Source organism: Azolla caroliniana, unplaced genomic scaffold (genome assembly GCF_043228905.1).
Source record: "Azolla caroliniana isolate FFs.n. ecotype wild unplaced genomic scaffold, voAzoCaro1.0.p SCAF_6, whole genome shotgun sequence".
NCBI classification, from domain to species: domain Eukaryota; kingdom Viridiplantae; phylum Streptophyta; class Polypodiopsida; order Salviniales; family Salviniaceae; genus Azolla; species Azolla caroliniana.
In genome coordinates, this window is record NW_028230441.1 from 21695598 (window position 1) to 21756545 (window position 60948).

At 45.6% G+C, this 60948-nt stretch overlaps 1 protein-coding gene across 2 annotated transcripts; it reads left to right on the plus strand.

The window, feature by feature from the left end:
- The first annotated feature begins 52923 nt into the window (after positions 1 to 52923).
- On the plus strand, positions 52924 to 57015 carry LOC147863332 (uncharacterized). Of its 2 annotated transcripts, XM_087321110.1 has the most exons (6): positions 52924 to 53874; positions 54401 to 54458; positions 54550 to 54633; positions 55638 to 55779; positions 55951 to 56433; positions 56531 to 57015. In XM_087321110.1, exons 1-6 carry the CDS (start codon positions 52926 to 52928, stop codon positions 56549 to 56551), a joined length of 1737 nt encoding a protein of 578 aa, XP_087177236.1. In that variant the 5' UTR covers positions 52924 to 52925; the 3' UTR covers positions 56552 to 57015. The 2 variants fall into 2 exon arrangements, with proteins under 2 accessions (XP_087177236.1, XP_087177234.1); XM_087321108.1 differs by having other exon boundaries at positions 55951 to 57015.
- Positions 57016 to 60948: the final 3933 nt, after the last annotated feature.

Below are 60948 nucleotides of genomic sequence, written 5' to 3' on the forward strand. Positions count from 1 at the left end.
CCGGATCAATTCAAGGCCAAGAGGACAAGAAGGCAGCAAAAGTGGACGCCAACACGAAGGAATCGGCGAATCGACAAGAGTCGAAGTCACAGCAGCAAGGGAGCTGAATTGGGCCTGTTTAGCAGAAAAGCTGACCAAGGAAGTCGAGGTGCGCAGGAATAGAAGGGTCGCGGCAAACGGGACTGGACCGGACGAGGAGTGCGAGCGAGGCGGAGTGACGCCAGAAGGAGCCAGGTGGAAGGACCGGCTGCCATAGAGACTGACACTACGATCCGACCTCAAATTGAGCTTGAGGGGGAGTGTTGAGCAACAAGCTCAACCGGATCCAAATCGGCTGAATAAGCCTGAGCCGGATCGGTGAGCCGGTGAGCAAGTGAGCGGGTGAGCTGGGGAGCCGGTTAGCTGGATCAAGCAGCAACCGGAAGCCAAGTAGCAGCTAGTCTACTAGGGAGTTAATATCTCATAGTTAGTGTCAGACGCTCGTGTGAGCATTGAAGTACTCGTACTTCTGTCAGTCTGGATGGACTTGTATAAAGTGTTCACTGAACACATACGATGTACAGACTGAGCAGTATTTTTTGAATTGAGTTTCGGTGTGCTCTCTCTTTGTCTCTGTCTCTCCCGCGTATTGTTAAGCTCTCCATTAAACCTGTTTTCTACTTTCTGTTTTCTATTGCTTCCGCACGTTATTTGTTTCTACAGTAGGATATTATGTTCATTTAAATTTTACTATAGAAAATTAATGTATATTCCAGATTTCTCTAGAACATTCTAGAAGCTTTAGGACTACTCCTGAGGGCACTATAAAAGGAGGCACAAGGCATTATTTTGAACCAAATTGATTCAACACCAGTCTTAAGCCTCATAGCTATTTTGTACTTACTCTTCATATAATATGTTATCTGTTATCATCATCTCTGTCACTCTCTCGTCCTCGCTATCGCTCTCTCTCTCTCTCTCCTTTTCTCTCTTCCTCTCTCGGTAGTGCAAACCATCAAACCTCATCATTACCCTATGCTCACGTATAGAGGAGAACATATACAATTTGTTCGAAGCTTTAAATATCTTGGTATTGACGTACCCGCCACAAATAAATGGAGTGCATGCTTTGATTCTAGGCTCCAAGCCGGTTGGAAATCGTATTACCTTTTGGAGAACCAATGCAACCAAAGTGATACTTGTGGATGGGAAGTAAAACTAATGTTGGCCAATGCCATGGTAACTCAAGTATTGCTTTATGGAGTAGATGTATGGGGTGGCACCATCTCTCTTAATGCATGGAATGAGATTGAGAAAATTCAAAAGATGTTTTTAAGGAGGCAATTAGGAGTTAAATGCACTACCTCTTACCAAATTATGCTCTTGGAAACATGTGTTCGAGTATATAAATACTTTACAAAAGTCAAGAATATGATGAATCATCGATTGTAACCACATCTTGCTTGGAATGTTGGATGTAAGCTACAAAAGAATCATAAAAGTAAGATTCTCTCATCCGGTTGGGTTGTTGACGTAAGGAAATGGTTTAGAAGATGGGATGTGGATGATCTTTTAGAGCTTTCGGGCAATGCTATGCAGTATGTAATGATTGAGGAAAGATTGGTGGAATCATTAAGGATGAAGTGGGAAGATGCTAAGAGGACAAAGCTAGAATACTACATTGCAAATGTCAACCCTAAATGTTGGTCTCGGTAAACAATCGGATGGATTCTGTGCAGTGGAAGAATTGTGTGTGTGTGTGTGTAGAGAGAGAGAGAGAGAGAGAGAGAGAGAGAAAGCTTACGATTACAGAAAATTAGAAAACTGTATTACAAAGAAAGCAAGAACAACCAACTACTACAACGAGAGGGAGAAGGTGCTTATGTAGTCACCTTCTCTCTAAGTTCTCTCACTAGTACAGCCTCTTGGGAAAGAGGTTGTGTCTTAACTACCCAAGGAATGTGTCATAAGACATTAACTTCTATGACACACTATCTACTATACAAGGAGGTGGGGTGTTGACACATTTGAGTATCCTAGAGTGTGTTCCCACTCACGGGATTTGAGTTTGATTCTCAACACGCCCCTTCAAACACAACTTCCCAATGGTTGGTTCGGATTGGTCTTCGGGTCGTCACGAATACGGTGACTTGGCTTTGGCTTCAAATGGTCGGTTGTAGTCCTACCGTTCCCCCTCAAGTTCAGTTGGTCGATGGTCAAAAGACCCAGGTTGGTCGAGAACTGCCACAACTTGTCAACTCCCAGGGCCTTGGTGAAGATGTCGTCTATCTACAGGTTTGTACTGATGTATTGTAGGTCGACCTCCCCGGCCAGAGCACGCTCTCGGATGAAGTGATAGTGCACTTCAATGTGCTTAGTTAGAGAATGGAAGACTAGGTTCCGAGTGAGGTCACTACTGCTCATGTTGTCGAAGTAGAGGAGAATTGGATCCTTGATGGGAATGCCTAGATCCTTCAAGATTCTCTTGAGCCAAACGGCTTTGCATGCGACTATGGGTGCGCCCCTGTATTCGGCTGCAGTGTTCGACAATGCCACCGTTGGTTGTTTCTTACTACTCCACGATATGGTACCACTGTCAAGATAAAAGACAAATCTGGATGGATGTCAATCGTCGGTCGGCTCTGTAGTCGGCCCAATCGGCATCGGTATAACCTTCGAGTCGTATTAGTGTGGTCGATTTGTAAAGGATGTCAAAATCCATGGTTCCACTCACATACCTTAGCACTCGCTTAGCACAGTCGAGATGAATGTGTCACGGAGTTTGCATAAACTGGCTGAGGCCGACTGGGTATCTCAGGTCGGGTTGGGTAATTGTGAGGTAGATGAAGCTTCCGACTAGTTGACGATAATGCGTCGGCTCACACTCTCTAGTGCCTAAGTCGATATCTAGCTTTAGATTTTGATCAAGAGGAGTAGTGACAGGCTTACACTGTGTCATCCCAAACTTGTAAAGAAGATTGAGGATATAGTGCTTTTGAGAGCGCATGATGTCATCTGGAGTCCGAATTACTTCTATTCCTAGAAATTAATGGAGCTCCTTCATATCAGTCATTTCGAATCAGCTGGAGAGGAGCTTCTTGATGTGCTCAATATCCGCTAAATGCTCTCCTTCTATGACCAAATCATCCACATAAATGATGATAAGTACCTGTCCTCTGGAGTCGCTCCAGATGAATAGAGAGTTGTCGGACTTGGACATGTTGAAGCCGACTTGATGAACATATTGCGTTATCTTCGAATGACATGCTCTTGGCGCCTACTTCAAGCTGTAGAGAGGCTTTTTGAGTCAGCAGACATCAATAGGATGCGCAGTCGACACGAATCCGAGTGGTTGCACCATGTACACCTCTTCTTTTAGCTCGCCTTGCAGAAATGCGTTCTTTACATCCATTTGGTGGAGGTGCCACCCTTTTGCTGCTACAAGCGCGATCATGGTTCATATTGTAGTCAACTTTGCCACAAGGGCAAAGGTCTCCATTTTGCTGAGGTGTGTGTTGGCAGGTAAACTCCCGCTGATTCCTTCTTGTCGAAGATATGTTGTAAAGGCGTCGGCGATGGAAGGCATCGGACATGCCGACCGGTTGCCTTTTCAACTTTGTTTTTGAACCTTCGAAAGTGTACGAACACTTCGTTTTTCTACCACATGGGGTAGATCCAGGTATGTCTAGAAGTCGTCAATGAACGTTACATAGTATCGGCAACCACCGAATGTTTTCATCTGGGTTGGTCCCCATACATCTGAATGTATTACATCCAGGATTCCTTTGCTTGTGTTCCTCTCCTTTGGGAACGGTTGTCAGTGTTGTTTGCCGAATTAACAAGCTTCGCACACACCTGCAATTTCCTTTTTCGTGAAGGTCAGGAGTGCAGTGACAACTCCTTTTGACTGCATTCCCTTGAGCTTTTGGAAATTGATATGGCCTATCCTCTTGTGCCACAACTCTATGTCGGTGTCGGCTCTCTGGCCCTTGGCATACATTGCCAAGTTCATCTTGTGAGAGTCGAGGGTGAACATCCGCCCTTCTGTTCGACACCTAACGATGAGTCGGCCTTCTTTTTCAATGAAGAGTCCTCCATTGTTGAAGCGGGCTTGCATGCCTTGTTCGACTATCTGGCCAACTGAGACCAGGTTCTTTGCTATTGTAGGAACATGCAAAAATTTATTGATGTATGTTTGGTTGCCTTCTTCCCCAAATGGGACGTTACCGATATGTTGAATGGGGTGAATTGTGTCATCCCCAGTTTCCACATAGCCAGGTCGTTCGGGTTTTCATAGCTCCTTGAACCAATCCTCGTGGGATGTCATGTGGTTCGATGCACCCGACTCGGCAAACCATACATCTTCTGGTTTGGAGGTGTTGGTCGGGTCTGAGGCTGTCATCGAGTGCGTTCTGTGCCTCATCAAAAACATTTCGCCATGATTACTGTAGTCAGAGTTGGAGGCATAGTTTGTGAGTTGTCAGCTTGTGGAGGCCACTCACTCTTCTTTTTCCGACACTCTACCTCACAGTGGCCGAATTGTTGGGAAATCAGTCTCTCCGAATGGGATCCGGTGAGAACCGGAAGAGATCCGGAAACCGGAGGAGACCTGGTGAGAACTAGAAGAGAAGATGTTAAGTAATTAGGTAATTAACTAGGGTTAATTAGAGACTAATTATATGGTTACGTTAAGCAGCGGAAGATTAGTATGATATGCGCGTGAGAGTGTGTGAGAGGAAGAGAGAGAGAGAGGAAGTTACACTTGAACACAAAGATAAATGAGGGATGATTGACTATATTGAAAAGTGTCATCAACATACAAAAATACCCACAATGAGGTATATATACAACCCATGTGCAAAGGTGCACACGTGTGGGTAGAACATAGGTACTTATGTGTAAGTCCTACATTAAATGTACTAAGGAGTGGAGGATCTAGAATATCCCACTTAAGTATAAGGTCCTATTTAAAGGCTTAAGGTCAACACATTAACTAGATTCAATCTAGGTAACTACTAAGTTACATGTGTTGACTAACTAGATTAAACTAGTTGAGCTTGATATCTCAACACGCCCCCTCAAGCTCAAGTGTGAGGCGTCCAATGTCCGGTTTAGCTTCCTTCGCATTCGTCGGCATCGGTACGGCTTGCGGCTTTCTTTGCAGCGTTGCGCGGCTCTCCGCGGCTTTGTTGCGCGGCTTTCTTCGCGGCTTCGCGGCTTCGTTGCGCAGTTCTCCGCGGCTTTGTTCTCCCCCTCAAGCCTGTGACGAAGGCTTGGATCCTCGGGCTCTTGTTCGGCCACTACCTTCATCGCGAGGGCATAGTGATGGGCCATATACTCGTTGTAGGCGTAACGAGTGACTTGGGTCTTCGCTCGTGATGAGCGGCAGAGTTTCTCGTTTGTTGATGTGAGCGCCTTCTTTACTCCAGGTGTCCTCATGATGGGTACACCGAACTCACTGTCTAGTGAGCGAGCTGAATCATCCGAATCACGATCGTCGGGGTGGACCTCGACTTCGTATTCGGGCATCTTACCTTTGCCTTTGTCTAGTGTCGGACTTGTCCGCGATGTGCTTTCATCGCGTGGAGGCTCTTGTGGGCCAATTAGCTCGGTAGAGCTTGGATTGTCCTTCGGTGGAGGACTTGGCCGAGTTTCATCGTCTGAGTTGGCGTTCAACTCTTCCTCGATCGGGTTGGATGGAGTCGCATCGGGCTTATAACAAGATGCCGATTCGTCGAAAACGACGTCGCGACTTATCCGCACCGCTCGGATCGAAGGGTTGAAGCACTTGTACACCTTTTTCTCGGACAAGTATCCTATGAGGATACATTCTTCCGACTTCGCGTCGGGCTTCTCTCAACTTTCGTTCGGGATGCGTACATTCGCAATGCTTCCGAACACCTTGAGGTGCGAGAGGATGGGCTTTCTTCCAACGAAGATCTCGTATGGAGTAAGCTTGTGCACGCTATTTGTGGTGCATCGATTCATGAGATAGACGGCCATGGATGCCGCTTCCGCCCAATAGAAGTTCGGCATGTGTTTCTCACGCATCATGGCGCGTGCTACCTCGAGTATTTGCCGATTCTTTCTCTCGGCTACTCCGTTTTGTTGGGGAGTGTGTTGGCATGAGAATTCTCTATGAATGCCTTCACCTTGGAGGTAGGAGGTGAACTCGTCGGAGAAGTACTCCTTTCCTCCGTCCGATCATAGGCATCGAATGTGCCGACCGGTTTCTTTCTCCACTTGGCTTTTGAGCCTTTGAAAGTGGGAGAGCACTTCGATCTTCTTCTTCATCGGGTATATCCACGCGTAGCGCGAGTGGTCGTCGATGAAGGTGACGTAGTAGTGGCATCCGCCGAGCGTCGGCGTTTGAGTCGATCCCCATACATCCGAGTGTATGACGTCGAGGAGGCCTTTGCTTGCGGAGCTCTCCTTCGGGAATGGGAGTCGATGTTGTTTGCCGAGTTGGCATGCTTCGCACACTCGGTCGACTCGTTTTGATTCGAAGGCCGGAAGTCCGATTACGACTCCCTTTGATTGCATTCCGCGAAGCCGTTGGAGGTTTACGTGGCCGATTCTCTTGTGCCACAACTCGATATTTGTCTCAGTCTTGAGACCTTTGGCGTACATGGCCGATTTTACCTCATTTGAGTCGAGGATGAACAAGTGACCGTCTCTCCGTCCCTTGGCTATGAGTCGGCCTTCTTTCTCGATGAAGCAACCTTCATTGTTGAAGCGGACTTGCATGCCTTGCTCCACGATTTGGCCGACCGAGACCAAATTCTTTGTTATTGTGGGCACATGCAAGACATTCTTGATGCAGGTTTGCTTGCCTTCTTTCCCGAATGGGACATCGCCGATGTGCCGAATGGGATGCGGAGTGTCGTCTCCGGTCTCTATATAGCCGGGTCGATCTGGCGTTCGCAAGTCGCGAAACCACTCTTCGTGCGAGGTCATGTGGTGCGAGGCGCTAGAGACTGCGAACCACGCGTGTTCGGAGTTGGAGGTGCTTGCGGAGTTTGCGGGATCGGAGGTCATCATAGAGTTCGCTCTATGCCTCATCATGAAGAGTCCACCGTAGTCCGCGTATTCCGCGTTGGCGGCGTAATTTGTGAGTTGCCGGCTTGTTGAAGCCGACTCGCTTCGTCTTTTTCAGCACTCCTCTTCGCGATGTCCGATTTTGCCGCAATAGTTGCACGTAGGTGGCGTCGTTCGCCGACCTTGTTCGGCATGGAAGCTCCCCCTTCTTGTGAAGGTTCCTCGATGGCTTCCGTTTCCTTGCCGAAATTGTGAATTCCCTTCGTGGGATAGGTCGAATTGACCTCTTCCGCGTCGACCTCATCTATGGGCACCATCCGTATCGGAGAAGAGCATTTGTCCTTCCGATGTGTTGGTCTTTGGTTGAACGTGGTTTTCTTCACCCAAAAGCATTGATTGGAGGTTGAAGAACGAGGGAGGGGTATCTCTCGCCAAGAGTGCCGTTCTCAAAGGGTTGAATCGTTGTGCGAGGCCGCCCAAGCATACTTGCACCATCTCGTCCTCGTCGATGTTGACGTTGATGGAGCCAAGAGAGTCGCAAATGCTCTTGATCTTGGCGGTGTAGTCCGTCACGGACATTTCTTTTTGGCGTATGTTGTTCAACTCTTGCCGGAGTTGAAGCTTTCGCGCGGATGTGTCCGCGGCGAAAATCTTCTTGAGATTTTCCCACACCTCTTTGGGCGTCTTGGCGTCACGAATGTGGCTAAGCATGTGGTCATTTACACATGTTGCCAAGCAATACATTACCCGACTCGCGCCTTGCTCCCACGTTGGGTAGTTGGCGTGTGTGGTTTCTGGTTTGTTTTCTTGTGCGCCTATGATGTAGCTCCAATACCCTTGGCTGACAATGTATTGATTCATCTTGTACTCCCAAGATGAATAGTTGCTTTGGTCTAGCTTTTCCCTAGGGAGTGTGCTTCCCATTTTTTTGTTCATGTTGATTGTTGTGTCTTCCACTTTGTTTTTCTTCTCTTGGTCGCGTACATGTCCTTCGTAGCGGCACTACGGTAGCGGATAGCGGATAGCGAATAGCTGGGATTTGTCGTCGGCGTCTCGAACACACAATCACGAATAAGCGGTGAGCTTAGTGGATTTCCTAAACCACGCGCTCTGATACCATGTTAAGTAATTAGGTAATTAACTAGGGTTAATTAGAGACTAATTATATGGTTACGTTAAGCAGCGGAAGATTAGTATGATATGCGTGTGAGAGTGTGTGAGAGGAAGAGAGAGAGAGAGGAAGTTACACTTGAACACAAAGATAAATGGGGGATGATTGACTATATTGAAAAGTGTCATCAACATACAAAAATACCCACAATGAGGTATATATACAACCCATGTGCAAAGGTGCACACGTGTGGGTAGAACATAGGTACTTATGTGTAAGTCCTACATTAAATGTACTAAGGAGTGGAGGATCTAGAATATCCCACTTAAGTATAAGGTCCTATTTAAAGGCTTAAGGTCAACACATTAACTAGATTCAATCTAGGTAACTACTAAGTTACATTATTGACTAACTAGATTAAACTAGTTGAGCTTGATATCTCAACAGAAGACATATATGTAAATATAAACATGACTTAGGGCAATCACTTTTTGTGTGTGTTGTTATTATTGTTGTAACCATTGTATAGAGAGAGCGATAGAGAGAGAGGGAGAGAGATACAGAGCGATACTCTGTTCTAACCGCCGCCTAGCGAAGAAACCGAGCTCGAGGTCATTGACTACGAGTCTCTGATTGTACCCCTTCTCTTCATAGTGATAGTTCGGAGTCTGTGGGCTCCCGTGGTTTTTCCCATTTAGGGTTTTCCACGTAAACATCTTGTGTTCACTCTTTAGTTCCCATTTCTGTGTTCTCCATTCTCATAGAAGTGTTCAAGTCTCGATTGTGGCAAAACAATATTCGGCGCGATTCTCTACAAATTGGTATCAAAGAGAACAACACAGGAAATGATAGAATCGTTTGGCGGCATGTTCAAGCTCACCGGCTCCAACTACTCAGTGTGGAAATCGAAGATGAAGGATATGTTGGTGGTTAAAGATCTTTGGGTGCCAATTCAGTTCGGGGACAAGAGACTGGATAAGATCGACGCCACAGTGTGGGAGGTGATGCACATGAAGACGACGGCATACATTCGGTGCTTCATCGACATGAGCCTGTACAACAACTTCAATGAAGAGAGCAAGGCTCATGAACTCTGGGAGAAGATCGACATCATGTTCCAGAACAAGAATGACGTTAATCAGGTTTCAGTATTCCGGAAGCTAGTGAGGTTCCGGTACCAAGATGGCTCCAGTATGGCGGAGCACATGAATGCCTTCCAGGGACTGATCCACCAGGCAACCTCGTTGGAAGTACCTCTTACCGATGAGGTACTTGCATTGCTCCTGCTCGGTTCCCTCCCGGATAGCTGGGAGACGTTAGTTGTTACGTTGGGCAACGCCAGGTCGGAAGAAAAACAGTTATCCCTAGCAAGAGTCAAGTCGAGCTTGCTAGATGAGGAGGCGCGTCGCAAAGACAAGGAGGTGATCTCTAACGCCAAAGCCCTCCTTACCGAATCGGAATGCGGAAGACAAAGGAATTGGAGTCCCCAGAACCAGGAAAAGTCAGGGACACGATCAAAGTCAAGGGGGAGGCCCACTTGCTTCTTTTGCGACAAGCCGGGGCACTTCCAAAAGAATTGTCGGCATTTCCGGAAAGACAAGGGAACCGACAGTACCAATTCGAAGAAGTCACTAGACCGAAACGGTTCGGATCGGCGAGGCCCGGACCGGAAGGGAACGACGGAGATCGCGGCAAGTGAAGAGGAACTAATGCTCATCACTGACGAGAGTGAGTTGAACCTTGCCGGCGACAAGACAACGTGGGTTGTCGATTCTGGAGCATCGTTCCACCTTACCCCAGACCGGAAATGCTTCTCATCCTACACAGTCGGTGAGCATGGTTGTGTCCAGATGGGGAATGAAGGTACATGCCGAATTGTCGGCATAGGGGACGTGTGGTTGACGACACCAACCGGATACAAGTTGTTGCTGAAGGATGTCCCACACGTTTTGGCGGTTCGACTAAACCTAATATCAATCAGTCGGCTAGATGATGAAGGTTACACAGGTAGCATCCGGAACGGAGTCATGAAGTTCAGCAAGGGGAGCCTAATAGTGGCTCAGGCCCGGAAAGTCAACACATTATACCTCATGAACGCCTGGTTATGCCGGGAAGAAGAAGTGAATGTTGCTTCCGACACTACTGGTGAGCTGTGGCACAAAAGACTGTGTCACATGAGTGAGAAGGGGATGAAGAGGCTTGCCGAAGACAACCTCATTCCAGTGAAGGACGTGCAACTTGATAAGTAAACTGATTGCTTGGCTGGCAAACAAAACCGAACCTCCTTCCGGTCAAGACCACCGATGAGACGGAATGCACCACTGGAGCTGGTGCATACCGATGTGTGTCAAGTGGACACGAAGTCACATGCCAGATCATAGTACTTCGTGACGTTCATAGATGATCACAGCCAGAAGTTATGGGTCTCACCGTTGAAGACGAAGGATTAGGTGCTAACCGTCTTCAAGGAACTCCACGCAAGAGTGGAAAGAGAAACCGGCCGGAAGCTAAAGGTGGTTCGAGCGGACAACGGAGGAGAATACCAGGGGCAACTTGAGGAGTACTATCGGTCGAGGGGAATTTGGCTCGAATTCACCGTGCCGAAGACGCCAATACTAAACGGGTTGGCCGAAAGGATGAACTGGACCATAATGGAGAGAGTTCCGAGCATGCTCGCACATGCCAAGTTACCCAAGACGTTTTGGGCTGAGACGCTGACGACGGCGACCTACATGATAAATAGATCACCCTTAGTATCCTTGGGAGGAGACTCACCTCAGAAGGTATGGACTAGCAAAGATGTATGTTACCGGCATCTGATGGTGTTCGGGTGTCTCACATACGTGCATGTGGCGAAGGACAAAAGAGCAAAGTTGGATCCGAAGTCACGGCCATGCATATTCCTTGGATATGGCGACGATGAGTTCGAATACCGGGTGTGGGATCTGGCCGACAAGAAGGTGTTCCGAAGTCAAGACATAATCTTCATGGAAGACAAGACCATTGTCGACTGGGAGTCGGAGAAGAAGATGACCAACTCTGGATCATCCAATGAAAACCAGCCTAAGGACCCAAGGACCTACTCGGTTGAAAGCCGTATGTTAGCCGGTAACCAGATGACAATCGACGAACCGGCCAGTTTCGGACAAGAAACCGAACCAACCGAAGAAGAAGAAGACACCGAAACCAGACAAGATCCCGAATCGGATTCGGATTTGGAACAGACGGAGGAACCGGCAGTCAGAAACCAAGGACGGAGATATCCTCTCTGGGAGAGAAGAGCCCCCCAGAGATTTCCAGATGCAGAGCATGTGTTACTAACCGATGAGGGGGAGCCAAAAAGTTTTGAAGAAGCAAGAGGAGACACCCACAACCGCAAGTGGTTGAGTGCCATGCAGGATGAGATGGATTCCCTACATGAGTACCACACATACGAATTGGTGGAGTTGCCGAAAGGAAAGAGGGAACTCCGGAACAAGTGGGTGTACAAGTTGAAACCGGGAGACGCCGGAAATCCACCAAGGTATAAGGCCCGAATCGTGGTGAAAGGCTTCCAGCAGAAGAAAGGAGTGGATTTCAATGAGATCTTTGCTCCGGTAGTAAAGATGACATCCATCCAGATGGTATTGGGCATAGTGACAAGCATGGACCTCAAGGTAGAGCAACTGGACGTGAAGACGGCATTCCTACATGGAGACCTCGAAGAGGAGATATACATGCATCAACCGGAAGGATTTGAGAGGAAAGGGAAGGAGCACCTAGTCCGCCGGTTGAAGAAGAGCCTATACGGACTGAAGCAAGCCCCCCGGCAATGGTACCGGAAGTTCGACTCCTTCATGACCGTCCAAGGGTACCACAAGACGCAGGCCGATCACTATGTGTTTGTGAAGAAATTCAACGGAAAAGATTTCTTGATACTCCTCTTATATGTGGATGATATGTTGATCGTCGGACGAGACCAATGCAAGATTCGGATGCTGAAGAAGGCTCTAAACCGGACCTTCTCAATGAAAGACTTGGGTCCTGCAAGACAGATATTGGGAATGCACATCATCCGGGATCGGTCGAAGAAGCTGTTGTGGTTGTCACAGGAGAAGTATGTGACAAAGGTACTTCAATGGTTCAACATGTCGGAGGCGAAACCGGTCGGATCGACACTTCCGGCAAACTGCAAGTTATCCTAAAAACAAAGCCTGAGGACAAAGGCGGAAAAGAAGGATATGATGAAGATACCATATGCCTCTACCATCGGGAGCTTGATGTATGCGATGGTATGTACCCGGCCGGATATCGGATATGCAATCGGAGTGGTGAGCCGTGTTGTCCGCCGGAATAGTAACCGACGGACAAAAGAGCATAACGCATGTAACGGTTCACGTAGGAAGCGTGAACGGCTAAATAGACCCTACGTATATAAAGGGCAGAAAACCTCTGGTAGAGGGTGCGTGTAATTTTGGGGAATGTAAAGAAACTTCTGATAATAGAATCCTATCTTCTCTGATTTCTTGTGTATAGCTACGGCTAATCTACTGTGTGTGTCTTGAATACCTAAGCGTTCACGTGCGTAAGTGTAACCCTTGGTAGGGATTCGGTTGTAGCCGCTCCCCGTATACACCGATAGGTTACAGGGAACCTTCCCCTACGCATTACGCTTAGACGCCTATTCGTTGTTCCACACCCACTTGGAGGTCCAGGTCGAAGGACTGACCACAGACCGTGTTCCTAATCGGTAACAAGCCGGTTCATGAACAATCCCGGCAAAGAGAATTGGAATGTTGTCGAGGTTCTCCTCGCGGATGCGTGGAGTCAAGTAGGACCACGGGGGTCTCGAACCAAGGAATCAAGAAAGCGAGGAGGGAGGAGTTTGGGGATCGCGTATGTCTTGAGACCACGGGAGGACGGGTAAGTCTAGCGAACGGGAGAGAGTAAAAGAGTCACGCGTAGACACAGACATGGACAAAGACACTGAGAACAAAGTATGTTAGGTAGAACGAGTTCTATTAAAACACAGGTGCGCGGTGTTGTGAGTGGTTACAGCCAGATCAGAGCCAGTGATGGAGCGTGGAGCTTGGCAAATAGCTAGGTACAAAGAGACGTCAGTGCACAGAAGGTCGATCCCCCGGTTAAGAGCACTCGGGCGTCTGACGCGAGCAGGGGAAGCGCCTTCTTCCGTGATCAGTCCTTGGTCTTTCTCTGTGTATCTTTTCCTCTCGATCCCCTTCTCCTAAAGACAGTCAAAGGTCGCCCCTTTTATAGCACAAGGAGTGACCGTTACAAGCATTCATGACCCTTCACTTTTTCGTCCTAGGTTCTCTCCTCGTAACTCTCCCTACTTATGCGATGTCTATATCTTCTTTAATGCTCTAACTACCTAGTACCCCCTTCCTATACTCATGCCTAGTACTTATCCTACTTAATTCCCTCGAGGCGTGCACTCGCGTATACCGGTGTTCCTGTGCATTTCACGTTGTTTCCGCTTATGGCCTGGAATCTTCACGACATCCACCCCCACTAAACCACACATCCTCCGGTATGTGCCAGATTTACGAATTTAGTGAGGGATTCCGGGCCATCGGTTACTCGTCATCCTCTCCTGAACTGGCGCTTTCGGCTCCCGGGTTAGGTTCTAGGAAATATCGGTATGCCCTCTTCCGGAGCTGCCCGGCCTCCTCCTTAGTCATCGTGGCGTCCGTCGTCATTGTCTTCAGAAATCTCCCGATTAGGAGCCACTCCCCGTCGTAGCCGTCTTCGTCGAACTCATTCACGGGCGGGGTGCTTTGCTCTTTTATCCTCATCCTTGCCGATTTGAAGAAGTCTACGCCAACTTCTTCGTTCTCCGATACCATGTCGTCCTCGTCCTTGAATCTTTCTCTGGAAAGCATGTCGGCCGTGGCGTTGTCTTTACCCGAGATGTGTTGTATCTCCGGGTTCAGGGACTTGATGTACGCAATCCACTTGAGCATGGCCAAGTCGGGAGTCGTGCATCCGGAGACCATACCAAGAATCGGCAGGCAATCTGTTTCTATAATTACTTCCACCCCGATTAAGTAGTCTTTGTCGACCTTAACCGCCGAAACGATACCCCACAGCTCACGCTTGACTTGGGCGTACCCTCGTTGTCGCTCACTCAGTACCTTCGCACCGAACCGGATAGGGAAGCGCGTGCCATCTTCGTCCTCTTGATTTACAACCCATCCGATCCCAGTCAGGTTGGTGTCCACTGTGATGTAGACCGGAGTACTCGGTGCGTATGACACTTTGCGCAAAGCCGGTGCCGCGGTAAGCACTCGCTTTAGCTTCCGAACTGCCTCCGTATGTTCCTTCGTCCATGCGAATCTTCTGCACTTCTTCAGCAGGCCGTAGATTGGTTCGACAACGTGCGCGTAATGAGGGATCCATATGTGGTAGAAGGCGCATGCTCCTAAGAATCATCGGACCTCTGTGACGGATCCACACTCCTCCTTCATTGCCGATATGGCCTCTACCTTGGTCGGCGATGGCTTCGGATACGGTGAGGATACCGAACCGGCAGAAGAAGAAGTAGAGGAAGCTGAAACCGGAACCGGCCAAGACCCCGAATCGGATTCAGATGAAGAGCGAATGGAGGAGCCGGTTACCGAAGCCCGAAGACGTAGATATCCTCTCAGAGAGAGAAGGGCCCCCCAGAGATTTCTGGATGCAGAGCATGTTCTGCTGACCGATGAGGGGGAGCCGGAAAGCTTCGAAGAAGCAAAGGATGACACCCACAGCCGAAAATGGTTAAGGTCCATGCAGGATGAGATGGATTCCTTGCATGAGAACCATACGTACGAATTGGTGGAGTTGCCGAAAGGAAAGCGGGCACTCCGAAACAAGTGGGTGTACAAGTTGAAACCGGGAGATGCCGGCAACCCCCCGAGATACAAAGCCAGGATCATGGTGAAGGGGTTCTAGCAGAAGAAGGGCGTGGACTTCGACGAGATATTTGCCCCGGTAGTAAAGATGACCTCCATCCGGACGGTGTTGAGTATAGCAGCAAGCATGGACCTCGAGGTAGAGCAGCTGGACGTGAAGACGGCATTCCTTCACGGCGACCTCGAAGAGGAGATCTACATGCAGCAACCGGAAGGATTCGTGGAGAAAGGGAAGGAGCACCTGGTATGCCGGTTGAAGAAGAGCCTGTACGGACTGAAGCAGGCTCCCCGACAATGGTACCGGAAGTTCGACTCCTTCATGACCGATCAAGGGTACCACAAGACGCAGGCCGATCACTGCGTGTTTGTGAAGAAGTTTGAAGGAGGCGACTTCCTGATACTCCTTCTGTACGTGGATGACATGTTGATCGTCGGACGGGACCAAGTCAAAATACGGATGCTAAAGAACGCTCTCAACCGGACCTTCTCAATGAAAGACTTGGGTCCGGCAAGACAGATGTTGGGGATGCACATCATCCGGAACCGGTCAGCGAAGCAATTATGGCTGTCACAGGAGAAGTATGTGACAAAGGTGCTTCACCGGTTCAACATGTCAGACGCGAAACCGGTCGGATCGACACTTCCGGCAAACTGCAGGCTATCCGGCAAGCAAAGCCCGAAGATGAAAGCAGAGAAGGCGGATATGATGAAGATTCCATATGCCTCTGCCGTCGGGAGCTTGATGTACGCAATGGTTTGTTCTCGACCGGATATAGGATACGCAGTCGGAGTGGTGAGTCGGTTCATGAGTAATCCCGGCAAGGAGCATTGGAACGCGGTCAAATGGATACTCCGGTATTTGAAGGGCACTTCAAATATGTGTCTCCGATTCGGCTCCAGAAAACCTCAACTGGACGGTTTCACCGATTCGGACATGTCGGCTGATGTGGATACCAGCCGGTCTACATCCGGGTATGTAATGACATATGCAGGGGGAGCTGTTTCGTGGCAATCGAGGCTGCAGAAGACGGTTGCATTGTCAACCACGGAGGAGGAGTACATGGCAGCTGTGGAAGCCGACACGGAAACTTTATGGATGAAGGACTTCATCGGAGAGCTCAGTAAACGGCAAGAGGAATACCGACTCTATTGCGACAGTCAAAGTGCCATCCACCTTGCTAAGAATGTGGCCTACCATTCCCGGACGAAGCATATCCAGTGGAGGTATCACTGGATCCGGGAAAGAGTAGATGACCAGGAGTTCGCACTGACGAAGATCCACACGGCCGAGAACGGGTCAGATATGCTGACCAAAGTGCTGACACCCGACAAGTTGGACGCATGCCGGAAGAGGATCGGACTGGTAAGACACCCCATGCCGGAGTGAAGGGGGAGTTTGTTGGGAGACAGGTCCCTCCGGATGGGAAGGGAGAAGAACAGTGCCGATGAAGGCCGATAGGCCGAGGCCGAAACCGGATGAGGAGTACCCGGCTACGAAGAGCCAGATGATACAGACCCGGTGTGAACCGGATGAGGAGTACCCGGCTACGGAGAGCCGGATGATACAGACCCAGTGTGAACCGGATGAGGAGTACCCGGCTACGGAGAGCTAGATGATACAGACCCGGTGAGAACCGGATGAGGAGTACCCGGCTACGGAGAGCCAGATGGTGCAGACCTAGTGAGAACCGGAGGAAGAGACATATTCGTAAATATGTTTCTGAGAGCCGATCGAGGCTATATTTGTAAATAGCCGAAAAGTCATATTAGTATAAATATGACTTAGGGCAAACTTTTAGTAGTTGTTGTCATTTTCTGTTTTGCACGAGATTAGCGTGCGTAACTGTACAAAGAGAGAGAGAGAGAGAGAGAGAAAGAGGTCGTTGCCTCTGTTGTAACCGCCGCCTACGGCGAAGATTTGTGAGCACGAGGTCGATGCCTCAGTGAACTCACTGTTGTATATTCCCACATAGTGACAGTTTGCAGCCTGTGGGCTGCCGTGGTTTTTCCCCTAGTTTGGGGTTTTCCACGTAAACCTCCTGTGTATTCTTTCCTTCTTCTTGTCGTGTTTTATTTCCCGTTTTTTGTGTATCATTCTAAGCTCGGTTGTGGCCGAGCGTCGCGCATAAGGAACGTTGGGTTCCCGTCAGGTTCTCACCGGGTCTGCACCATCCGGCTCTCCGTAGCCGGGTTCTCCTCATCCGGTTCTCACCGGGTCTACACCATCCGGCTCCACCTCATCCGGTTCTCACCGGGTCTGCACCATCCGGCTCTCCGTAGCCAGGTTCTCCTCATCCGGTTCTCACCGGGTCGGCACCATCTGTCTCTCCGTAGCCAGGTACTCGTCATCCGGTTTCGGCCTCGGCCTATCGGCCTCGATCGAGTTTGCTCATCAGCACTGTTCTTCTCCCTTCCCATCCGGAGGGACCTATCTCCCAACAAAACCTTCGGCACCCGTCTGCACCGATCGATTCATCCTTGGTGTCCTCCAGACACCCCTTGATAGGGATGTCATCCAGGAAAGGCATGGTGATGTCCGGAATGCAGTCCCTCCGAACTATGTTCATAGCATTCACCATGTGTGCAACCGAGTTGGTTCCTCCTTGTGGTAAGGTGCACATCCGAACTAGACCCAGAGGGGTTCGCATCGTCGTGATGTCCCTGCTTTCCACGGCCAACTGGAATTGGTCGTATCTTGAGTAAAGGTCTCCGACCGAGTATATGGATCTTCCAGCGAAGGCTTCCGCGAACTCATCGATCGACGGTCCAACTCCTGTATTGCGGATGGTCACTTTGTTGACCGGTTGTAAGTCCTGGATGAACTGCAGCGTACCGTTCTTCTATGGTACCGTAAACCACCGGTTAGAATAGGGGGCACTCGACGGTTCGAGAATGCCTAGCTCTACTTTCTGTTTAAGGAGCTCCATCAGCATCGGCATGTGAGCTCTCGGTACTTGGATTGGCTTGAGGCTCCATAGTATGTGCGGCACCGTAAAGATTACCATTGGCTCGACGATGGTCGAGTCTACGCACCCAATCTCTCCTGGTGAGAATGTGAAGGCCTTCCCGTGCCTTTTGAGCATCCTTCTGAACCGATCCTCCTCCGCCGGCAGTAGGAAGCCACCCCCACCGATCTTCAGCTCTCGTAGCGTTTTGTCGGTGAAACGGTGCCCTATGCCGGTCGGATCCTGCAAGCTGGGGTCGGTAGCGACCCCCTTTATTCGTTCCCAGCTGCCCTCCGACAAGGGACCCACGACGGGCTTCACCTTCTGGTCCACAGTCTTGTATTTCGCATCTACTTGGGCGATCCGATGCACTCGGGTTCCTCTTTCGAAGTCCGCAATGACTTCATACATGTCAATCGAGTTGACCGGTATGACTCGTCTTCGCTTAGACCTCCTTCGACTACCTTCCCGATTTCACCCAGGGTTTCATCGAACGAGACCGCCTCCACGGCTTCCCCAATTCCTTCGTCGCGGCTCAAGGCTCCGCACGCCTTTAAGCGTATCTCAACCCGTTCTCATTCTCGGCCACTGATGCTGACTATGGTACATCCTCCATTGTCGGAGAACAAAACTTTCCTACCTATTTTACAGGTGTGGGGAGCTTTCCGGTTATCCGGACTATCACGGCCCCATGCCTTGATAGACCTCTTTAAAAATCCGGCTTGTTATCAGTTCCGAGGGTGTCCCAATTTCGTTCGTGGTTCTTCCGAACGATCAAAAATTGAACGGAATGACGGCCATCCTGACTTTGTACCCTCGCGTAGGCTGAACCATTGTCCACCACTTTCGTTTCCATTCTAGCCGCCGTGATGTATGGTTCCCCAAGGATGACCAGGTGAGAGGACGTCTCTTGCACGAAAAAGTGTTGGTTTATGTCGACGGCCCCAACGCTCACCCTGATGTTCGGGCAAGCCCCGTGTAGCTCTTTGTTGAGCAGCAAGCTCAACTAGAGCCGGATCAGCTGAATAAGCCTAAGCCAGCAAGCGAGACGGATTGGTAAGCCGTGAGCAACCGAGCCGGCAAGCAACAGAGCCGGTGAGTTGGGGAGCCGGTTAGCCAGATCCAATCGGCAACCGAAAGCCTAGTATTAATTTAGACTACTAGGTTGTTATAGTCTCGTAATAAGTGTTAGATGCTCGTGTCAGCATTGAAGTACATGGTACTTCTGTCAGTCCCATGAGGACTTGTATAAATAGTGCTACTGAGCACAGTTGTATGAACAGAGTGAATATATTGTTTTGAATATAGCTTTTACGTTTTGCTCTCTCTGTCTCTCCCATGTACTCTGTGTATTCTCTACTTTCTCTATTTTGTAACGCTTCCACAAGTAATCGTTTACATGGTATCAGAGCGCGAGGGTTGAGAACCTCTGTAGCCGACAAACTCTTGAAAGCAAACCCTAACAGGTCGTAAGAACAGCAGACAGAGAAGTGATGGATAGAGGGATGACTAGCTCGTTCCCTGTGGAGAAACTCGACAAACCCAACTACGCATCTTGGTCGTACAAGATGCACTAGTACCTGTTGGGCATGTCTACTGGAGTTTCGTCGAAGGAGCCAACAAAACAGCACCTGATGCGGCACATAATGATTTCCCAGTGTGGGAACAATCGGCAAGCACAATGATGTACTGCTTCGCGTCCAGTGTCGGAGACCAGCTGTTGAGCCACATCCGAGACACCAAGACGCCGAAAGAGGCTTGGGGAAACCTGAAGAAGGTTTTCACTGCAAGTACCACAGCCCCGGAAGCTGCAACTCCGAGAAGGTTTTCACTGCAAGTACCACAACCCGGAAGCTGCAACTCCGACAGGAGTTGAGCAATGTCCGATAGAAGGACATGTCGGTGGCGGATTACATGGCCCGGATCAAAGAGATCTGTCACTCGCTTGCCTCCATAAACGTTACCGTAGAGGAAGACGAGATGGTACAGGTCTGTCTTGGGGGCTTGGCGTCTAAGTTCAGAGCGTTCCGAACGGCGGTATGTACAAGGGAGAATATATTAGAAATATTGAGAATCGAGTAGATAGGTATATAGAGTTACAACTGCAGAGATGGATATATGAAAACAGAATTTCTATTACATATGAGAGTAGTTCAAAATGGTAGTTTTCCCATGCGCTCACACCTTAGAGCTTAGATAGGATATGGACCGGCTCACTACAAAATTAGTGGGGACTGATGATCAATCTGACCACTGTGTGAGAAAAGTGACTTATAATCTATGTTTGGTCTTAGTATAAATGTGCAAGTCAGTTGACAGTAGTGGAGATATTCCTTTTCTGTCAACTGACTTGTCATTTAATATGACCCAACTCCCTAGGTACAGGCTAGTGCTAGATAATACTTATCTTGAAGTCAATGACGCATACTTCAAGACTAAGTACATCGTAACTTGCCCACAAAATATTCTAGCTGACTTGATTAGCCAATCCTTTTATCTATTTCTCTTTTTCCTAAATATATTGTGTCCTACGCATCTACGGTTTCCTAGATTAACACCTTATCGACCCATATGGTCGAGTTGCACACTAGCCGCTCCTCATTTGGGGCGCTATCACAAAATGTGCACTCTAAGAGCACATATGGGGATAGATTTACAACTTGGGGCTGATCATTGATTATATCTAACACGCCCCCTCAATGATCAACCCATTGAGTTCACTTGGAATTGGGCCAACACCTAGTCGTCGAAGGTGTTGTTGCAACTGTTCTGCTCCAAGCGCCTTTGTGAAGATATCTGCAGCATTTTCTAATGTTGGACAGTACTCAAGCTCCACAATCTCATCATTTATTAGCTCCCGCACATAGTGATACTGAATCTCTATGTGTTTAGTACGTGCATGAAATACGGGGTTCTTGGCAATGGCCATGCAACTCTGATTGTCACACCTCAATACCGTTGCCGTCCTTATTGGGACTGCCACATCCATAAGGATTCTTCTTAGCCAAACTACCTCGCATGCCGCTATGCATGCTGCTTTGTATTCTGCCTCCGTTGAAGATAGTGCCACTGTTGGTTGTTTTTTACTACTCCATGAAACAGCTCCAGATCCTATTGAAAAACAATATCCAGAAACTGATTTTCTGGAATCACTATCTCCAGCCCAATCGGAGTCGCAATATCCACTAAGTTGGTCAATTGTTGGCTTGTAGAAGATTCCATAATTTAAAGTACCCACAATGTACTTTAATACACGTAGAGCAGCTTTCCAATGAGTCTCCTTCGGCTTGTTGCTGAATCGACTCACCACATTGACTGCAAAGCAAATATCCGGCCTAGTGTTGCATAGGAAAATTAGACTTCCTACTAGTTGTCTATACTTCCTTATGTCAACCATTGGTGATGAGTCTTCTTGGGATAGCTTGCAGTTTGACTCCATTGGAGTCGACTTCGACTTGCTGTCCATCATCCCGAAGGTCTTCAAGATCTCTGTTGCATACTTTCTTTGTGACATGAAGATGCCGACCGAGGTTTGCCAAACCTCAATTCCAAGGAAGTAGTGTAGAATCCCCAAGTCTGTCATTTCAAACTCAGTTTTCAAACACTCTTGTGTTTGGCCAATGCACTCTTCATGGTCACCAGTAAGTACTAGATCATCCACGTAAATGATAATGATGACTTGTTTCCCGTCCTTCATTTTGACATACATACTTGCATCCGAAGCACATTGCTTAAAGTCGATTGATCGTAAGAAGCTGTCTATCCTCTTGTTCCAAGCTCTTGGTGCTTGCTTTAGACCATATAGTGCCTTCTTCAGCTTGCAAACTTTGTTTTCTGAATTCGGTATCTCAAACCCCGGTGGTTGTGTCACATATACCTCCTCCTTGAGATGCCCATTCAGAAATGCTGATTTGACATCCATTTGATAAATCGGCCATCCTCTTGAAGCAGCCAACGCTATGACCATTCGAATTGTTGTCATGCGAGCTGTCGGGGCAAATGTTTCTTGTACATCGAACCCTTCAATTTGGGAGTATCCTTGCGCTACTAGCCTGGCCTTGAATTTCTCCAAAGAGCCATCAGCTTTATACTTTACTTTCCATACCCACTTCGTGCCTATCACCTTCTTCTTTGTTGGCCTCTCTACCAACTCCCATGTGTCATTTTTCATGATGCTATCATATTCTGATATCATCGCCTCTTTCCACTTCGGGTCGGCCATAGCTTCCTCCACCGAGGTCGGCTCACTCACTGAGCCTATGATGTCCACCATCAGAGCCATGTTGACAATGTGGTCAGAGGTTCTTCCTTGCTCCTGTATTCTTCTTGATCTTCGTAATCCATCAGTTGAAGTTTCAGGAAACTCAACTTTAGGAGTATGATCATTGAAGAGTTGTTGAGCCCACTTAGGTATTTTCTTTACATGTGGGACTGGCATAGGCTGAACTAGTGAACCATTACCATCAGATGGTTCAGCTTCCTTTTTTGGATAATGGGTCGGGATTGGGTGAAATACTTCTTCAGTTGATGAGATAACTTGAGAATTGTTGTTCTCAGCTAGCTGTGGTTGTTCCTCATCGAACACCACATCGCGGCTTGTCAATATCTTTCTTGCCTCTGGATCGTAGAGTCGATAGGCCTTTGACTCTTCACTATATCCGAGAAAGATACACTTTTTGCTTTTAGCATCCAACTTCTTTCTGCTCACATCTGGAATATGTGCGTAGCACATACACCCAAAGGTTCTGAAGTGCAGCACTGAAGGTTTCTTGCCTGAATAAGCTTCTTGGGGTGTTTTCCCTTGAAGTGCCTTCGTGTAGCTCCGATTGAGGATGTAAACTGCTGTGTTCACTGCTTCAGCCCAGAATGGGTCGGGCAGCGCTTGTGCCTTCAACATACACCTAGCCATCTCGACAACTGTTCGATTTCGACGTTCGACAACGCCATTTTGTTGTGGGGTGTAGGCAGTTGTAAGTTGGCGCTTAATTCCATGCTCTTTGCAATACTCACAGAATTCTATTGATAAGAATTCTCCACCTTGATCAGAGCGTAGCTCCTTCACTAACTTTCCAGACTCTCGCTCGACAAACTTATGCCATCTTTTGAAGATTTTAAAAGCTTCAGCCTTCTCCCGAAGGAAGTAAACCCACATCTTTCTGCTGAAGTCGTCGACTATTAGCATATAGTAGAGAGATCCACCCATTGCAGGAGTCACCATTTTTCCAGAGAGGTCAATGTGTATTAGCTGTAGAGGAGTCTTTGCCCGATTTTGACTCTCTTTTGGAATGGCTGATCTTTGATGCTTGCCCATCATACAAGCATCACAAACATGACTTAAGTCAGATAGGGTTGGCAACCCAACTACCATATTCGACTTCTTCATCTCCTTCAACACAGCAACGTTGAGATGCCCAAATCTCTCATGCCATTGCTTTGTGTTGGTACTTGTGCTGTGGTCAGTAGAAATGGTAAACGCGCTCAGCTCATAGAGATTGTTGCGCCTCACCCCTATTCCTACAACCTTGCCAGCAGAATCTGTTATTTCTGCACCCGACTTCTTGAATCGAACATCAAGACCCTTGTCAGTCAGTGCAGAAATGGACAGTAGATTCTTCTTCAGATCTGGCACGTACAACACTTGAGAGAGATGCTTTGTCCCACCGGTCGTTGCTTTGAGAGAGACGGTTCCGGTTCCTTTGGCCGGACATCGAGCATTGTTCCCGACCACAACATTGATGGGCTCTTGTAGAGGTGTCCAAGAACTGTACCAGTCACGATTACTGGTCATATGTCGGGATGCTCCACTATCGAGAATCCAAGACTCATCAACAACTTGAGTGTCAACTGAAGAACACACTTCTTCAGTTGCGACCCATAACTCAAGTTCATCTACGACATTGTTAGCGGACTCGGGCTCTCTCCAAGAAGTCTTATTAGAACCATTCTTCTCATCCGCCATCTTCTTTCGACAATCCTTGATTGTGTGACCCTTCTTGTCACAGTAGAAACACGATCCATTGAACTTCTTCTTCTTCGGTATCCTATTCGCATTGTTTGAATTGGATGCCCCTTCACCCTTAGTCCTAGAGACAAATGCTGAATCTTCCCTTTCTTCTCTTGTCTTCAGCCGAAGCTCCTCTTCAAGCAGCATTGCACTTAGTTCATCAAATTTTAAAGGAGTGGGTCGAACCTGAGTGTTCAATGCTGTCACAATGCCATCATACTTGAAAGGAAGTACTCGAATGCACCGACGAGCCATATCCTCTTGAGAGACGACTACTCCAACAGCCGCCAGCTGATCTTGAAGATCCTTAATCCTTTTTACAAAGGATTCTACTTTCTCTCCATCAGCGAGCTTCTCTGCAGCAAGCTGATTTTCGAGGTTTTGTATCCTTGTATAGTTTCTGGTCTCATACTGGTTGGCCAATATGCTCCAAGCTTCATGTGCCCTAGTTGTATGTTGCACTAGTGTTAGTACGGAGTCACATACACCAGTGACTATGGTACATAGCGCATCAGCATTCCTTCTCTTCCAGGCTCGAAGTAGATCAGCATTTGGAGGAATTGATGTGGTAGGGTGTGCAGGGTCAAAGGTTGCCATGGGCTCAGGGTCTCCCCCTGTGGGTCCCATGATTGTTTCCAACAACTCGTAGGAATCCAAAATGGCAGACATTTTGAACTTCCATAGAGTGTAGTTGGTTCCATCTAGCTTTCCATCAGACAATGGAGGTGGGCGAATGCGCAATGGAGCAGCTGCAACATTCGTGGACAAGGCCATTGATACTCTGTCTCTATTTCTCTCTGTTGCTAGACAGCAACTACCCGTATATACCTAATCTAGATCAACCTCTTCGCTCTGATACCATATTAGAAATATTGAGAATCGAGTAGATAGGTATATAGAGTTACAACTGCAGAGATGGATATATGAAAACAGAATTTCTATTACATATGAGAGTAGTTCAAAATGGTAGTTTTCCCATGCGCTCACACCTTAGAGCTTAGATAGGATATGGACCGGCTCACTACAAAATTAGTGGGGACTGATGATCAATCTGACCACTATGTGAGAAAAGTGACTTATAATCTATGTTTGGTCTTAGTATAAATGTGCAAGTCAGTTGACAGTAGTGGAGATATTCCTTTTCTGTCAACTGACTTGTCATTTAATATGACCCAACTCCCTAGGTACAGGCTAGTGCTAGATAATACTTATCTTGAAGTCAATGACGCATACTTCAAGACTAAGTACATCGTAACTTGCCCACAAAATATTCTAGCTGACTTGATTAGCCAATCCTTTTATCTATTTCTCTTTTTCCTAAATATATTGTGTCCTACGCATCTACGGTTTCCTAGATTAACACCTTATCGACCCATATGGTCGAGTTGCACACTAGCCGCTCCTCATTTGGGGCGCTATCACAAAATGTGCACTCTAAGAGCACATATGGGGATAGATTTACAACTTGGGGCTGATCATTGATTATATCTAACAGAATACACCATCATTCTTTGACTTACAGTCGATGCTCCTTGTAGAGGAGAACCATGCCGGTGCGTCAACTAGCACACCCACTGATAGTCGGATGTTGTACACGGAGGCGGATCACTCCCGTGGGCGTGGTGGATGAGGCGGGTCGGCACGCAATGGAGGCGGCCGGCAAGAGCAAGAACGAAGGCACAGAGAATGTGCCGACAGCAATTCCAGGACTTCCACAAGCAGGGGGAGTCAAGGCGGTGCCGGAGGCCGGCAAGAGAAGACTGCAACGGAATGCTGGTATTGGGACAGAAGCTCGAGTCAGACATCGACCAGTGGCACAAGCGGATAGGCCACGTCAATTACCGGAGGCTTCAAGACCTGCAAACGAAACAAGTTGTTTTCGGTTTGTCAAAGTTCAGTGGCCGGAAGGCCCAAGTATGTGAAGCCTGCCAACTCGAGAAGCAACACCGGCTTCCATTCCCTACCGAACGTAACCAGAGCCGTAACAAGCTCGACCTTATCCATTCGGATGTGTGGGGACCGGCACAGAATGTCAGTCTTGGCGGGAGTCGATATTTCGTCTCCTTCATTGACGACTATACGCGGCACACATGGATCTACCTCATTGAGCGGAAGAGTGAGGTCTTCGAGTGTTTCCGAAGCCTCCAGAGGATGGTGGAACGGGAATCTGAGAGGAAGATCAAATGCATGCAGTCGGATGGCGGAAATGAGTACTTTTCCGGCCAATTCAACAGTTATCTACAGCAAAAGGGAATCCGACGAGAGTTCAGCTACATATACACACTGCAACAGAACGGTGTTGCCGAAAGGAAGAACCGATCGCTTATTGATGCGGCAAGGGCAATGCTAGAGGAGAAGAGCATGCCCAAATTCTACTGGGCGGAGGCAGTCCGAACGGTTGTCTACATCCAGAACCAGATCGGTGACAAGGTGTCAGCTCACGAGCTGTATTTCGGGCGCAAGCCGAATCTAAGACACCTTAGGATATTCGGTAGCATTGCATATGTGTATGTGCCGGATGAGAAGCGGAGGAAGCTGGATGCAAAATCAGAAAAATGCATCCTAGTCGACTATGCTCAAGAGCAAAAGGGTTATAAGTGTTATAACCCCCGGACAAAGTAGGTCTGAGTTAGTCGAGATGTCGAGTTCGATGAATCGGCATCGTGGTACTCCTTACCGACTCCGATTTCCGAATCTGACCCGATGCCGGAGGATCAAGCTAGTGAGCTTGAACCGGCCCAGGTAGATGATGATGAAGCGTGGCCTCAGGATGAGAGTCCGGAATTTTTTGGTTGAGCAGGCTGAACGAAAGACTGAGTCAATCTGACCAATCCGATGAGGAACCAGCGAGTAGTGGAGACTCTGTCGTGCTCTCCCTGCGCAAGGAACCGAGGAGATGGTTCACGCGCAAAGAGAAAGGGAAGAAAAAGATGCAGGAATTCGAAACCGACAACGATGAGTCGGATCGGTATGCGTCCAAGTCCGGCAAGGAGAAAGGCAGATCTTCGGCAACGAAGACCGATCCGGCCAAGAAAGGCCTTAAATCGGGTAACGGTGAGTTGCGCCGGTCCACCCACCGGAAGGATCCCGTCAAACAGTACGGGTACAATGAGTACATGGCGCATCACTATGCGTACATGACTAAGGTGGCGGAAGTAAGTGAGCCAAAGAGCTACGCAGAAGCGGCAAAGGACGTAAATTGGCGTGCCGCTATGGACGAAGAAATGCGAGCACTCGATGCCAACGAGACATGGGACCTGGTTGACCCTCCTCATCATTGTAAACCGATTGGATGCAAGTGGGTATACAAGGTAAAGTACAACGCCAATGGTTCTGTTAACCGGTATAAAGCCCGGTTAGTGGCGAAGGGATACGCGCAGACCCACGGAATCGACTACGACGAGACCTTCGCTCCTGTAGCGAAGATGACGACGATTCGAGTGGTGCTGGCGGTTGTTGTGGCAAGGGGGTGGCATCTTCATCAGATGGATGTGAAGAATTCATTTCTTCAAGGTGATCTTGAAGAAGAAGTCTTTATGACTCAGCCTCCCGGTTTTCAATCGGAGATGAACAAGTCTGCGATATGCCGGCTGAAGAAGTCGTTGTACGGCCTGAAGCAAGCCCCTCGAGCTTGGAATGCAAAGATCACGCACCGGTTGCGTAAGATGGTTTTTGTGGCCTCCAAATCAGACTCTTCATTGTTCATCCTGCAAGGCTCAGACGGTCCGGTATGTATACTGTTGTATGTTGATGATCTAGTCATCACCGGACCGGGTCTTCCAGAAATCAACCGCGTCAAGTCCCAGTTGTCGGACGCATTTGAGATGAAGGATCTGGGGGACCTTCATTATTTTCTAGGGATTGAGGTGATCTGAACCCCGAACGGCATATTACTCTCACAATGCCATTACATGCTCAATATGTTGTACAAGTTCGGCATGATGGAATGCCGACCTGTCTCCACACCCCTAGACCGAAACCAGAAGCTCTGTCCCAACGCCGAACCGGCCTGCAATGAGAAACGGTTTCGACAAATCGTCGGAAGCCTTGTATATTTGAGCATCACTCGACCCGACATCAGCTATCCGGTCGGAGTGATAAGCCAATTCATGCAGCAGCCGACCGTGGAGCACCTTTAGTGTGCGCAAAGGATATTGCGGTATGGCAGCGGCACGAAGGACCGAGGCCTGTTATACCGGCGAGGTATAACCGAAGAGCTCATCGGTTATAGGGATGCCGACTGGGGAAGCAATGTGTCGGATCGCAGATCCACTTCCGCTTTTATGTTTTCCCTTGGGAGCGCAACTGTTGCGTGGAGCAGCAAAAAGCAGCCAACAGTGGCTCTGTCAAGCACTGAGGCTGAGTACCAGGGCGCGACCGTTGCCACCTGCGAAGCCATTTGGCTTCGGCGACTACTACGAGACTTGCGGATCGAGGTACCGACCCCGATCCCGATTTATTGTGATAACATCAGCAGCATGCAGCTCGCCAAGAACCCTGTGTTCCATGCTCGCACGAAGCACATAGAAGTGCATTATCACTTTGTGCGTGAGCGGGTCCTGAGCGGTGAAGTTGAACTACGGTATGTTCACACGGATCGGCAAGTTGCCGACATCTTCACCAAGCCGCTCGGATCGGACAAGTTGCAGCACTTCACCGAAATGCTTGGTGTTCAGCATCTTGACGTGCCACACTTGAGGGGGAGAAGAAGGGGCAAAGACACTACCGAAATGGGCAAAGGCAAAGAAATTGTTGCCGGCATCGGTAAGGGAAGAACCGAAAGAGGGGGAGATGAGGAAAAAGAAGCCGAGTCGACGAAGAAAGTCGGCACATCCGAACAAGTTGGAACAAGCGGCAGTGATGGCAAGGTCAAGGAGGACTGAACCAACCGGAAAGAAGAAGTGTGCACGCAGGAAGAAAAGTGCATACTATGCGGAGTTAATCATCATCATCACGGCGGCAGTGACCGAGATGCGGAGTCGAATGAAGAATTCGATTTCGGTGAACCGGCTGAAGAAACCGAGGATGGAAGCAAGGCTAACACCCGGACGTGGTCTGATGTGGTGAAGGGCCTTAAACCAAAAGACGAGTCGGAGGATACCAATTCGGATCAACAGATGGATCCGGATGAACCGAATCAACTAGAGGCCAAGCAGACACGGATGCAGCGGAAGTTGATGCCATCGCGTAGGAACCGACGGATCGGCAAGCACCAGAGTCATAGCAGTGAAGGAGCTAAGAGGGGCCTATTGAGCAAACATACCGGCCGAGAAGGTTAAGGCGCGCAGGACTAGAGGGATCGCAGCAAACAGGACCGAACCAGACAAGGAGGTCGAGCAAGGTGGAGCGACTCCAAGAGAAGTCGGTTGGGAGAACCGATTGCCACAGAGCCTGACTCTAGGATCCAACCTCAAGTTGAGCTTGAGGGGGAGTGTTGAGCGGCAAGCTCAACTGGAGCCGAATCCGCTGAATAAGCCTGAGCCGGCAAGCGAGACGGATCGGTAAGCCGTGAGCAACCGAGCCGGCAAGCAATAGAGCCGGTGAGCTGGGGAGCCGATTAGCCCAATCCAATCGGTAACCAGAAGCCTAGTATTAGTTTAGACTACTAGGCAGTTATAGTCTCGTAGTAAGTGTTAGATGCTCGTGTCAGCATTGAAGTACGTGGTACTTCGGTCAGTGCCACGAGGACTTGTATAAATAGTGCTACTGAGCACAGTTGTATGAACAAAGTGAATATATTGTTTTGAATATAGCTTTTACGTTTTTCTCTCTCTATCTCTCCCGTGTACTCTGTGTATTCTCTACTTTCTCTTTTTTCTAATGCTTCCGCAAGTAATCGTTACACTCTTCCGTGGCTCTTGTAGCCGCGCATATCTTCCACCCATGTTTGGTATTGATCAGCCAATTCCCCTTTTTGTAGAAGTCCATGGACATCAGGTTAATTTCCGATCCATGGTCGATTAACACCACCATCGGTTCCTTGACATTCCCGATACGGACTGGGGTTTCTGTAGTAGCTCTTGCCCAGTGCGGTTTGGCGTAGTGGCTCTCCACAAGCTCGTCTTCCATGGCTATCTCATCGAGGAGTGTTGCCCTTACCTCAACCAGCTTCTCGGGCTCCGCTTCCGTTGCAAGACGCTTCCTCTTCACGAGGTCCACGATGTTGTCGTGGAACTCCCTTCTCGCTATGTCGAGCACTTCCCTAAGCGTGAGTTCTATGCGACTGTCGAGAACTCGCTCCTCTAGAACCTTTTGTAGGTTCGTTGTTTTCTCTATCTCCGAGCTTAAGCGAAAGCTTGGAATCCTGCCCTTCTCCTTCTCTTGGGATCCGGTCGGAGCGGCATCGTGCTTTTTGGTTGCGCTTCGTGAGTCATGCCTCCCCGATGGGCCTGCTCCTGCGGTTTTTCCTACTCGTCATTCGTCGATCAGGGCTTCGTAGTTCCTGCACGCGGCCTCCACAAAGCCGGTGCTTTCTTCAACAGGGTCGCCCCACTCGGTAACTTTGCGAACAGGTTCTTCTACGTGCTCCGCTTCCTCCTTCTGCAACCTTCCTCCGGACAAGGTCTCAAGAACGACCAGCCAGAACCCAGATTTGGAATCGGGTTTGGTCGTCCTCTCCCCTACGCGTATGCCAGCTGAAGCTGAATAGTGGACGACTTTGACGTGCCGGGCCGTGGCTTCTTCCATTAGCCTCTTCATGCCACCTCGTCCGAAATTCGTGTCGAGCAATCTTCACGTGTCGCTCGCATGTATCCTGCCGTTTGAAAGGTAGACTACATTACTCCTGAGCGCTTCTCCGAAGTCAGCGCATTCTCTCCGGGCATGTCTGGTGGCGTCGCACCATTCGCACCTCTGAGTGGCTGGTGGTCGTCGGTCGTGCAGCTGACCTTCGTCGCTTCGTCGAGCCAGGGCGATTTGGAGGTCGCGCACCATCCTTGTCAATTCTTCTAGTCCGAGACCATCTGCAGGTCCCGCGACTATGTTCGTCGGGGGTGGTCCTAGCTCGAGCCACCTCCTCGTTTCTTCGATTCGGTTCGGCATTGGTTCGGCCTTGATTTTGATAGCCGGTCCGACCAACGAGGACCCCTTTTCTTTCCAGTCCCGGCGTTTGTCAATCCTGTTGCATACTTCCTTGACGGTCGCCCAGTCAGTCGTGAGGCCTTGGTTGGTTTCCAGAAGAAGACCCACGCTTTCCCGGACGCGTGAGTCGAACGAAGTGACAAAAAATAGAACCTTGCTCGTTTCGAGCACATTTCGGTCCAACCTAGAGAGTCGTGCGAACCGTGACTCGAACTGGTGGAGGAGCGCAGAAGCGTCCTGACCCTTGTCGAGGCTGTTGACCCAATCCATAAAATCCTTTCTTGATAGCCGGAGCAAATCATCGTAGTTGTACCTCTCAAGAACTTCCTCTACGAACTCCACCCAATCGTGACAGCCCGCTTGTATCTCGACCATCTCTGTATGGATGTGTGGTGTTACGACCCAGGGAAACCCCGCTAGCCGTCTATCTTCGGGTATGTTCCTCATCTGCACTTCGGATTTGTAAGCCTCTAAGTAGCTCGTGGCGTCCTTTCCGCCGAACCGGCCTATCTTGCCGACTGTTTCCTCTCTGGCCCGGTTGACGGCACTCGCACCCTCACGAGCACTAACCAAGCGGTCTACCGCCACCGCCATCGCTTCTGCAAGTTCGCTTCCTCTCATCTCCAGATTCCTTTGCCGCCCTTTTTCACGTCGGGTTCACCAAAGATGTCAAGGTTCTCCTCGCGGATGCGTGGAGTCGGGCAGGACCACGGGGGTCTCGAGCCAAGGAATCAGGAAAGCGAGGAGGGAGGAGTTTGGGGATCATGTATGTCTTGAGACCACAGGAGCACGGGTAAGTTTAGCAAACGGGAGAGAGTAAAAGAGTCACGCGTAGACATAGACACGGACAAAGATATTGAGAACAAAGTATGTTAGGTAGAACAAGTTCTATTAAAACACAGGTGCACGGTGTTGTGAGTGGTTACAGCCGGAGCGCGAAGCTTGGCAAATAACCAAGTACAAAGAGACGTCAGTGCGCAGAAGGTTGATCCCCCGGTCCGGAGCACTCGGGCATCTGATGCGAGCAGGGGAAGCGCCTTCTTCCGTGATCAGTCCTCGGTCTTTCTCTGTGTAGCTTTTCCTCTTGATCCCCTTCTCCTAAAGACAATCAAAGGTCGCCCCTTTTATAGCACAAGGAGCGACCGTTACAAGCATTCATGACCCTTCACTTTTTCGTCCTAGGTTCGCTCCTCGTAACTCTCCCTACTTATGCGATGTCTATATCTTCTTTAATGCTCTAACTACCTAGTACCCCCTTCCTATACTCATGCCTAGTACTTATCCTACTTAATTCCCTCGAGGCATACATTCACGTATACCAGTGTTCCTGCGCGTTTCACGTTATTTCCTCTTATGGCCCGGAATCTTCACGACAACGCAGTCAAGTGGATACTCCGGTATCTGAAAGGCACTACGAGTATGTGTCTCCGGTTCGGCTCCGGTAATCCCCAACTTGACGGATTCACGGATTCGGATATGTCGGCTGATGCGGATACCAGCCCATCTACATCCGAATATGTCATGACCTATGCAAGGGGAGTTGTTTCCTGGCAGTCGAGGTTGCAAAAGACGCTTGTGCATTGTCAACCACGGAGGCAGAGTACATGGCAGCTGTAGAATCCGGCAAGGAGATAATCTAGATGAAGGACTTCATCAAAGAGCTAGGGATCCAATAGGAGGAATACCAGCTCTACTGCAACAGTCAAAGTGTCATCCACCTTGCAAAGAACGCGGCCTACCATTCCCAGACGAAACATATCTAGCAGAGGTACCACTGGATCCAGGAGATTGTAGAAGATCAAGATCCAGCCCGTCTACATCCAAATATGTCATGACCTATGCAAGGGGAGTTGTTTCCTGGCAGTCAAGGTTGCAGAAGACAATTGCATTGTCAACCACGGAGGCAGAGTACATGGCAGCTGTAGAAGCCGACAAGGAGATAATCTAGATGAAGGACTTCATCGGAGAGCCAGGGATCCAACAGGAGGAATACCGGCTCTACTGCAACAGTCAAAGTGCCATCCACCTTGCAAAGAATGCGGCCTACCATTCCCAGACGAAACATATCTAGCGGAGGTACCACTGGGTCCAGGAGATAGTAGAAGATCAAGATCCAGCCCGTCTACATCCAAATATGTCATGACCTATGCAAGGGGAGTTGTTTCCTGGCAGTCGAGGTTGCAGAAGACGATTGCATTGTCAACCACGGAGGCAAAGTACATGGCAGCTGTAGAAGCCGGCAAGTAGATAATCTAGATGAAGGACTTCATCGGGGAGCTAGGGATCCAACATGAGGAATATCGGCTCTACTGCAACAGTCAAAGTGTCGTCCACCTTGCAAAGAACGCAGCCTACCATTCCCAGACGAAACATATCTAGCGGAGGTACCACTAGATCCAGGAGATAGTAGAAGATCAAGATTTCGTGTTGACGAAGATCCACACGGAGGAGAACGGATCGGATATGTTGACCAAGGTGTTGACAACTAACAAGCTGGACACGTGCCAAAAGCGGATCGGGCTGACGAGACATCCCATGCCAAAGTGAAGGGGGAGATTGTTGGGAAATCAGTCTCTCCGGATGGGATCCAGTGATGAATAAAGAGGATCCGGTGAGAACCAGAAGAGATCCGGAAACCGGAGGAGACCCGGTGAGAACCGGAAGAGAAGACATATGTAAATATGTTTTTGAGTAAGCCTATTGAGGCTATATTTGTAAATAGCCCTAAGTTCATATAAGTATAAACATGACTTAGGGCAATCACTTTTTGTGTGTGTTGTTATTATTGTTGTAACTATTGTATAGAGAGAGCGATAGAAAGAGAGGGAGAGAGACACAAAGTGATACTCTGTTGTAACCGCCGCCTGGCGAAGAAACCGAGTTCAAGGTCGTTGCCTACGAGTCTCTGTTTGTACCCCTTCTCTTCATAGTAATAGTTTGGAGTCTGTGGGCTCCCGTGGTTTTTCCCATTTAGGGTTTTCCACATAAACATCTTGTGTTCACTCTTTAGTTCCCATTTCTTTGTTCTCCATTCTCATAGAAGTGTTCAAGTCTCGGTTGTGGCAGAACAATATTCGGCGCGATTCTCTACATGAAGTTACCACAGTATCCACATTAAGCGATATTGTTTTGTCGGATGGGTCCGGCTTGATTGCTCCCCCTTCTTTCGAACGCTCCGCCTCATGCGTTCAAGACATCTTGTTAGTAATAGAAGTTGTGTTCTCGGAGTTGCTCTTGGTTGTGTCGGCCTTGGCCAAATCGGCCTCTTCTTCCCCTACCTTGTCCTCTTCCTCCATCAAAGTTCGAATAGAACATCTATCCTTCTTGCGCATTGCTTCTTGTTCGAACATGATTCTCCTCAACCAGCAACATCGATTGGAGATCTAAGAAGGAGGGAGGATTCTCCCCTGCGAGGATAGCCAACTGAATGGCCCCGAACCGAGGTGTTAAGCCTCCGAGGCAAATCTACACCATTTCATTGTTGTCAATGCTAACATTGATCAACCCGAGGGCGTCGCACAACTCCTTGATCTTCAAGGTGTAGCTGCCGATTGACATGTCCCTCTATTGTATGACGTTCAACTCTTGACGGACTTGAAGCTTTCTTGTGGTCATGTTGGCCACGAAATTCTTCTTGAGGTTCCCCCATGCCTCCTTCTGCGTTTTGGCCTCTCGGATGTAGTTGAGCATGTGATCATGGACGCATGATGCAAGGCAGTACAACACACAACTCGTTGCTTGCTCCCAAGTTGGGTAGTCAACATGTGTTGGGTTGGGTTGATTCTCATTTGCCCCTTCGACATAACTCAAATAGCCTTGGCCGACAAGGTATTGGTGCATCTTGTACTCCCATGATGCAAAGTTGTTTCTGTCTAGCTTTTCAACAGGAAGAGTGCTTCCCATCTGTGTGTTTATGTTGAGCTTCTTCTTCTTCTTCTTCTTCTTCTTCTTGATGCGAGCTATGTGGATGGCTGCTACAATGATCAATCGGTTCTTGTCGAATGCGGAATCGGGCACAACACACGTAGAGGCAATGGGCTTCGATCAAGCAACCATGCACTCTGATACCATGTAAAGAATCAGATGGATTCTGTGCAGCGGAAGAATTGTGTGTGTGTGTGTGTGTGTGTGTGTGTGTGTGTGTGTGTGTGTAGAGAGAGAGAGAGAGAGAGAGAGAGAGAGCTCACAATTACAGAAAATCAGAAAACTATATTACAGAGAAAGCAAGAACAACCAACTACAACAAGAGGGAGAAGGTGCTTATGTAGTCACATTCTCTCTAAGTTCTCTCACTAGTACAACCTCTTGGGAAAGAGGTTGTGTATTAACTACCTAAGGAATATGTGTCATAGGACATTAACTTCTATGACACACTAGTTACTATATAAGGAGGTGGGGTGTTGACACACTTGAGTATCCTAGAGTGTGTTCCCACTCACGGGAAATTGAGTTTTATTCTCAACATCTCAATATAAAGCAAGAATGCCTATTGATCATATCCAACCTTATCTCATTACCAATATGAGTAGTAATGCACGTAGAGCCCTTACACTACTTCGCACTCGATCTCACAAGTTAGGTATTGAAGTTGCATCATGGTATCAAAATGTAACGGACTTGAAGACATGCAAAGTATGCAATGAAGGCATGGTAGAGGATGAATGTCACTTGCTCTTCACATGCTCGACATATAGTGCAATTCATTCAAGATATGTTGTCCACCATCGCGTACATGACACTTCCTACAGCCCATGTGTAGGGTATCTTTCCATTTAGCTCTCTCTCCTTATCCGTCGAAGGAGAGTCTATGTCCGATAGTCGGATCGACGTCGGGAGCGGTGTTGGTGCTAGCTTCGTGTTCTCCATGTTGAAGCACTTCAGCACCTTGCGAATATAGTCGGATTGGGAGAGTGAGAGAGTTTTTGATGTCTGATTTTTCTCTATCCTCATGCCTAGTATGTGTCGGGCTTGTCCGAGTTCCTTCATAATTGCAAACTTTTTGTGAAGACTTCATTTTAGCTTTCCGATTTCGACTTCAACATGTCGTTGACATATAGGATCAGATAGATCCGAGACTCGTCAGCCAGTTTCCGAGTATACATACATGGGTCGGAGTCAGATCGGTGGTATCCAAGCTGCTTGATGTAGGAGTCAAACTTTTGGTACCACATCCTCGGCTTTTGTTTTAAGCCATAAAGGCTTTTCTTCAATCGACATACGAGGTGAATTTCATCCCCGTCACCGAGAAGACTATTGGTTGGCACATGTAAATGTCCTCTTCCAAGTCTCCATGTAGGAAAGTCATCTTGACGTCCAGTTGCTCAAGCTCTAGGTCTTCTATCACCACGACCCCAAGTAGGAGCCGAATGGTGGTCATCTTGACTACTGGTGAGAATATCTCATCGTAGTCGGCCCCATGTTCCTATTTGAACCCCTTCGTGACGAGCCCGAGCTTTGTATTTGGGCTTCTCTGAATCATATACATATTTGTATCGGAATACCCATTTGCAAGGTGGCGGCTTGCTTCCAGCTAGTAGTTCGATCAGCTCCCCAGTATGGTTCTGATGGATCGAGTCCATCTCGAATCTCAAGGCTTGTAGCCATGTATCAGCGTCCGGTGCAGCTATGGCTTCTTCATATGTGTTTGGCTTGCCTGCATCAGTGTAGTTGACGTAGTCTAGGCCCGGTTGATAGAACTTTATCGGCCTTTGAACTCGTCTGGGATCTCCTGGTTGCCGAAATGATCGATTCGGATACTTTGATCGGCTCTATCGGTCGATCGGCGTTTGTTGAACCACTTATCTCAGGAGTCATGTTGTATGACTTGTCCTTGTAATAGGAGTTCGGCGATGTCATGTCATCCTCCCCTACTTTGGGATCGATTGACTTGAAGATATGAGTCTTAGCCGACTCATGTCGGCTTTTCCCCTTAGCCTTTTTAGGTGTGTCGGCCGAATCGGCACTACCTTTGTCGACATGACCCTTCTTGGCATTGCCTGTCTCAACTCTTGTCGATTCAACTTTGCCTTGGTTGGCTAGTGTTGATCTTGTCAATCTCTTATTCAAGTCCATTTTGACTAGTGGACCTCTTGCCAATTCGGAGTCCATAGGTGTATTGTCAGCTTAGTCGAGTTCAATTGTTTGTCAAATCGCCGATTCGGTCTTTCTACGACGTCTCAATCGATTTCGAAACAAACCTTTTTGCCCACTATTGTCTATTGGTTCCGTTCAAAAATAATAGAGTCTTCATTGAAAACTACATCACTGCTCTGGATCAACTTCCGGTCCTCTGGGTCCCATAGCCTGTAGTTGAATTCCCCATCGGTTCCATAATCGAGAAATATGCACTTTGTTGCATGGGGTGCCAACCTGGTCCTGTCCTCCCTAGGGATAAATGCTTAGGCTTCGCATCTGAATATACAAAGTTTGTCATAGGTCAGTTGTTTGCCTGACCATAGTGCCCATGGCACTTCAGCCTAATTGCTTTCGATGGTGATAGATTTATCAGGTAAATTTCCGTCTACAATGCTTCGGCTTAGAACTCCAACTTTAGTCCAGCTTGCTGGAGCATTGTCGTCACCCTCTCTTAGATCATTCAGTTGATCCGTTCTACCACTCCATTCTGCATGGGTGTGTATGGAACGGTCTTTTGATGTCTGATCCCTTTCTCGGGCATGTAATGTTTCAAGGCCTTGAGTGCTTCGTCTTTCGACCTAATCGAATAGGCCCAGACCTTCCATGTACAATCATCTACAAATGTGATGAAGTATCAGGATCCACCTAGTGATCGCTCAAGCATGGGCCCACATATATCTATGTGCACGAGCTCTAGGGGTTGTCGTACCACCTCGTAGTGGAGAGAGTGCAGAATTTGGGTATGTTTCCCATATTGACAATGCTCGCAGAAGTCCGTCTTCGCTTAGATTTTCAGGATGTAGCCGACTGCCATTAGCTGATCAAGTCTGGCTTGAGTCATATGGCCAAGTCAACCATGGCATAAGTTCGGGTTGATATTTTTGGCTACGTTCGCGACCCCTTCTGGATTGATCGCCATCATTGGATACAAGTTGTTGTACTTGTGTCCACTTCTTATTTTCAGGTTTCCACGACTGATCATCCATGTTGACTCGCTTAGAGTCGTTCTGTACCCGTCTTCGGCTAACATGTTGATGGAAACCAGACTCCTTTTTAGTGTGGGGACGTGCCGGACTTGGTGCAGGACTATTGTGTTGTCATTCGACAGTTGAATTGGTACTTCGCCGGTTCCGGCAATCTTGCATTCCTGCTCGTTGCCTAGTCAGATTGTGTCGTTGGTGCCAGCCAAATAGTTTGAAAACCATTCGATGTTTGGGGTTACATGAAATGTGATGCCGGAGTCCAGTAACCACATGTGTGCATCTTGCGCACTATAGAGGACTTCTCCGATCATTGAGTCCTCTACGGAGAGGATTTCTCTCAATTGGGTGTCGGCAACGTTGACTTGGTTGCCGATTGGAGAGTGGTTCAAGTCAGATCTTCTTCGATTCTGCTTGAATCACTGACCACTCTCTTTCCTCTTGATCGACTAGCAGTCAGAAACGTTGTGACCGGCTTTTCTACACTGGGTGCAGAAATCACCTAGTCGATTGGTTCTCGACTTTGACCGTTGTCAATCTCCCCTCTTTTTCGACCGATTGATATTCCGACCGGTTTTTTCGACTTGTTCTCTCGATCGACTCAATCAAGTGGTGGGCTTCTACCGACTCGTCGGTGGTGAGTCCCATCAATTTTCACCTAATATCCTCAGTGAGCACTTGTCTGATTGCCTCGTCCAAATTGAGATTTGGACAATTGTTGGCGAATGTCGTGTAGAAAACCACCCAACTCGTCGGCAAGCTCGATAGGAGGGCAAGGGCTTTCACTTCTTCTTAGAAGTTGATCCCTTGGGAGGAGAGTTCAGACAACACCCGACTGAAGGTGTTGATGTGGGAGATTGTTGGATTGGTCTCTCTCATCTTCATGTTCAATAGTTTTTGGATTAGGATCAGTTTTGAAGATGAGGAACTTCTTTTCATACACAGCCTGTAACTTCTCCCACAAAGAGAATGTTGTCGTCTCCTTGGTCATGCTGAAGTAGACGTTTTTAGCCAGATGCATACGAATGGTCAATTTGGCTATTTCGTCCAGTGAATGCCATTCTTCTGTTGTCATCGAGGCCGGCTTGTTGGTGTACCGTATTGCCTCGATTTGACATTGGATGATCAGCACATCCTGCATCATCTCCTTCCATAGGGCAAAGTTTTTGCCATTGAACTTTCGGATCTCAACTCTTGTACTACATGTTGATGCCATGTTCTGTAGGAAGTAAGATTTAATTGACCTGGTTTTTTCTTTCAGCCATTTAGCTTCTCCTCTTAGCTTTTCGGCTATTCATCGTTGCTGAATAGCAAGTCGATCTGATACTAGTTGAAGAATGGGTGTCCGGATGGTGTTACCCGTAAGAATATACGGGGAGGCATAAGGGTAGGTGTAATGATGTGGTTAATGTGTATGTGTAAAGTAAATGAGTGTGAGAGGATGAGTATGTGTACGGACACATGCACAATTATGTGCATGTGTACAAGAATGCGTAACGATCTTATTTATAACGGTCATGTAACCGTTACATTGAATATATTATATAAACCCCTTATGGGCATGTAATGAAGGGAACTTTTTCCCTCTCATTTTGGTGTCGTTCTTATTTTCACTCTCTCCTTCTCTCTCTCTCTCTCTCTATGGTAACCCCCTCGGGAGGCAGGAGGGGGGTGAAACCATTCTAGGCTTCACCCCCCACCCATCAACACTTTTGGCACACCCGAACGGTCGACCCTCCCTTGAGAAGAAGTCTCTCACTCTCCCTCTCCATCAGCAATCTCTCTAGCTATCTCTCTAGCTCTCTACACCCCATCCCTCACCGTCATCAATGCTCTACACATGAGAAGCAACGTCAAGAGCTTCAAACTTGCGGGATACGGTGATGAATATATGCGAACCAGCTTGAGAATCAGACCTAGAGAGCTATACTTTTGTACAAGAAGTAAGCGATCCGATGTTGCTGATGCATTAGATCAGAGCAGAAGAAAAAGTGGCCAAGGTCGACATGGATGGGAAGAAACTTCTGAAGAAAGGAGATCCAAATAGTATGCAAGACATCATTAAAGATGTGATGCCAGAGGGGGTGCAGCGAGTGAATAAAAAACGATCGAAAACATGAGACTACATTTCGAATGGGAGAAGAAGAATCGAATGAATCGTCGAAAGCATGAGACTGCATTTCGAATGGGAGAAGAAGAATCAAATGAACTGTCGTCGTCTTAGTTGTAGAAGAAGAAGCCATAGCCAACTAGAAAGAAAGAGAGAGCCAAAGACCAACCCACACCTATGATGATGATGATGATGATGATGACGACGCTTCCTCTTCTATAGGAAGAACGCTATGGATGTAAACTTTGGCCTCCTCTAAGTGCCCCTGATTCCCAAACCTGCATGTATAGTGGGGCAACGCAGAAGGAGTTGGAGCAGGAGGAGGAGCCATGGCGGCTGCCACTGCTAGTGGCCCAATAGATCGCACATCCCATGATAATATACCCCATAGCCGGATCAGATGAAGAGCTTGCTACTGCTCGCATGAACATGGATCGAAGCACAAATGCACACTGACTCTGTTCCCATGCTCCATGTGCAGCGCAACAGAGTATCCGTTCTTAATCCCTACAACACCTCTTCCATTGCCGCCACTTCTTGGATCCATCGCCATTACTAATCCTCTCTTCATGCTCTTTTATTGTAGCTACTGTTCTCCCACTGCTGCCATGCCCTGTTTCAGAGTTTGCTTCCTATCTCGAATCTTTCTGCTTAACCTACACGCACCTGTTGAGGCCAAGTGAGATATGGCTATCCAATCTCATGGAGTGTGATCTTTGATGCATAATTATCCCCACCTCCGGTCAAGATCAAGCTCAAGGTGAAGATGGGAAGGCAACAATCTGTCGTTCTATCCGATCTAGCATCCCCGCGATTACAAAGACTCTGGGATCAGTTGCGGATAACATTTTCCCCTACATATGGCTATAAGAGTGGAAGTTCTTTACACATGAGGAACTCAGAATAGAGTACATATTCGATCAGAACATTCCCTCGTACCTTTTCAGTCATGGTTGCAACGGTTGAACCATGCCAAGGTGTTGGAAGCACGTTCGTTCAAGATGAAGTTCAATGATTTCGATTCCTACAATTATCTCGAATGGCCACTGAATTGCGATGGCCAGCTGGACAGAGACATCCGACGGTGGTGTGGAGATGGCCACGGTCACAGACGGCCATAGGTAGAGCTGCACAAAGACATCCAAAGGTCACCCACATGTGCGGCCACAATTACGGCCGAGACGCACGGCCGAGAGTATGGCCGACATGCGTGGGCGAGAATGCGGGCGAGACGTGTGGCTGAGAGTACGGCCGAGATGCGGGGCTGAGAATGTGGCCGAGACACTTGGCTGAGAGTATGGTCGAGACGTGCGGCCATCAGTACGGCCAAGTGATGACCGAGAGATGGTTGGGCCGAGAATCGGCTAAGAGATCAGCGTTAGGCAAGAACCTACCAAGATACGGCCGACGTCTAACAGAGTGAACGAACGACGATTGACAACCTACCAAGATACGGTCGACGTCTAACAGAGCGGACAATCGACGACCGACGGCGACAGAGCCAAAAAAACAGTTTGGAAGCCGTATAGAGCCGGCCGCCGAGAGATGGCCGAAGTTCGACAGGTGTCCGGAAAGACACAGCCGAATTGAGAGCATATTGTTCGAACAACCGCAGAACAGTGGCGGTCGAGCCGATGGCCGATAGAGTGCGACTACATAGCTCGTGTTCGAGACAGAAGGAAAAGAAGAAAGAAAGCTTCATCGACAATGAATACTCAAATAGGGTGCGCTTTCCCTAGCGAGAAGTTGGATTTAAACAACTTTGCATCTTGGGAGTACAAGATGCACCAATACCTTGTCAGCTAAGGCTATTGGAGCTACATCAAAGGAGCACAAGAAAATTGACCCGACCCGAAAGATGCCAACTACTCAACATGGGATCAAGCGGCAAGCCGAGTGATGTATTGCTTGGCGACATGTGTTCATGATCACATGCTCGGCTACATTTGAGAAACCGTGACGCTGAAGGAAGCGTGGGAGAATCTACGAAAGATTTTCGCAGCCAACACAACCGCAAGAAAACTTCAACTCCGCCAAGAGTTGAACAACATCCAAAAAAGGGATATGTCCATTAGAAGCTACACCTTAAAGATCAAGGAGCTTTGTGACTCATTTGGCTTAATAAGAATCAATGTGGATAATGATAGGATGGTGCAAATATGCCTCGGCGGCCTTGCACCACGGTTCGGCGCAATGAGGACTGTCGTACTAGCAAGGGAGAATCCTCCCTCTTTCTTCGATCTTCTATCCATGTTGTTGGTTGAAGAAAACTACATTCGAACAAGGAGCAACGCCTCGGAAGACCACATGCTCTACACGCATTCAAATAGAGGAAGAGGACGCGATCGAGCAAGAGGCCGATTCAGCCAAGCATGAGGCGGATGAGGTCCAACTCACGAAAACAACTCCCAATTTCGGCAACAAGATAGAAGCCATCAAGGAACCTTCAAAAGAAGGGGTAGCTTCCATTTCGGCCCGAGCCGACAAACCTCGATCGAATGCAGATATTGCGGCAAAATCGACGACCATGAAGAAGAGTGCCGAAAGAAGATGCGTGAGTCGGCTTCCACTAGCTGACAACTCACCAATTACGCCACCAACTCCGACTATGACAATCATGGCGGAATGTTTGTGATGAGACATAGAGCAAATGTTATGTCAGCTTCTACTTCAACTAATGCCTCCGGTCCAGAAGATGTATGGTTCGTCGACTCCGGTGCTTCGAATCATATGACGTCTCATCAAGAATGGTTTCGAGAACTTTGAGAACCGGACTGACCCGGCTATGTCGAAACCGGAGACGACACTACTCATCCGATTCCACACATCGGCAATGTTCCATTCGGAAAAGAAGGAAACCAAACTTATGTTAAGAATTTCTTGCATGTACCTACCATTACGAAGAATTTGGTCTCCGTCGGCCAAATTGTTGAGCAAGGGATGCAAGTTCGATTTAATCAAGGTGGTTGTTTCATCGAGAAAGAGGGTTGACTCATCGCTCGCAGACGAAGAGAGGGCCGAATGTTCATTCTCGACTTGCACGAGATGAAATCGCCCATGTTTGCAAAAGGCACCAAAGCCGACACCAACATAGAGTTGTGGCACAAGCGGCTTGGCCACATAAACCTCCAAAAGCTCAAGGCAATGCAATCAAAAGGAGTCTTCATCGAACTCCCGACCTTCCAAGAGAAAGAGATTGAAGGTGTATGTGCAGCTTGCCAATTCGGCAAGCAACATCGGCACCCATTTCCGACGGAAAGGAACGTGAGCAAAGGCGTACTCGGCGTAATTCATTCCGATATATGGGAGCCAACTCAGACGGCTACATTCGGCGAATGCCGATACTACATGACCTTCATCGACGACTTCTCCAAGCACACCTAGATCTACCCCATGCGACAAAAGAGCGAAGTGTTCGGACACTTCCAAAAATTCAAGAGTGGAGTCGAAAAGGAAACAGGTTGACATGTACGATGTCTTCGGTCCGATGGAGGAAAAGAGTATTTCTCCGACGAATTTTCGGCTTTTCTTCATAAAGAAAGAATTCGGTGAGAGTTTTCGTGCCGACATACGCCACAACATAAGGGAGTAGCCAAACGAAAGAATCAGCACATCCTCGAAGTAGCACGGGCCATGTTTAACGAGAAGCACATGCCGAAATCGTACCGGGCAGAAGCCGTCAACACAATTGTCTACCTAATGAACCAGTGTACAACATTCGGCGTGCATGAGGTTACCCCACACGAGAAGTTTTTCGGAAAGAAGTCGGATCTATCACATGTTCGGATATTCGGCTCCATTGCATACATGCACATCCCCAATGAGAAGCAACAAAAGCTCAACCCGAAGTCGAAGAAATGTATCCTCGTAGGATACTCACTGGAGCAAAAGGGGTACAAGTGCTATAATCCCTCAACTCGGAAGTTTCGTGTGAGTCGAGATGTAGTCTTCGACAAATCGGCATCATGGTATGAACCTGAGCCGAATCCTCCGGAACCATTTCCAATCAACCTGGAATCTGTCAAACAAGAGATAGAAGATGGAGATCGTCGAACACATGTTCGAAGAAAGCCCGATTACGACAAGGCTTACTAGGCCACAAGAACCCATGAGTGACCAAAGCACATCTCGGCCTAGTTTGAAGATGGACAAAGGCAAGGCGAAAATGCCGGAATATGAAGACGATCACTTCGAGGGCAACGAATTGACTCACTCCCTCGAGAGTGAGTTCGGTGGCTTCGATGTACCTATCATGAGGACATCCGGCGTAAAGAAAGCCATTGTCACGGCAAACAAAAAACTCAGTCGCTCCACCCGTGAGAAGAATCATGTTAGCCGATTCGGCTACAACGATTATATGGCATACCACTATGCCTTTATGATGAAGGTGGCGACAGTTCGAGAGCCGGAAAGTTTTTCAGAAGCAACCAAGGATCCACGATGGGTCGAAGCAATGAACGAGGAGATGCGGGCACTATGCAAGAACGAGACATGGGATCTCGTTCCCCACTTGCCGCTCAAGAAGGCAATCGGCTGTAGATGGATTTATAAGGTGAAGTATAATGTCGACGGCTCCGTCAACCGCTACAACGCTCAACTCGTAGCGAAAGGATACGCACAAACACATGGAGTCGACTATGAAGAGGCCTTTGTCCCAGTGGCAAAGATGACGACTGTGCGGACCGTGATCGTGCTCGCAATAGTGAAAGGGTGGCATCTCCACCAAATGGACGTAAAGAACGTCTTTCTTCAAGGCGAATTAGAAGAGGAGGTGTACATGGTACAACCACCCGGTTTCGAATCCAACATTCATCCAAACGTTGTCTGCCAACTCAAGAAGCCTCTCTACGGCCTTAAGCAAGCACCACGTGCTTGGCATTCGAAGATAACGCAATATCTTCATCAAATCGGCTTTCTAATGTCGAAATCCGAAAACTCCCTCTATGTACGAAACGACTCTAGAAGCCCGATTGTTATCATCCTATACATGGATGATCTGGTTATTGGAGGTGAGCATTTAGTCGACATCAACAAGGTGAAGTCCCTCCTCTCCAACAAATTCGAGATGGCAGACATGAAGGAGCTCCATTACTTCCTTGGCATCGAGGTAATTCGGACTCCAACCGGCATTATGTTCTCTCAATGACACTACATCCTTAACTTGCTATACAAGTTCGGGATGGCTGAGTGTAAATTTGTGGCAACCCCTCTCAATCGAAACCTCAAACTAGATGCTGACTCCGGCACAGAAGAGTGCGAGCCGACTCAATATCGACAACTTAAATCAGGAGTCTCATCTACCTCATGATCACTCGACCCAACCTGAGTTATCCGGTCGGCCTCCTTGGCCAATTCATGCAAATTCCACGATATATCCATTTGGATTGTGCTAAGCGAGTATTACAATACGTGAGCGGCACAATGGATTGTGGTATTCTCTACGAATCGGCCACACCAATTCGACTCGAAGGGTACACGGATGCCGACTCGACCTCCAGATTTGTCTTCTCGCTTGGTAGCGGAGCAATATCTTGGAGTAGTAAGAAGCAGCCTATCGTCGCACTTTCGAGCACGGAGGCCGAATACAGGGGTGTAGTCGTGGTTGCATGTGAAGTCGTATGGCCCAAGAGGATTTTGAAGGATCTGGGCGTTCCCATCAAGGATCCAACTCCCCTTTACTACGACAACATGAGTATCTATCTTGCTCGAAACCCGGTATTCCATGCACGCAATATCTATCACTTCATTCGAGAGCGCGTTTAGGCCGGAGATGTCAAGCTTCAACACATCAACACAAATCTTCAGACCACCGACATCTTCACAAAGGCCTTAGGAGCCGACAAGCTTCAGCAATTCATGTCAAACCTTGGATTGATGATCCATGACTTGCCAAGCTTGAGGGCGAATACAAGAGAGAACCGCATACCGTCCGAACCGGGTACGAGCCGAAGAGAACACCGGAGATTGTCCGAAGCAGACATCAACCGAAAGGAACCAACCCGAGTTGAGCTTGAGGGGGCGTGTTGAGAATCAAGCTCAACCTAGTGCAACGTGTGAACACACACCCTTTGAGAATCTATTATCACTCAAAGGTCAAGAGTCACACCACTACTCTCTACACATTAACTATGTGTCATAGAATCATATTCTATGACACATAACTAATGAGTTCCATATTTCCCATGACTATGAGTCTTCACATTCCCCAAGAGAGAGTAGTTGTTGTAATGCGTTAATGAAGAGAGAGGGTGACCTTATATAAAGCATCTTCCTCCTACTTCATATAGTGTCGGTTGTGACTCCTTGTAATGCCACATCTTGTATTTGCTATTCTCCTTGTTAATATACACCTTCTTGAGTACTTCATTTTTCTATCATCTATTCATCTTGTGTTTTATCTTCTCTCATCTCTTTCCTCTCACACATACACATAACACACATCTCTTCCGTTGCACAAGAATCATATCCGATTCTTTACACAAGTAGGTATATTGTATGTACTTTATTGGTAATTGAGGGGTATTTTCGAAAAACAAGTCCCAAAGTGTTGGGGCGGAGATGAGTCTTGAATTGTATACGAAAAAGGAAGGATGGAGTGAAGATGATATGGCAACTAAAGTGTAATGATAGTTGACATGGTAGCGACTTGGCAGGAATACATGGCATTATTGTTGATGTGGCAGACTGGTGTGACAACTGACATGGCACTATTATTGACTAAGTAGCAACATTACTGGAAACAATTAGCAAGTGATGGCAACAACAATGAATGTGGTAGCTAAAGTGTCAGTGGCAGTTCGAGGAAGGCCCTCAACTCAAGTTGAAAGCACTAGTTTCACGCTTTCCTTGAGGCTTGATGCTTTTAACGTGGAGTCGAGGAATTTTCCTCTCAAATTGAGGAAATCTCGTAATCCAAGGAAAAGTTCCTCAACAGGTCCACATGAAAAAGAGTTTTCCTTGCTTTGGAAAACTCCTCAACGCCAAAGGTAAAGGCATCAAGCCTCGAGGAAAGCACGTTACTCGAACTTTCAACTTGAGTCGAAGTCCTCGAGCCACCATATTCATTATTGTTGTTGTCGCCCGTTGATTGTTGTCGGCAACGTTGTTGCCACATCCGTAATAGTGACACGTGTCAACTACCACATTAGCAATCATTACACTTTAATTGCCAAGTCATCTTCAGTCTGTCCTTCCTTTACCTTTACAATCCAAGACTCTACCCCTGCCCCTTCAAACACTTTGGGACTTATCTTCCCAAGATACCCCTCAATTACCAATAAGTCCAACACTTTATGTAGTTTGCGTACATGCACACACACATCCCTACATATGCTTATCCACATGCACACATATTCACATATTTACATACATATGCCTATACATAAAAACATATGAACTAATTGATATATATGCAAATATGCACATTTGTGCACTCACATACATGAAAGGTCTCGTTCATATGAGAATACTAAGAGTAAAGTTAACTTAATTCCCCAAAAGAAATCAAGTGTGGTATGATAATCTACAACTACAAGTACTCGCAAACGACAACTCGAATCAACCCATCCTCTCTAGTTCAAGACCCCTAGGATTCCGCTCACATTTTAGACACATGTGCATAATTTCGCGACAATGCAGGTTGAACTAAAAGCGCAAGAGTGTGCAACCATCCAACACATGAAGGGGTGACTTACCAACCTTCCCCCGACGGCTTGCATACTTATTGTGTGTGTGTGTGTGTGTATGTGCGCACGCGTGTGTGTACACTCACATAAGACAAATATTATATATATGCTTATACCAATAAACTTTACACATTTTTAACACATACACATTTGTATAAATATACATACATACATTACCCACGGGCCACATCAATATACATAACGCACATATATTAATTCATACATATACTCTTATCCATTAACATACACATATCCCTACACATACATGTGTTTACATAAACATTCATACAATCACATACATAAAGACAAGTTCACACTACTACACACATCCAATTTATAAAAATACACATAACAACCAACATCGACACTAGACCTACAACGTTGCAAGGCTCCACACATGGGCCCTTTGCAACTCTTCTCGCTTACTCCCCCCCCCCCCCCCCCCCCTTCCTAACCCCAAAAAAAAGAGGGGGGGGGGAGGCACTAATAAGCAGTAAAGGAAAAGGTTGGGACTTTATGTTCCCAAATACCCCTCCCTTTTCCAATAATATAATAAAAGAAGACTTCTCTAAAATCCTAATTATACCCTTTCCCCTTCATAAAATTTATATACATATGCATACACACACACACACACATTTATTGACCAAATCACATACACTTAAATATATGTATACATGCACTCACTTTATAGAATGTACATATACTACAAACACATGTAAGTACACACATGGTCTTACATACAATAGAATCTCAACTATACACATACATGCTCATACATAGAATCTCAACTATACACATAAATAATTACATCATTACATGCATACATTCATGTGTATACCTACACAATTGCACATCAAATACTTGTACACTTGCCCACACACACTTAAGCTAACTTAAACAATTATACTTATATGCACACATTTACGTAGAACAATCTATATACACAAATGCACGTATGTGTAAATACACAAACTATTGATTGCATGTTTAGTTATGTATGTGCATGTTTATGCACGTGACTATCGGCTATTTGTGTATCCTTGCTTAAACCGAGGTCATAATGGTTAACACTTCACCAAAATGGGTCGAGCAATCAATACCAATATTGAGTTAGAGGCAAGAGATAATGGAATATATTTTACACCTACATCTAGCTTGGAATGTTTTTTAATGGCCCAATTTCGCCAATAGGCATTACAAAAGTCTGGATTTACCAAGAGACTATGAAAAGTTGAGAAGGCTAGACAAATAAAAACTTGCATCCGAACATTGCGTCCACTTCCAGAGTGCAAGGGTTTTGCTCCCTATGTTTAATTTTAAAATGTCAAAACCCATGATCTCATCGTTTTTCTTTTATGAAATAATAATAATAATTTAACATGAGTTCACCCATTGTGTTCGCCTAATGCACACTCTTTTTTCTTTCTCGCCGTGATGTAAAAGAAAAATTAGAATTGCAAGAGATTTGAATGCATGTCTCTTAATGCTTGATTGATTTTGTATAAGATTTTTTTTAAGTCTTAAAATGGAACTTGAATTAACCTAACTACCTTCATGTTTGTGATATTTCTTTAAATCGCCTACGGTGAACTTCCAAAGAGAGAAAAGGGGTATGATTCATGAATAGTGTATATAGTTGTGAATTAACATGCAATTGGGAAAATAGGATGAATTGACCAAATAATCACTCAAATACCACATATAGAGGCATGAGAGATTATTAAGCAATAGTATTTTCGAAATAAAAACACATAATTAAAATAAATAAAAATTTTGCCGACCATAAGAGTTTTTTCATCATAGAGTTCTTTTTTATTACAAAAACAAAACGCGTGTTGAGCACAGTGAGGCAATCATCAACTATATTTCTTTTTCTCTTTTTCAAATTATTGCTATTTAGTGTCTCGCTTCATTGTTTGCCAGAATGACACACTTAGCGTTATGATTAGTAGATGGCTTGTTAATGTTTTTATTAGGAGAAGGCATGGTTGGACATGGAATGTAACAGCATGTCATGAATATGTATGATGATCTCCATAGACGGCAATATGGCTAGGAGAAAGCGTAGTTGCACATGGAATAGACAAATATAGAGATGGTCATCAATGTGTCACGAGTGGATTTGTCATGGGTGGTTATTGGATCAACCAACCACTTGATCGCCAAATGAATATACTCATGATGTACATGGAGTAAAAATATGAGGTTCTAGCCTAGATACCCAAAATAGACTTATGTGGTTGGAGATGGATGGAGAGGTTAATAGTATTGACAATCTTAGCTTCCAAGACCTTGGTGTCCATGAAATCAAAAGACGACATCGTTGAACTCATGGAAGGTAAAGTAGGACTAGTTGGAAAGCTTCTCGTTTGTTTTGGGAATGTTTCTTAGTCTAATTGATGTTAACTCAAAGGTTTTCCGAGACCTCTCTATAGAGTTGACTAATGAATCAATCAAATTTCCTCTCTTGGGTCTTCCCATAAAATATAAAAAAAACCTTAAGACTTTTCCCAAATAACCATGACGTTTTGGTTTATTCAAGTATTACTATATAATTGTCTACCTTAGAGTTTTCCCAAATGAAATAATCATGACATTTTGAATCCGTTGGATGTTTGGTTAACTTTTTTGTATGCATTGGTATGCACGATTGATCCTTGAGACTTCGTGATCGTTGTCATGGTGAAGGATTCTTCACATGGTGTTTACCTAGATGATTTCATGTTTTTAATACACTTGACACACTTTAGTTATCAACAAGGTCATTAAAAATCATGAGAGCTTGGCTAGAGCCCTCTTTCATACTAGGGAGAGAGTGAATGTTATGTGGAATGTCTTGTTTGCATCATGGAGATTTGCAACCCGGCTCATCTTATCTCATAAGCTTAGACATGCATACACATACTTCCTCCCATATTCAAGAAATATAGAGGCAACCCAAAAGACACAAAATGTCTCAAAATGATAAGTGAGAGATTCTCAACCTATTATGAACTTAATAGGGTGTTTCTTATAATCATTTTAGATAGCATTTTGGACTCGTGGATGTGAATTGAGGATTGTTATGAATCATGATCGAACAGGCTTGGGACTCCATCTACAATAGAGTCCTAGACGTACAAAGATTCTTGCCTTGAGAAATGGACCTTTTCTCATGGATGAACACAATGATAGATCAAAGATTTCTTCAAAGGAACGACTCACAAAGACTCATGTTCAATCAAGTTTCGCGCTTGATGGGCACCTCCGCATTGCCTTTCAATGAGACTTGATGGACCCAAGTGATGTAGTCCGATTTATCTTGGGCGACATCAAATGGATGACAAACACAATGGTCGGTCGAGTGTTTTTTTTGTTTCTCCTATATTTTCAAACATTGTATAGGGCAGGGGGCGTCACTCATCGATATGATGCAAGCATTGTATAGGGTGTGGAGCATGGGCGAGTCTCGGCCCCCTGTCTCTCCATGTTCGATCTTGATGCAGATGGCACGCAGGATCTGTCGAGGGCGCGTTCGTTTGGTCTCGGTGCATTTCTCAGGCGAGCGAGCTTTTACGAGACGATACATATGTCCCATGGGTTTGGTTTGGTCCGTGAAGAGAGAGAAAGAGAGAGACACACACAGAGTGAAGAGAGAGAGAGAGACACATACACACAGAGTGAAGAGAGAGAGAGACACACACACACAGAGTGAAGAGAGAGAGACACACACACACAGAGTGAAGAGAGAGAGAGAGAGAGAGAGAGAGAAGAACAGAAGGGTTTTAGGACACAGAAAGAGAGAGAGAGAGAGATCCTTTTGCAGCTTTTGGGTTTTTTTTGTTTTTCAATTTAGCTACCCTGTTCTTCTCAGATATGTAGAGAGAGAAGAAGAAGAGAGAAGAAGGACAGAGAGAGAGAGAGAGTAGAGAGAGAGTGCATTGAGGTGTTGCTTCAGTAACCTGTTCTTGTTCCTCAGAGAAAGAGAGAGAAGAAGAAGAGAGAACAGGGGAAGAGAGAGAAGACAGAGAGAGAGAGAGAGAAGAAGAAGAAGAGAGCACAGGGGAAGAGAGAGAAGACAGAGAGAGAGAGAGAGAAGAAGAAGAGAGAACAGGGGAAGAGAGAGAAGACAGAGAGAGAGAGAAGAAGAAGGAGAGAGAACAGGGGAAGAGAGAGAAGAAGGAGAGAGAACAGGGGAAGAGAGTGAAGACAGAGAGAGAAGAAGAAGAGAGAACAGGGGAAGAGAGAGAGAAGAGAGAGAGAAAGCATTTGGAGTTGTTTTGCTACACTGTCGTTCCTCAGAAAGAGATAGAGAAACGCAGAGAAGTGAGAGAGAGAGAGAGAGAGAGAGATCGAGCATTTCTGGTGATTTTGCTTCTCTGTTTCTGTTTCTGTGTCTGTCTCTGAGAGAGAGAGAGAGAGAGAGAGAGAGAGAGAGGTAAGTAAGTAGCTATGTCTGGTTATACGTCTCTTGAGGATGATGAAGTGGAGAGATCTGTTCTGAGACCCACAGGTGTTAATGTTTCTCTGAGAAGTACCAGTAGCTATGGCGATGGAAGCACACCACTGCTAAATAGAAGCCACAAGAAGCCTCCGCCGTCTCCTCCCTTAAAACCTATCAATAAGAAACTCAATACGATCACGAGCCCTGTTCTCAAACCCACTAGAAAGCTCTCTATCCCTAACAACCCTAACCCTAACCCTAACCCTAACCCTAATAATCCTAGCGACCCTGACCCTAACCCCAACTCTAGCAATAGCCCCAAGTATAATCCCATTTCTACTTCTAACCCGTAGCCCTAAGCATGGCCCTAAACCTACTTCCAAACCTAACGGTAGCCCTAAGCTTAACCCTACCTCTAGCCCGAACAATAGCCCTAGGATTAACCCTAATCCGAACCCTAAAAGTAGCCCTAGTAGAAACCTTAACCCTAAATCTGTTTTTTTTATGCAGCCCCCCCTGCTCCTTTACTAGACCTCAATATGGGTTCTGATCCTCCACGTGAATTAGCCCTTAATATTACTACTACTACAACTTCTTCTTCATCGTCTTCAGCACAGAGCAGCCCATTACCGAGCCCGAGGCTAAGCAGATCCTCATCTTCAAATCTGAGGCTAATAAGAGTGCCCCCGCAGACACATAACTTTACCAAATCAACATCAGATCTTTTCCAGAAGATTCCGAATCCGAATCCGAATCCAAACCTTTCATCTAGTGATACAAGAATCCTGACAAGATCTCTCTCTGAGAGTAGCAGGAGGAGTTCTCTGGACCCAAGCTCCGAAAGCCAGTCATCGAAGAATATCTCCGGGAAGAATCTAAATGTCAATAAACATCCGAATCCCCATGCCCGAGGTTCTCGAACGTCGACAAGACGCAACAACTCCTCGGAGAATCTTTCTGGAAAGAATCTTAACCTGCATACTGATGATTCCAGAATCTTGACAAGAAGCAATAGCTTGTCTTCTGAGGAAATCTCTCCAAAGAATTGTTGCGAAGAAGATTCTGGAATATTAACAAGATCTACCGGCCCTACAGATGATCTATTGCTGAAGAATCTGAATATTTCTGGAGAAGATTCTGGAATTTTTGCAAGGTCTGGTGGCTTGTCCCAGGATCCATCTCAGAAAAAGCTAAATTCAAATCCAAAACAGAATATTCACCGGAAAGATTCCAGAATCTTGACAAGATGCTTGTCGGATACATCAGAGAAGAGGATCAGGAGTCTCGACGAGGCTGCTCTCAACGCAATTATATGTGCGAAGAAGGTTTCGGAAAGTGAGCTAAAAGCTCAGAGGAAACTCAAAGCTTCAGAATATGGAAGGAAACAAAGTAAGGTTAATAGGGTTGTTCCTGAAGCAGAGGACCTTTCGGGAGAATGTTCTTCCAGTGCTGGGCCTCAAAGATGCAAATTCATCACTGCTCAGTCTGGTAGGAAAATTTCTCACTTATTCTGTTTGTTTTGCTTGCTCATAACTCTCTCACGGAGTCGTCCTAGAAATTTAGTTATATATATATGTATGAATACTCATATACACGTATGTATATACATGTGTATATTTACGTATAAACATGTATTTTGCTGGTTTGATTTGCTCGATCAATGTATTATAAGCAGAGGATATAGAGCTCTCAATTGGAGGATTTTCCCTAATTTAGCTTACTAGTTTGATTGTCTTAGAAAGCATAATAGCCCAGAGGATTAGAGAGCTCTAAAAAATGTCTGTGTTTAGAGCTCTCTATTCCTCTGGTCTATTATGCAAAAAATTTCAAATTTATATTTATTGATATGAATATATAAATTTGAAGTTTTTTGTCAAATGATTTTGTTCTTAAATTTAGTATTAGCTTGCAAGAGAGTATTTTTAGCCAGATCATTTCAATATATGCAAATGCCTTCTCTTTAATTTGGGTTTTGCTTAATTTTCTCTTGGTTTGTTTTGGCTGATGAGAACAGATTTACTCTATGTGACATATCATGATGAAGAATGGGGAGTTCCTGTCCATGATGATAAGTAAGTTATTTATTATTTTTAATGACTCATGTAACATAAACCGTAACCCTAAAACCGAAAACCTAAACCTTTTTTTGGGGTGTTTATTCAGGAGATTGTTTGAGCTTCTTGTTCTTTCTGGAGCCCAAGTAGAGCTCAATTGGTCTACCATCCTTCATCAAAGAAATGCTTACAGGTAAATAAATAAATAAATAAGCCCGTTTGGTTCATGAAAGGCTGTAATACATTGAATTATGTAACACGAAATCATTGATTGGAATGAACCGTGAATAAATTGATTAGGATAACTGTCTTTGTCTCTTCTTTCATACATGTTTTATGGCATGCAATCAATGGAATGAACGTTGCTGCATTGAATTATATTGAATGAAATCTTTGGAAGCAAGCTTTATCTGGCATGCAATTATCTGAATGAACCATTCTAAGGCATGCATGCAATCATTGGAATGAAGCATTTTGTGGCATGCGGTCATTAGAATGAAGGGTAGTACATTCAATCATGTGGCATGGAATCATTGGAATGTTTTCTTCCCCTCAAGGATAATGCATTGACCTATGGCATGAAATGATCAGAACGCAAGCGTCATACATTTACATGAAACCGTTATTGCTGAATGTAATCGCTTGAATTATGTGATATGTAATCATTTGAAACGACATGACATGGAATGCTTGGAACAAAGAGAAATACATTGGATTATATGGCATGACATCACTGGAATAAAGGGTAGTACATAAAATAATATGGTATAAAATCATTGGAAATAAAAGGGGTAATATATATATATATATAATATATATATATATATAATATATATATATATATAATATATATATATATATATATATATTATGAGTATATGCATTGCAATGACAAGTAATACATTGAGTTCTATGGACTGAAATCATTGGAGTGTCTGTTAATACATCTAGTTACATGGATTGAAAGGATAATTTATCAAATTACATACATTAGCAGACATTGAAATAAAAGGGCAATATGTTCAGTTACAAAGGCATGAACCCAAATAGTGCATTGAATCGCATGGCATGAAGGGGGCAATAGGTTGAGTTACATAGGCATGAGATCATTCGAATGAAAGGGTAATTAATATATTGAATGATTGCATGAAATGAATGCAATGTTTTCATTCCTATGTAACTCATCTGGTGATGTAGGGATGCATTCTGTGGTTACGACCCAATAACAGTGGCATCCTTCACCGAGAGACATATTCAATCCCTTGAAGCTGACAAAAATCTAAAATTCCCTACGGGCAAAGTGCGCGGGGTTGTTGAGAATGCAAAATGCATCCTTGAGGTTTGTCCATACAAACCTTTTGAATGAAAGCTCTTCCATTAGAAATTTTAAGAGTGGATATTATACATACACATATTAAGAGTGGCGCACATTTTATGCGTTATATATGGATCACTGTCCTTTTTATGAAGTCTTTATGTTGAACAGTGCCCTTCCATTGCTTTTTTCTAGGTGATCAAGGAGTTTGGATCCTTGGACAATTATCTCTGGGGATTTCTCAACCACAAACCAATGAACAATCACTATCGGTACCCGAAGCAAGTGCCCGTGAAGACTTCTAAATCAGAGTCGATGAGCAAAGACCTTGTAAAAAGAGGGTTTCGATTTGTGGGATCGACGATTGTATATTCATTCATGCAAGCTTCTGGAATGACAAATGACCATCTTTTACAATGCTTTAGGCATCAAGCCTGTTCAGTTCTAGCTGGAAATGAAGTCACAGATGGCGAATGCATACCGATTCTGAAAGATGCATCACCTTCTTCTCTAGAAATGCATGAAGATACGCATGGAGATTCGAGTGCGGATACACTGTGCAACAATACCAACCCCGATAATGTCAATACAGATATGATGCTTGCTGGTACGGACCTGAATACAACTGAGGATACAATGCCCGATGATACTGAACAGGATAGAATGAATGCAGATTCAGTATTTGATTCTGACCCAAATAACACGAATCTGGAAATTGTGCTCAATGTTACCGACTCGGATGGGCTGAACATTTGCCCATCTTCTGTGAATACAGAGTTGGATGGGTGCCTCGTAATAAGCAAGTCCGGTGTCGAAAGTTAAGACCATTGTATTTCCTACCAAAATGGTACGTAACATAGTAAAAATACTAAAGAGAAACCATAACCATATATAATATATAGGTACCTCAACCTAAATCTAATTTAAACCTTGGGTCATGGAGCATGATGCGATTCTGAGTGTTTTATCTTCTCTCTATCCAGAGCATTATTGGAGATATTCGAAAAATAGAAATCGAAGTCGAACTTACAAACCTCGTCTAAATTATTATTTTTGTCCCGATTCTCTCCCTTGTATCTTCCACTTTGTGTATTGGTGTAAAACACCATCAATACCATATCCTTATATCTTACAGCCACAGCTTTAGAATGGATGGATGTAGCATGTTACTTTCCTCATTGTTTATAACCATGTAATTCATCAAAGGATAATAATATACAGAACTCTTATGGGATCATAAAGTGTTCCTTGAAAGTATTGTGTTTGTGTATATATATTCGTGTCTTCTTTAATCTACTCAAAACATTAACCCCAATGCAAAGGTAACAATCATACATTTTACCCTGAAATCTCAACATTCTTTACATGCCCAAATAATAATGGAATTTGATCATATTTGTGATTCAGAAATGTGTTTGGTGTGGATTGGACTAATGATTAGATCTTGCTTGGTTAAGGGTAAGCCGAAAATCGAGACATCCAAGTCTTTGTATCATCCGCATCACTTGGGATATAAATTGTCAATAACCACCTTTCCATAAAGAGAAAAAGAAAATAAGGAAGTGTAAACCAATGCAAAGTTTGTCTATTCCACTATTAATTGTAGGATGCATTACTTCAACGCAAAACAACAGTACAACATTGTTTCGATTCTTTGGGTGTGCCTCCCATGCCAGGTGCCAACATATGGAGGTCAGTTAGTAGTCAATTGTTATTAAGAGCCCCAACTTCCCAAGTTTGAAAGTTTTAGCAAGCGAGGCGGTCAATTTTTGTTAAGATTACCAACTTCCAAGTTTGAAAAATTGTAAAAGTTGAATTAGAGGATAAAGGGGTTCATGTTTTTAAGGAAGGGATGCTTCGATCTTAATCTTCACTTTTTCCGAGATTTGGGTGAATATAGTTCAATATTCTGTGCTAAAAATATGTGCATGCATATATCTTTTGTAACTCTTACCTTTCCTAATAACATGAGAAATGTTCATTCTAAACTTGTGACATAAATGATGCGCAACGAATCTCTCTCTCTCTCTCTCTACCTCCCTTAGCTACCAATGCATAAGTCATAAATACATTGGTAAATAAGACACAATGCATTATATTGTGCCTTGCACGTAATGTCTTGTTTTTCTCTTACTTAATCTTAGATTGTATTGCTTCAAAGTAAAGGAGCATTGCAAAAAACATATGGCTATAGACTTAACAAACACAATGTTGTTTCTTCGGCATTATAATTCAACAAATAATTTGTTGTAGAAAAGGTAAGTATAGAGGTAAAAGTTGTGTTGATCTTAAGTGCATTATAAACTTGGGAACTTTGTTTTTTTCTGTGTGGTTTCTCTTAGATGTTGTCCCTAGCATCAAACTTTTAATTAGGGTACAAAATATAGAACCAAACCAAATAAAAAATTAAAGTTTTATGAACCAATGTTTTAACAAAAACGTAGTGGACGTCTAGTTTCCGAAACTCGAAACTCTTTTTCATGGTCTGTTCCAAATGTAGATAATATTTCCACAGTAAAAACACATGGTTGCGGTTCTTCACCTTATCTTCCTCTCAAAATTGGGATTCCTTTTGTTTTTTTATCTTCAGAGTCAAAATTGGGTGTATTCTCGTGGGCAATCCATCCTTTATGATTGCACGCTCAAGAAATTCTCTAACTTTACAAGGACATCTATTGTCATTACCTTTTCATTGATCACTTTCAACACATTCCAAACTTTTTTCTTTTATTTGCTACACAGGACCATAATCACTGTTCATGGGACTACATGAAGCTACTTTAAGGGTATTAGAAGGCTTAATGGTCACATATCTTAGCTACTATCTATGACTTAGAAACTTCACAAAAGGAACAATGTCGAATAGTACCACTTTCTTGTCATAAAAATGTAGCGAGTAAAAAGTATCCCCGTGTCATTTTGATTTATTTTAAAGCTAGTTTTCCAATCAACATGGTTATATTTATTGTATTGAAGTCTTATTTCTAGGGAGCCAAAAGTTTAACTAACCACTAGATGACAAAAAACATAAGTGGCAAAAACAAGTAGATATCCGAAGGCATTATATTCCCTACATATATATATATTTGTTTTAAGTAGATGCAGAATAAAAATACTAAAGGAAAACGTAACTTGGGCCTTGGCATCTCTATCTAAGGCAAGTATGAAACTTTCAATATGTCGATTAACACCACATAATACCTCATATTTTGAACTAAACAATTTCCAAACATCCTTATATTGGGCTAGAAGATCACATCGATCTGGCACGAATATCATGCAAGTAAGTTTTGATAAATGCATCATTTTCTCTTTGCACAAACTAGGAACAATTTGCCTTTCGATTTAATAAAGACTTTACTTTTGTAAGTCAAGTCTTAACTAAGCAAGAAGTATTTCGAAAGCTTACTTTATATTAGGCATCGATATAGAAAAACATACTATCCTTCGTCCGTGATGGTTATGGATAGCCCTACATACATTTTTAAAAGCCTTATGCAATTGATAGTTTGGTTGATCCTTAGTTTACTCTGAACCATAAAAAAGAACCTTATTTAGCAATTAGATCTAACAGCTCAAAATCTCCATATATAATACTAATAATAATCCAAGTTATAGTGTTGAGAAAAAAAAGAGAACAAAACATTCCCCTCCCATCTAATCAAATGTAGAGCGAATTATGCAACAAAACACGAGACTCTTTCTCTATAAGATTTGGATAGAAAAATCAAACAATATATTCGTCTCTAGATTATAATTTATGATCGTGCAAGTTTTATAATAGTTAAGGCACACTTACCAACATGTCGATGGAAATGATAGTCTTATATTTTCTTTCTAGGTTAATGTAGAAATAGTTAATGAATCATTAATCCACTTGGGTATTAGTATGCATGTGGGTTTACATAATAATGCCTCCCTAGATTTGTTGACAACCAGAAATTTGATATTATTCATACCTAGAGGCTAGGCCCATGGTAAACTAGAAGAATATTTCCAAATATTTTTGAAATTAAACATTGCCTACGCATGTGGTCCAACACCCATTGCGTTTCAAGCTCTATATATTGTACAATGTTACGTATGCAAATACATATGCGAAGATTTTCCTTGTGTTTACAACATTGCATTCATATTTGGTGCATAACCTCAAACACTTGTTGTAATGTCACAAGAGAATGAAAGGCATGTTTATCACTCGAGCTTAATTGCCAATCCTCAAATACTCGAAAAGACCATGCTTGCAATGGTTGACATTCAAATCATAAACTTATGCTCGATTTACAACTTAAAATTACTAATATATTTTCACATACTCACTAGCACAACTCATGAATCACTAATATGTCATTATTGTTTCAAGTAAAGGATATTTGTCTCGTTTTGCCCTTGGGATGACAAAGTAAAGGTTTGAAATCCCACTTAGCCTAATCTATCATGTCAACTCCCGACCCAATCAAACTTTAAGCCATTTACAAAAGTGACAAGAAAAAATTTATCTAATGAAAATTCCTTTCCTGTTTCAAGGAATTGATGGGATTAGTTACACGTTTTAATTTATGCATAAAGGGAGTTTGTATATTATAGATATTGTGTGCATCTATATGAAGAGTTTTGGAGTGTTACTATGTGTAGAGATGAAACTCTGTAGACACGAGGGACCCATCTCAATTCATTTGTGATGTGATCCAAGATCCTCCTTTTGATTCCCATATCCATGTGCAAAGAGAATAAATGATGTGAGTGGTAGCACCATGATTACTAAGATTTGATTAGACTACCATCTATGCTTTGATATTCAAGTTTGTTCAATTTGAAACATCCAACGTGCACGCAAGCTAGAGAACGGGTAACAAAACCTTAAAGAAAGCTTGATTCATAAGTGAACCCACTAAAGTGCTTGTGAAACAAAATACAAGACGATAAAAAAATAGAGAAATGATAGAAAGCTTTAGATTGGAAGGCCTTGAATCAAATGCACATAAAGTATTCCTCACCCCTATGCAACTAATATAATATTGGGGTATCACAATTAATTATTTTACTTATAATGTAGCTAAATGGATAGTGGTTTGGGGTACATGAATTTAGGGCAAGTTTATATATAAAGTAAAGGAGAGAAACTATGTATAATGAGTAGGGGACCTTTACCTTTTGTTTTAAAGATTATAGATTCATCTTCTTTTAAATACT

Coding starts and splice junctions, on each gene's coding strand:
- LOC147863332 (XM_087321108.1), top strand. CDS start 52,926: ATGGGTTCTGATCCTCCACGTGAATTAGCCCTTAATATTACTACTACT. Junction 53,875..54,400: donor ATTCATCACTGCTCAGTCTG/GTAGGAAAATTT, acceptor TGATGAGAACAG/ATTTACTCTATGTGACATAT. Junction 55,780..55,950: donor ATGCAAAATGCATCCTTGAG/GTTTGTCCATAC, acceptor GCTTTTTTCTAG/GTGATCAAGGAGTTTGGATC.